Consider the following 71,402-nt stretch of genomic DNA (forward strand, 5'->3'; position numbering starts at 1 on the left):
TCCAAAGCAAGCCTGGAAGCCTAAGAAAGAGGCTGGGGAAGCCAAAGTCCTTGGTATCACTGAAGCTCTGGTGTCCTCTGTCACAAAACCAGCAGATGAACATCGTGCCAAAGCTACATCCAAACCAAAGTGTTGCCAATCTGCTGAAGACTGAAAGTCTAATGCTGTACTTGGTAAACGAGAAAGCACTAAGGAAAAGATAATAACAATTGAAAATAACGTTCAATTTATTACTCTACTCACCTCACTGAAAAGACTGTCTCCTAATTTCCCATGTAGGGACATGCTCTGGATGGAGAGGGACTGCCAGAGCAGTGAGCACTGGCTGGGCTGTTGGGGCGCAGAGGGTGATGGGTTCTGCTCTGCAGGAGCCTGGGGACTGCCACAGGGCTTTGACTTTTGAATCTCTATCAACAGAGCCAAAGAAGAGCACCACAGTGTGCAGGGACCATCCCACAGTACCTGAGCAAGAGAAGTAGGGCAGGAAAAGAAGGCTTGGGTTAAGTTCAGCCAAGATTAGAGTGCATCAGGCAAGCAGGTGATTATAAAGCAGATCCAGGACCAAGCCAAGGGTCAAGTCAATCCCTTGTTCAGGAACAGGTCCAAAAAATGCTAGGAAGATAAATGAGAAAGCCAAAATCACCATCAAAGAATTGCAAAGGTGTGCAGAACTCCTGCTAAAGTTCAAAACAAAACTCATCTAAAAAACCTCAGTCTTCCTGAGCTTTGATAGAGATGGGGGACAAATAGGAAAAGGGTGGGGTTGGAACCCCAGCTGAGGCTGCTCAGGGGGATAAAAGCCTATTAGTTAAAGCTGGGACAATTCATCACTGTGTGAAAATACCCATTTCTCACCTTTGAATACAGTGTAAGCCCAGAGGCACCAGCTCAGCTGTTCGACATCCAGGCACTGCATGTGGATAACTCCACTGGGAATGGAAAACTGGGCTCTCAAGTGTCTACAGATGGACATCAGCAGCTCCAGAGATGGAGTCACTTGTGCTTTATGTCCCATTTGGGGACACTCTACAAGATCTGAAATGTCTCTAAACCCATTTTTGATTCCATTGCCAATGTCAAAACAAAACCTTTGAATGATCCATAAGTACATCAAAAGCATCCTATGAGCTGCTCCTCACTGCTGCTGTGTAGCTATGATCAGGGATAACTCATCCACACCGTGTCATTCAAATGCCCAAGCACCACAATGCCTTTCAGAGCTGATTTCACACCCTTTGCTTTCCCTTCTTTTTCTTTTCCTCTGGTAAAGCATGAGCAGCCCTGGAGGCTTCCTCCCAGGAGAGCACACGCAACTGTATTTACAGCCCCAGCACCCCAAGCTGGGCTCTTGGAGTCTGGCAGGAGTTCACCTCTCTTCACATCAGGTGCTTAACAGAGCTGATGCTGGCACGTAGATGTTTTCTGCTGCACTGGGGATAAACCCTTGGCTCCCATCACTCGGTGACAGAGGGAAGGCACGGGAGGTAACATCAACACAAAGCAGAGCCTCGCCTGCACTGAGGCAGTGAGCTTGCTTCTTCGTGTTCTAGTGTCCTCTTTGGGAAAGCTGTGTCAGAAAACAGCCTTACCAATGAGGGTTCTTTTATAAGAAGAGGGAGCAATGCCTGATGCAGGTTGTGTTTATTTTACACAGGCTACTAAAGCAAGATGCACTGATTTATTCAAGAGTTAAATGAGGATGAATCTTATTCTGTTATAAAGAAATGCAATATTGCAGATTGTCAGCAGTATATCGTCGCTAACAAATGAGCCTTGGGAATTGGCCTGTTATAAGATCAACTCCTTTTTAAAGCAAGGAACTTAATGCCCATGGGTTTAGGATGTTTCAGCGTGCTGAAGCTCAGAAAGTCATAAATCATGTATTTATCCATGTGAATGTTACTGTTGCAAATGATCTCAAATGATTTGATAAATGTAATTTGTTGATTAGAATGACAACTATAAGCCAGGGGAAAATGTCTGGAGGTCATGCATGTGTAAGCTGGGATTTCACTGGGAATGTGACTTTCTCTTGCTTCAGGTTTACATTCACTCTTATGAGCTTCCTCTGAGGTGTCCTCTGACACAAATTGCCTCTGAACTTAAAGTGATTGCATATCTGATTCTTTTCTAAAATCTGAAAAACCCACATCCGTGAATAAACCCATAGTCTTGAGTGTCCCGGCACAGAAAACTGAAAAATGGCATTTGTTGCTTCAATGTGCTCTTTGTTCTTTTTGAAATACCTCAACTAAAAACAATAAAGCATATAAAATTTGGGTGAAAAAAAATGTAGTAGAATATACTAAAATGTAATGTTTTAAATGGTCACTGATTAGAATTAGTATGGTCCCAATCTGAATCTCTATTTTTCATTAGTTTCCTTCCTTTTGCCTCAACAGGTAACACTTGGTCATGGGAGGAAATCACACCCAGATTGACTTCATCCTGTTGGGAATTACAGACAGCCCATGTCTGCAGACCCCTCTTTTTGTCTTGTTTCTATTGATTTACATTGTCACTCAGGTGGGGAATGTTGGCATTATCATCTTGGTTCGGGTGTCTCCCAGCCTCCACACCCCCATGTACTTCTTCCTCACCCATTTTGCCTTCACTGACATCTGCTATTCCACAGTCATCTCCCCCAGGATGCTGGCAGACCTGTTATCAGAGGACAAAACCATTTCTTTCACTGGCTGCATGATGCAGCTCCTCACCTTTGCTTTCTTTGCTATTAGTGAGTGTCACCTGCTGGCCATGATGGCCTACGATAGGCACATTGCTATCTGCCATCCTCTGCTTTATGTGACCATCATCTCCAGCCGTGTCTGCTGGCAGCTGGTAGCATCATCTTACCTATTTGCCTTCCTCACTGCCATCACCTGCACTTGGTGCACGTTTGGAGGTTCCTTCTGTGGTCCCAACAGCACTGACCACTTCTGCGAGCTTTTCCCTGTGCTAAAGCTTGTGTGCTCCGACACGCACAGCAGTGAGATGCTCATCTTTGCCTTCATCACCTTCAATGCGGTGGGTGCAATCGTGGTTATTTTTCTCTCCTACATGTCTATCATCCACACTGTGCTGAGGATGTGCTCAGCACAGAGGAGGGCCAGAGCCTTCCACACCTGTGCCTCCCATTTGATGGCTGTTTCCATGTACTTTGGGACAGGATTCTTCATGTACCTACAACCTCCTTCTAGCCACAGGAGTCTGGATAAGGTGGCCTCCATCTTCTATGCTGTGCTCATCCCCATGCTCAACCCCTTCATCTACAGCCTGAGAAACAGGGTGGTGATGGGGTCTCTGGTGAAATGCGGGAGGAGGATTTTCAGCTGCTGGCAACACAGAAGCTTTCTGTCATCCAGGACACGAACAGTTCATCTCAAGTGAGAAAGCCTATGGGGCACTAAAACAATGGAATTTTTCCCAATAATCCCCATGATTTCATTTAGATCCTTCCATGCTTCCTGCACAAAACTCAATTACAGTTTTTAATGAGATATAGATCCCCCAAATCCCAATTTCCTTCCTTGGAAGGAAACTAAAAGGAGAGGAACCTCATACTTCATTTCACTTCGTAGTTAGCAGCCTGTAGGAAGAAATTACCCTGAATTATCCCAGGCCTCTTTTCCTCACAGAAAACACCAATCAGCTTTATTCAGTTATAGCTTTTGTCACTGATAAATATCTATTTTTCTTGCAAGATTCTTGACCTTGTCCCTCAGCTCCAATAAAATTCCTCCCTCTTACCTGTGAGCTCTTTATTAAAGCTGCTGGGGTGGGAGGGAAGAGCAAGTGTAGTTTTACATTTGCTTGTTGAAAAAGAGTCACAGAAAAGGTTTCAAAAGATTCATTGCATTTGTTTGTGCCTTTCAAGGAACAGAAGCTAGTGGGAATAAAGATCTCAAGCTGCGCCTTTGAATGTTAAAGGGAATCCCTCCCCAGGCTGCAGCTTCATAGGAGACTTCATTTAAAGGAAAAAGTTGTAGACAATATAATTCATAATGGAGGATGATGAACTGTGCTGAGACAGCCCAGTGTTAGGGACATTTCGGGCACATCAAGATCTCCTCCCATTCATTTTAAGTGGTGTTTTACATTCATCTGAAATAACCTTTTACCTAAATGGTGAGAGAAATAGAATTCCACTTGGAGATAAGCACCCATAACCCATGTCCACGCCCTACTCATGCTCAAGCACACCACGAAAACCAAAATGTCTATTTCACATTAGAATTAACTTTGTAGGAAGCTTCCATAAATGAAACAACAAAGAACTGATAGTAAGTGAGAGCTGTCTGGGTCTCAATAAATCCAAAACACACTGATGGGGGAAAGTATCTTTCCCTTACCTGCTGTGAGTGAGAATTAACTTATATTGGGAAAGTATATGGATGGTGAACAGAACTTTCATGTGCTCAGAAAAACAACAGTATGAAAGCATACACTGTCATAGGTGTGGGGGCAACGTGGCTTTGACCTGCAGTCAATGAAGGAGCCAGAATCTGTATCATTAAATGCTAAAGGGCTTGGCACCTTGGATATCAGAGGGCTTCCTTCAAAATCTTTACCATATCTTGTTTTCTTCCATTTTGTTGGATATTTTGGCTTAGACTATACATATAGAATCATAGAGCCACAGAAAGCCCAGGCTGGGCCTCAAAAGATCATCTGGTCTGAGCTTCTGTAGAAACAGGAGTCTAGATGTGCAGTCTCATGTGTAGGGCTCATCGCTGCTTGACGAATTAGCCCACTCTGGTGTCCTTATTTCCTCTTGTGTTTAAGAAAGTTTCCATTTCAGAGACAACTGAAATGCTCAAACATTTACCCAGACTGGATGATACTTCACTAATAGAGCTCTAGATTGCCATAGTCTTGTGTGGAGGAAACTGCTCAGTGAGCTGGCAATAGAAACCTCAGTTTAACATGCCGGGGAGGCAGCATGGTGAATTCCAGCAACACAAGAAATAGGCTTGAGGTTTTGGAAATGCATTTCATACTGAGAGGGGTCCTCTGCATAAGTGGTTCTGATACCTCAAATAGCAAGCACCTTTTTGGTAGGAAGAGCTGGACATGGGTCTCTTTGCCCTGTGCTTCAGGTGCTGTTAGATGAGCCTAAATGTTTTGGAGAAGGATATTGGTTTTTGAGGAGATGATTCAAAACCGGGCCTCTATTGACATGAACATTAAAGATGATATTCATATGACAGCCTTGTTAACCTAACAAGGTTAACCACAGGCAGGGTCACCTTTCGCTAGAGCAGCTTGCTCCAAGCCCCTGTGTCCAACCTGGCCTTGAACACTGCCAGGGATGGAGCATTTACCACTCTTTTGGGCAACCAGAAGTCATGAAGTAACGTGTGTCTGTTCCTGAGCTGTCCCAGTTATTTCTTCACGATGATGTCTGCACCACACAGACATAATTCCGTAGTCCTAGACCATTATCCCAGTGAAACATTCACATGAGCATGGGTAGGTGGATCAGATTGGATGAACCATGTCAGGAAGCATAAAGGCATCTGGGACAGAGTTCAGTTGCCTGAACATTGACTATTAACACCCTGGAGATGCCCCTGGGGCTCACTCTGAGCTTTCAGATGTTGCTCCAGAATGACCCAACCCTTCTGAAGGTTGCAGGATGTACATGTCAAGTGCTTGCCAAGGTCCTGTGCACTTCAGGACAGAGGAAATGGCACCACATTTCTATATAAGGGAGACCAAACCTGACCTGTGGCATTTCATTGCATCTGACTCCTTCCCTGCAACTTAAGTGACAGTTTCCACCACCACTTCTAGGAAAACATGCAAAAAAAGTGGTTTCTTAGTCCTTCAATTATCTTATATTTTTTCCCCCTTTATAAACTTTTAGTCCAACTGAAAAGACAACTAAATTAACTCTTCCGAGACTGTTGGGAGGAGGGATTAGGAGTTCTGAAGTAGTTTCACATTCTTCAAATTTAGATGAATAAAAGTTGAGTCACTAAATCACAGTTTTGTGTCTCCATCCGTGCTCAGTGAAGGTGTGTTTCTGTATCTCTAGTATTTGTTCAGATAAAAAGAGCAGTTTCAAGAGTTCAAGTTTTAACACACACACAGACCTCTCTCCCCTCACTGTGTTTCCATCCCCATCAGAGGCTGGGGTCAGGCTGCATGAACTGGGCTCCTTTTAGACTCATTGAATCAACCAGGTTGGAAAAGCCCTTCAAGATCATCCAGTCCAACCATTCCCAGCCCTGCCAAGGCCACCACTAAGCCATGGCACTGAGGGACACATCTACACAGTGTGTAAACACTTGCAGGGATGACGACTGCAGCCCTGCCCTGGGCAGCCTGTTCCAATGCCTGAGCACCCTTTGGGGCAGGAATTGTTCCTCAGCTCCAACTAAACCTGCCCTCGTGCATCTTGAGGCCATTTCCTCTTGTCCTGTCTTTTGGATTAAAACAAACTGAAAATAGGTTTGAGGGGGCAGCTGATGCAGTTTGACCTCCAGGAGGCCTTCAGATCCTGACTGGAATTAGTTTAATCCAGAGAAAGCTATTCTGACATGCATACACAAGTCCTTCTGATGTTCAGACCTGCTCTGGACCACATGCATTCTCACCAGCTGTCCTAGGATGTGATAAAACATCCTTCTATTCCAAACCACCCTAGAAGGGACCTGACTATCTCATAACTAGACAATGAATTTTAGATGTTGAGTCAGATGACCCATGCTTATTCTCCAATCCCAAATTCATAATGGTAGGAAAATCACATTTATGAAAGCCAGGAAGACATGGAGGATGGATGTAGTGCACTTCAAATTGCCTCAGTTTAACAGTTTAAGAACATTTTTAACAGGTAAAGAACTAAAGAGAGACACAAATAAATCCATCCCAAGACAACTAATAACAAGAAATTCAATGTATGAGATGTCCTTGAGGAAGCTGAAAAGTGAAGAGAAATGCAATGAGCCTCTCCAGCTCCCTTTATTAGGGGTCAAAAGCAGGAAGGGACAAAGCACCCCATTAGCAAGAACCACATGATCTGCACATGTCATGAAGACAGGGATGTGTCTTTAAAGAGAGAGTAGGACCAAGCTTGCATGGGCACAGAAAGCCCTCCAGCAGGCCCAAAATCCAGGCTTTCACAATACAAGCACTCACAGCTATTTCCATCACAAGTGATGCTGCTCACTTTGCCAAAGCAAGAATTGGTCCTTGGGGACCAAGCACCCTTCCAGGAGTCATCAGCTTTAACAAGACCTTCTGGGGTTTACCAAGGAAGTTTTCTCATCACCACAAAAGCTTCTCAGAAAACTTGGATGTGACTTCCCTCATTCTTCATAACAAGCCATCAGAGATTAATTAGCTGGGGATAACAAGAAAGAAACTTTCTTCTTTGTTAACAACAAAGTTCACTTCTACAGCTGCCTTGCTTGACAGAGATGGCTCATGTCCAAAGCCAGTGAGTTGGAGGGTCAGTGTGTTGGCATGTTTGTGTATTAAGGACAATTTCATGGGCCTGGATCATAGAATCCCAGCCTGGTTTGTGTTGGAAGGGACCTTAAAGCTCATCCAGCTCCAAACCCAACCCCTTCCACTGGAGCAGCTTGCTCCAAGCCCCTGTGTCCAACCTGGCCTTGAACACTGCCAGGGATGGGGCAGCCACAGCTTCTCTGGGCACCCTGTGCCAGCGCCTCAGCACCCTCACAGGGAAGAGCTTCTGCCTAAGAGCTCATCTCAGTCTCCCCTCAGGCAGGTTAAAGCCATTCCCCTTGGCCTGTTCCTGCAGGCACCTGTCCTAAGCCCCTCTCCATGTTTCCTGAAACCACTTTAGGCACAGGTTTAAGGGGAAAAGTTCCTTTCTGATGGCTCTAAAAAGAGCAAACCAACACTAGTATCTTCTAGGCAATAATTTCCTATCCATCCATGCAGAATAGAAACCCCTCATCAGGAAGTTAATATCTGCTATTAGCAACCTTTATAAAAGCAAACACACAGCCAGGACACTGCCAACATCCATTTTGCTTTCCTATTCTGTCCAGGAAGTGATTTATGCATGCTGAGCTTTGAGGCTCTACTGCATTAGACATTATTGACCAAGAGAAATGATTGAGGACAGGTTGGATGGTGATTGCAGCAACCTGCTCTACTGGAAGGTGTTTCTGCCTGTGGCAGAACTGGGCGAGCTTTAAGCTCCCTTCCAACCCAAACCATTTCATGGTTGTATGAAAAGCTGCTTGCACCTCCTCACTTTTGAGTGGGGTTTCTGAAGGACCCCAACACATCAGCACAGTGAGCTGATGTTTCCCATTACTTAAACTGACTCTTCAGGCTATGGCCTGTGTTTGCTCTGAACACAACCCACATTGTAGCTGTGTCTGCCCAGCACCCTTCACTGCAAGTGGAGAGAACCATCCACTTTTTCCAGAAGAAATCCCTGATATGGATGTTTAAAATAGAGCCAAGCTGAATCAAAGCCTCCAGATGCATCCTTGTCTCCATAAGGGGAACCTTCTGTGATCTAAAGGAGGCTTCTAGAGGAATGGGTGATGCTATCGGTATAGAGAACTAAGCACCATGGGAGAGCAGTGGGAAAAGGCAATGGTCTGGATTGAGAACTTCTTGGCAAGAGCCAAAAGGAAAGGTAGTGTCCTTGGGTGCAAGGTACTCCATGCTCTGCGGACAGGGCACCTCATCTCGGACAGCTTCCTGCCCGTAGCACCCTCTCTGCTGCGCACACCCCGCTCTCTGCCCACACTCACAAATGTCTCACAGAAGCTTTGCACTTCCCCTGCAGCAGCGACTCCTCACTGCAGGAGGTTCCTGCATTCCCCAGTCTCAGGGATGGATCCTGCATTCCAGGCAAGTTTGGGTAGTGCAGAAGAGGGAGACAGGAAGGTGGGCTCATGGGGCATGATGAGCAGCGTTCAGGCACCCCCAGCAGTGGGCATTCCCCATGTGCCACACTGAGGCATGTTCCCATGAGCGAAAGTTCTCAGATAGCCTCTGGTCTGTCCAGGGCCTGCAGCCACACTCCAGGAACACCTACTCCTCCTCCACCTACCGACACCAACTGCTCCCCATTGCTGGGCTCTGTGCTGCTTGTAAGGATTTGTAAAAGCCCTGAACCATCGCCTTGCTTCTTGCTGACTTCCCTCCACCCTCTCTCACCTCCCTACACACTGCTCGTTGCCACCAGTAACTAACTGAAGAGTTAAGAAGCTCTCAAGGCTTTCCTCAGGGGGTGACCATGTTTCTCCATTCACCATTGATGGATCCATTGAGTGCCAGGTGTGAGGTTCCTGCAGAGGCAGAGATGGCCCTGGGCAGAGCCCTGCTGCCAGGAGGGGTGTGCAGGGCAGAGCTGAGCACACAGCCCATGGCATGGGCTCTGGGAGCACTGAGAGGGAGCAGAGGTGGGCACAGAGCAGCAGCTCCTGGCAGGGACAGCTCCAGGCAGCAGAGATATGGATGGGCAGGGAGTGGGGGGAAAGTGCAGCCCAGCCCTGGGGAGGGTGCGTTCAGGCAGCTCTCTTGGGGTCTGCCACTGGAGGTGGCTGCTGGCTGTGCTCTGCTGCCCACAGCCCTTTGCTTCTCCCCATGAGAGCCCCGTGATCTGCCCTTTGAAACCGTGCTCCCCTGCTTTCAGCACAGGACAGGTGTTTGTGGGGGTTCTTAAGATCAATTTGTGTATGAAGGCATCATACACAAGTGTTGTAAGCACAGGGCAAATGGGAAAGGACTGATGGACACTGCAGCCCTCCTTGCTCTGCACTAAGCTATAAGGAGCTGAGAACTTCTCCCTGTTTCAATATTGTTCTGATTTTATGTCATACAAAGAATGTTTTATAGTCCCGCCCCCCCCCCCAAAAGTGTTATGCCAGTAAATAAATAACACAGTCCAAATGACTCTAAAGCCATGCTGAGCCTCTCTTGTGCAGCCCAGACTCACTTGAGTCATGAGTACAAGTAGTGAACTTTACAATGAAGTTGGATTTCATCTGTCATCCCTTGTGAACATCAGAGGTGGACAAAGCACTGCTTCAGAGCAAAGCTGACTTCCATCCAACCTGGCCTTGAACACTGCCAGGGATGGGGCAGCCACAGCTTCTCTGGGCACCCTGTGCCAGTGTCCCACCGCTCTCAAAGGGAACAACTTCATCTGAATGTCCAAGCTGAATCTCCCTTTTTTCAGCTTAAAGCCATTCCCCCTTGTTCTGTCACTGCAGGCCCTTGCAAAAACCCCTCTCCACATTTCTTGTAGGCCCTGCTCAGATATGGAGAGATTGCTAAGATATCTCCCTGGAACCTTCTCTTCTCCAGGCTGAGCACCCACATCTCTCAGCCTATTTCCATTGGAGACGTGTTCCAGCCCTTAGAGCATCTTTGTGACCCTTCATAAGCCCATCATTGTAGGATCAGAAGTGAACAGAGGTTGGAAGGGACCCCAGGATGTCTCAAGTCAAACCCACCAGGAGCAGGGTCAGAGCAAGTGGTTCAAGGCTTGATTCAGGCTGAGCTGGAAATTCCCAAGGCCAGAGACTGCACAGCCTCTCTGGGTGACCTGATGCAGCCCTTGCCTGAGCCGATGAGAACAAGGTTTCCTTCTGTCCTGCCTGAACCTCTCCTCTGTCACTATCCCCCACTGCCTTTTGTCCTCCCACCAGGCACCACGGTGAAGAGCCTGGCTCTGTATTCTCCATGTCCTCCTTGCCGGTACAGGCAGCCAGTCCCCATCAGCCTTCCCTTGCCAAGATCTCAGGTCCCCATCAGCCTTCCCTTCTCCAGGATGGACAAGCCCAGCTCCCCCAGACTCTCCCCAGAGGCACCGTGTTCCTATCTCTGCCTGTCCTGAGCGCCCACTGATAAACCCACTCCTGAACTGGGGATCTGAAACCTGGATGGAGGATTCCAGATCATCCCTTCCCTTGTTCTCCTGCCGTGCTCCTGCTCATACAGCCCTCGATGCTGCTGTCCTCCCTTGCTGCCTCCCTTCCAGCTCCTGCCCACCCAGACCTTTCCCATGGGCTGTTCTCAGCCAGGCAGCCCCAGCCTGTGCCATCGCAGGGGAGTTCCCTGCAGGGACCCCTGTGTCTCCTGCTCCCCTGCCCAGGACACCCTGAGAGCTCTGCTGCCCCCCCCCCCATGCCATCCCATCTTCCCACACCAGCACAACAGCTCCGGCACTTGGGCTCCCCCAGAGCAGCCATCCCACAGCTGGAGCAGCCAGAAAGCTGCTTTCATTCCCCTTCATTCCTGACATGTGAGGACGTATCACAGAGAAGAAGTTGCTGCAGGATCATTTATTTCCCTTAAATACAATCAGAGACCAGAGTGACACAAAGTCTGTGGGTCACACAACACGAGTGGCAACTTAATTAGGACATGAAAACTGACATTTCTATGAACACAACATCATCACAAATTGAAATAGGAAAACAAATGTAAAGCAGCAAAGACAGGCACGGCCTGTCATGACCTACACTGGAAACCCTTTCCAGGGTAAAGCAAGCAGCGTATATCTGCTGAAACACATCCGGTCACCAGCTTCCTCACAGCATCTTCCAGCTCCTGGTTCCTCAGGCTGTAGATGAGGGGGTTCACTGCTGGAGGCACCACCGAGTACAGCACTGACACCACCAGATCCAGGGATGGGGAGGAGACGGAGGGGGGCTTCAAGTAGGCAAAGACAGAAGTGTTGACAAAGAGGGAGAGAACAGCCAGGTGAGGGAGGCACGTGGAAAAGGCTTTGTGGCGTCCCTGCTCAGAGGGCATCCTCAGCACGGCCCTGAAGATCTGCACATAGGACCCCACAATGAAAACAAAACAGCCAACAGCAATCAGGGCACCAACCACAAGAAGCCCAACTTCCCTGAGGTAAGAGCGTGAGCAGGAGAGCTTGAGGATCTGGGGGATTTCACAGAAGAACTGCTCCACAGCATTGCCTCGGCACAGGGGCAGTGAAAATGTATTGGCCGTGTGCAGCAGAGCACTGAGAAACCCAGTGCCCCAGGCAGCTGCTGCCATGTGGACACAAGCTCTGCTGCCCAGGAGGGTCCCATAGTGCAGGGGCTTGCAGATGGCCACGTAGCGGTCGTAGGACATGACAGTGAGGAGAAAATACTCTGCTGAGATGAAAAAGGCAAAGAAAAAGAGCTGTGCAGCACAGCCTGTGTAGGAGATGGCCCTGGTGTCCCAGAGGGAATTGGCCATGGATTTGGGGACAGTGGTGGAGATGCAGCCCAGGTCCAGCAGGGAGAGGTTGAGGAGGAAGAAGTACATGGGGGTGTGGAGGCGCTGGTCGCAGGCTGTGCTGGTGATGATGAGGCCGTTGCCCAGGAGCGCAGCCAGGGAGATGCCCAGGAAGAGCCAGAAGTGGCAGAGCTGCAGCTCCCGCGTGTGTGCGAATGGCAGGAGGAGGAAGTGGGTGATGGAGCTGCCGTTGGACATCTGCTGCCTCCGGGCATGGGGCAGTGTTAGAGGAGAAAAAGGCAGTGACAGGTTAGGACAGGAGGGATGTCAGATACAGAAGTTCAGTTTACACATTCACAACTGAGCATATTTTAGCAGGAGAGGAGACGTTCAGTGTCATTGCTAGTGATGTCATTACACTGCTGAGGCTTCTTCCTAGGTACAATCAGAAGAGCATTGCATCAGGCAAAAAGTCTCAGTTCTTTGCAGAACCAAGAGAGCTGCAGTGTCCATCAGTCCTCTCCCACTTGCCCTGTGCTCAAACTTGCACTGCCTGTAAGGTGCCTTCACACACAAATTGATCTTAAGAACACCCACAAACATCTGTCCTGTGCTGAGACCGGGGGAGAATGGTTTCAAAGGACAGTCCACAGAGCTCTCACGCTGAGAAGCAAAGGGCTGTGGGTAGCAGAGCACGGCCAGCAGCCACCTCCAGTGGCAGACCCCAAGAGAGCTGCCTGAACGCACCCTCCCCAGGGCTGGGCTGCACTTTCACCCCACTCCCTGCCCATCCATATCTCTGCTGCCTGGAGCTTTCCCTGCCAGGAGCTGCTGCTCTGTGCCCAGCTCTGCTCCCTCTCAGTGCTCCCAGAGCCCATGCCATGGGCTGTGTGCTCAGCTCTGCCCTGCACACCCCTGCCTGTGCAGGGGCTCAGGAGCAGCTCACACAAGCCCTCACAAGACTCTCGGTGCCTCCCCCAAAGCAGAGAAGTAAATTCCCAGCTCCCACTGCCCAACCTGCCCACCAAGAGGGAAAAACATCAAAGCTCAGCATCCTTCCCTATCAGGTAAATGATGCCTCAGTGTCTTTCAGAAGGAGCCTCTGAAGAAGTGCTCAGAGTGACGGCAGATTGGAGCAGCGTCACCCACCCAGCACTTCCCTTCCCTGCCAGGGGCTGTTCCCTTCCCCTCAGCTCCCCTCTCCCCCTCCGAGCTCCATGGGGAGCTCCCGGGCAGGCCAAGTGCTGACCCTGGCAGGCAGCAGAGTCCCTGCCCCTGCACACAGCCTTTGGGCTGCAGGGACCCTGCTGCAAGGGCAGCGCTGGGCACCCCTGGCTGCACACCCACATTCACACCCTGCAGCCAGCCCCGGGACAAGGGACCTGCCTTGTCCTGTCCCTGCATGGTGCAGGGGAAGCCCTGCTCTGCAGCACATCCTCCTCCTTATCTACAGAGAGAAACTGCAGCTGCATTGCCCTGCACCCAGTGCCTTACCACAAACAGGGCTGGGAAGGTTTCTCCTTCAGAAGGTTCCTCCTCCTCAGCATCCTCCACTGCCAAGTGCCTTTAAGCTCCCTGTGTCTCGCAGGTCTCCCCTCGGTCCCAGCTCAGCAGCAGAGGCCCAGCCCAAGGTGGCTCTGAATCTGCCCCACTGGGCTCCTTGCAGGGCTCCCTGGGGCTCCAGGGAAACACCATGGGAAACAGCCTGATGATACAAAGATTTAAGGCTAAAAATCTTCGTTTCTTACAATCAATCAATTAATTTGAAAATGGCCATTTGAGAACATCGAGTCCAACCAAACCTATCCCTGGGAAGTCCACGCACTGAGCATGAGAACATGTCTGGTAGGATACCCTGGTTGGATGGTCAGCAACAGCAACTGGGGCTTTAAAGTTGAATTTTACATCCTACCTTTATTTCACTAATTTATATCCTATTCTGTTTGTTGTTAAACATTCTGCTATACATTAGAGCATAGAAATCAGCTGGACAAGTTATGTTGATGCAGAAACCTGTCCATGTATATAATTGTACTTAAACCCATTTAGGAAATTCTTAACAACTGAGTAAAGCAACCAAACATCGCCCTCAATTTATAACTGGAATTCAGTACAACTCTGTTTGTTGGCACAGCAGCAAGAGGTGAGCACAGCACTCTGAGAAAGATGGACTGACTTTATTTACGGGGTGGAATGCATCTCGATCTGTGCACAGCCATCTAGCTCCGTCTCAGTGTGTTGTGTTAGGTTGGATATTTAATTGCAGGTGCGTGTATATTAGCTTCAGTGATCAAGTGCCGTTAGAAATCCTGTGATTGAGTTTACAAATGCAAACTGCTGCTAGCTGGCATTTGTGATCCTTTAGATGAATACCAGGCCTGAGACTAAGATGGAATCCAGCTGCATGCAGACTGCTCTCGGAGAGGGAACTTAGAAAGCAAAGAGATCCAATCTGAACCTCGTGACTCAACAAGAGGGTCTCCCTTATTCCTTTCTGTTTGCAGTTTCTATACACATGATTTCAGTTCAATGCTGTATAAATCACTTGAATCCAGTCCTGGATAAATCCTTGCCAAGTCTGACACAATCTCTTTTTGTAGATGGTGGAGTGGGGCCTCGCCACCAAATCCTGAGGAATCCTGCTTTTAGAAATTCACATTAAAATCACTTTTGCTGGTATGTGTGGAAGTGATTCTTTCAGCAATCCTAAACAGTTTCACAAGAGGCATGGGGGATTTCTCTGGGAAACACGTTCCAGTGTCTCACCACCCTCACCGGAAAGAATTTCTTCAGAGAACATGGTTTCTGTTTCACTGCAGACAAAGGAGGCAGGAGAGAAGGGGTGGGGAGCACGCACCCCAGCCCCGACTCCACACAGGGCAGCGAGGGGTGCTGCTCTTCACTACAGCACAGCTGGGCTGAACTGAGTCAGTGCTTACACAGAAACCTGTCCTTGTCCCTGATGAAGCTCTACAGGCCACAGGCTTCTCCACAGGTACCAGCCCATCTGTTTTTCTTGTCACGTCTTGCCCAGTGTCACAAGCTGTGGCACAAGGGGAGGCCCTTGTTGCTGTTTCTCCTGGAACACAGGGAAGTAGAATATGAAATACTTTTTTTAATAATGAAACCCATTCCAGTGACCACGGAAAATATGGAACAAGATGCTAGAGCCCTACAGGATTTACCAGGAAGAGCAACAATTAACTAAAACTTCCCTCCTGTGCTGTTTCCTTTCCCAGCCCATGGATACTTTCCTCAGTAACTGGCAAGTGCACATGACACAGCAAGAGATCTGTGTCAAGCAAGGCCAGGCAAGGCAAGGCAATGCAAGACAAAGGAAGGCAAAGCAAGGGAAGGCAATGCAAGGCTAGGGAAGGCCAGGCAAGGCAAGAAATGGCAAGGCAAGATATGGCAAGGCAACTCAAGGCAAGGCAAGGCAACTCAAGGTAACGTAAGGCAAGGGAAGGCAAGGCAAGGCCAGGCAAGGCCATGACAGGCCAGGCCAGGCAAGGAAAGGAAATGCAAGGAAAGGCAAGGCAATGCAAGGCCAGGCAAGGCAAGGCATGTCCAGGCCAGGCTAGGCCAGGAAAGGCCAGGCAAGTCAAGGCAAGGCAAGAGAAGGATAGGCCAGGCCATGCCAGGCAAGGCAAGGCAAGGCCAGGCAAGGCAAGGTAAGGCAAGGCTAGGCAAGGCAAGGAAAGGCATGGCAAGGGAAGGGAAGACATGGCAAGACAAGTCAAGGCAAGGAAAGGCAAGGCATGGCAAAGGAAGGAATAGCATGGCGAGGCAATGCGAGGGAGTGGAAGGCAAGGCATGGCAAGGCAAGGGAAAGAAATTCATGGTGAGTTGAGGTGAGGCGAGGCAAAGGTAGGGTAACAGAAATAAAGACATAGTGAGGGAAGGCAAAGGAAGGCAAGGGAAGGCAAGGTGAGGCAAGGCGAGGCAAGGCGAGGCAAGGCGAGGGAAGGCGAGGGAAGGCGAGGGGAGGGGAGGAGAGGCGAGGCAAGGCAAGGCGAGGCAAGGAAAGGCAAGGAAAGGCAAGGAAAGGGCAAGGAAAGGCAAGGAAAGGGAAAAAAAGGGAAGGCAAGGCAATGAAAGGGAAGGGAAGGGAAGGGAAGACATGATGAGGCAAGGGGAGGCAAGGCAATGCAAGGCAAGGCAAGGCAAGGCCATTAAAGGTCAGGAAAGGCGAGAAGAGGTAAGGTGAGGCGAGGCAAGGCAAGGGAAGGAAAGAAAAGGTAAGGCTAGGCATGGCAATGGAAGGCAAGGCAAGGGAAGGGAAGGCAAGGCAAGGCAAGGCAAGGTAAGGCAGTGCAAGGCAAGGCAATGCCAGGCAAGGCCAGGCATGGTAAGGCAAGGTAAGGCAAGGTAAGGCAAGGCAAGGCAAGGCAAAGCAAGGCAAGTCAAGGCCAGGCCAGCCCAGGAAGGGCAAGGCAAGGCAAGAAAAGCCCTGCAAGGCCAGGACAGACCACATCAAGCAGGGCAAGGTCAGGCTAGGCCAGGAGAGTCAAGGCAATGGAAGGTACGGAAAGGCAATTCAATGCAAGGCAAAGAAAGGCCAGGCCAAGCCATGCCAGGAAAGGCTAGGCAGGTTAGGTCAATGCAAGGCAAGACCAGGCAAGGCCAGGCTAGGCCAGTCCAGGCCAGGCAACACATGTTGGCACACACACAGAGTGTGTTTTACCCACCACCGTTTTGTCTGATCTCAAAAGTTAAGCAGAGTCAGGTTTGGGTCTTGCTTTGCCTTTTCTTTCCTTCCCTTCCCTTCCCTTGCCTCTCCTTGCCTCACCTCTCCTTGCCTTTCCTGGCCTTTAATGGCCTTGCCTTGCCTTACCTTGCCTTGCCTTGCATTGCCTTGCCTCACCTCGCCTTGCCTTGCCTTGCCTCCCCTCGCCTCACCATGCCTTCCCTTGCCTCGCCTCGCCTTTCCTTTCCTTGCCTTTCCTTGCCTTGCCTTGCCTTGCCTTGCCTCGCCTTGCCTTGCCTCACTCTGTCTTTATTTCTGTTGCCCTGCCTTGTCTTGCCTCACCTCGCCTCACCATGAATTTCCTTCCCTTGCCTTGCCATGCATTGCCTTGCATTGCCTCGCTTCACCTCACTCTGTCTTTATTTCTTTTGCCCTGCCTTGCCTCGCCTCACCTCGACTCACCATGAATTTCTTTCCCTTGCCTTGCCATGCCTTGCCTTGCATTGCCTCGCCTTGTGTAGCCTCGCCTCTCCTCACCTCGCCATGACTTTCCTTCCCTTGCCATGTTTTGCCTTGCCTTGCCTTCCATTGCCTCGCATCACCTTGCCATGCCATTCCTTCCTTTGCCACACCTTGCCTTTCCTTGCCTTGATTTGTCTTGCCGTGTCTTCCCTTCCCTTGCCATGCCTTGCCTTGCCTAGCCTAGCCTTGCCTTGCCTTGTCTGGCATGGCCTGGCCTGTCCTTCCCTTGACTTGCCTTGACTTGCCTGGCCTTTCCTGGCCTAGCCTGGCCTGGACATGCCTTGCCTGGCCTTGCATTTCCTTGCCTTTCCTTGCATTTCCTTGCCTTTCCTTGCCTGGCCTGGCCTGTCATGGCCTTGCCTTGCCTTGCCTTGCCTTACCTTGAGTCGCCTTGCCTTGCCATGAGTTGCCTTGCCTTGTCTTGCCTTGCCATTTCTTGCCTTGCCTTGCCTTGCCTTCCCTAGCCTTGCATTGCTTTCCCTTGCTGATGGAGCAGGAAGAGCTCTTGGGGAGCCCAAGGGCCGGGGCTGTTGTGCTGGTGTGGGGAGATGGGAAGGCATGGAGGGGGGGGGGGGGAGTTCAGAGCTCTCAGGGTGTCCTGGGCGGGGTAGCAGGGGACACAGGGGTCCCTGCAGGGAGCTCCCCTGCAATGGCACAGGGTGGGGCTGCCAGGCTGAGAACAGCCCATGGGAAAGGTCTGGGTGGGCAGGAGCTGGACAGGAGGCAGCAAGGGAGGACAGCAGCATCGTGGGCTGTATGAGCAGGAGCACGGCAGGAGAACAAGGGAAGGGATGCTCTGGAATCCTCCATCCAGGTTTCACATTCCCAACTCAGGAACGCTATTGGCAAGCAGGAGTGGGTTTAGTAATGAGCCCTCAGGTCAGGAGATACTGGAGCACGGTGCCTGTGGGGAGAGTTTGGGGGAGCTGGGCTTGTCCATCCTGGAGAAGGGAAAGCTGATGGGGACCTGAGATCTTGCGAAGGGAAGGCTGTTGGGGACTGGCTGCCTGTACCGGCAAGGAGGACATGGAGAATACAGAGCCAGGCTCCTCACCATGGTGCCTGGTGGGAGGACAAAAGGCAGTGAGGGATAGTGACAGAGGAGAGGTTCAGGCAGGACAGAAGGAAACCTTGTTCCCATCGGCTCAGGCAAGGGCTGCATCAGGTCACCCAGAGAGGCTGTGCAGTCTCTGGCCTTGGGAATTTCCAGCTCAGCCTGAATCAAGCCTTGAACCACTTGCTCTGACCCTGTTCCTGGTGGGTTTGACTTGAGACATCCTGGGGTCCCTTCCAACCCCTGTTCACTTCTGATCCGACAATGATGGGCTTATGAAGGGTCACAAAGATGCTCTAAGGGCTGGAACACGTCTCCAATGGAAATAGGCTGAGAGATGTGGGTGCTCAGCCTGGAGAAGAGAAGGTTCCAGGGAGACATCTTAGCAATCTCTCCATATCTAAGCAGGGCCTACAAGAAATGTGGAGAGGGGTTTTTGCAAGGGCCTGCAGTGACAGAACAAGGGGGAATGGCTTTAAGCTGAAAAAAGGGAGATTTAGCTTAGACATTCAGATGAAGTTGTTCCTTTTGAGAATGGTGGGACACTGGCACAGGGTGCCCAGAGAAGCTGTGTCTGCCCCATCCCTGGCAGTGTTCAAGGCCAGGTTGGATGGGAGTCAGCTTTGTTCTGAAGCAGTGCTTTGTCCAACTCTGATGTTCACAAGGGATGACAGATGAAATCCAACTTCATTGTAAGGTTCACTACTTGTACTCATGACTCAAGTGAGTCTGGGCTGCACAAGAGAGGCTCAGCATGGCCTTAGAGTCATTTGGACTGTGTTATTTATTTACTGGCATAACACTGCTGAGGTGTTTTTTGATTTTTTTTTTGGGGGGGGTGTGCTATAAAACATTCTTTGTATGACAAAAAATCAGAACAATATTGACACAAGGAGAAGTTCTCAGCTCCTTGTAGCTTAGTGCAGAGCAAGGAGGGCTGCAGTGTCCATCAGTCCTTTCCCATTTGCCCTGTGCTTACACCACTTGTGTATGCTGCCTTCACACACAAACTGATCTTAAGAACACCCACAAACACCTGTCCTGTGCTGAAAGCAGGGCAGCATGGTTTCAAAGGGCAGATCACGGAGCTCTCATGGGGAGAAGCAAAGGACTGTGCCCAGCAGAGCATGGCCAGCAGCCACCTCCAGTGGCAGACCCCAAGAGAGCTGCCTGAACGCACCCTCCCCAGGGCTGGGCTGCACTTTCCCCCCACTCCCTGCCCATCCATATCTCTGCTGCCTGGAGCTGTCCCTGCCAGGAGCTGCTGCTCTGTGCCCACCTCTGCTCCCTCTCAGTGCTCCCAGAGCACATGCCATGGGCTGTGTGCTCAGCTCTGCCCTGCACACCCTTCCTGGCAGCAGGGCTCTGCCCAGGGGCATCTCTGCCTCTGCAGGAACCTCACACCTGGCACTCAGTGGATCCATCAATGGTGAATGGAGAAACATGGTCACCCCCTGAAGAAAGCCTTGAGAGCTTCTTAACTCTTCAGTTAGTTACTGGTGGCAATGAGCAGTGTGTAGGGAGGTGAGAGAGGGTGGAGGGAAGTCAGCAAGAAGCAAGGTGATGGTTCAGGGCTTTAACAAATCCTTACAAGCATGACGGAGCCCAGCAATGGAAAGCAGTTGGTGTCGGTAGGTGGAGGAGGAGTAGGTGTTCCTGGAGTGTGGCTGCAGGCCCTGGACAGACCAGAGGCTATCTGAGAACTTTTGCTCATGGGAACATGCCTCAGCGTGGCACATGGGGAATGCCCACTGTTGGGGGTGCCTGAACGCTGCTCATCATGCCCCATGAGCCCACCTTCCTGTCTCCCTCTCCTGCACTACCCAAACTTGCCTGGAATGCAGCATCCATCCCTGAGCCTGGGGAATGCAGGAACCTCCTGCAGTGAGGAGTCGCTGCTGCAGGGGAGGTGCAAAGCTTCTGTGAGACACTTGTGAGTGCGGGCGGAGAGCGGGGTTTGTGCAGCAGAGAGGGTGCTACAGGCAGGAAGCTGTCCCAGGTGAGGTGCCCTGTCCCCAGAGCATGGGGTACCTTGCACCCAAGGACACCACATTCTTGCCAAGAAGTTCTCAACCCAGGCCATTGGCTTTTCCCACTGCTCTCCCATGGTGCTTAGTTCCCTAGACTGATGGCATCACCCGTTCTTCTGTAAGTCCCCTTTAGATCAGCTTGCTGAGGGATAATCACTCCACCTCCTGAATTGCCACTATAGTAGCAGCCTACAACTACTTGAAATGTGGCTGCAGAGATGATGGAGGTTTCCTTGCTAGCAGGAAGAGAAGGAAACCTCTACAAAGTGCAGCTTGGAAGGTTCAGACTCAAAGTTAGGAAAGAGAAATGTCTCTCAAAAGGTGGACTTGTGGTGCAAGAGGTCACCCAGAGGGAGTCTGGCTCAGCCCATGGCTTTGTGTTTCAAGGAACAGACAGCCATGGGTGCAGAGATGGGACTGAAGGTACAGAAATGCCAGGTGAGAGCTAGATGGGAAAGCAAGATGGGGGTCAACAGCCTGAAGGGAAAGAGGTGCAGGCATGGGCCAGTGTAGGACAGCCTGCAGCAGAGATGGCTGAGGGTTGTGGCATGGCTGAAAGGCCCAAAAGAACAAAAGGCCTCTGTGCCCTGGGCTATGGCAGTTGCCTCTTTCCTCAAGGCATATAAGGAGAACTTTCATCCTCAGGATTTCAGGCTCTGCTTCTCCAAGGGCTGTGGTCAGGGCTTGGCCTTTCTGCATCATCAAACAAACCAAGGGTTTTCTCACCATCAGACACCTGCACTTTGCCTTTGTCTCCCTGTAATCACAGCCTGCAGTTACTTGCTTTAACGAGTCCCTGGGGAGACTTTGTCAGCAGCAGCCCTCAGTGGGGCCCATTAATGCTGAAGGCACTTGGGGCTTTATTTCTGAGTTGGACTTCTTGAGAGGTTTCCTCAGTCTCCTCTCAGCCCCTGAGGTTCACGGACTCAGCCCAAATACACCATGGGGCTCATTAAACCCTGATGAGCCATGTCTCACCGTGTAGTTTTTGTCAAGTCTTCCAGATTGTCTTCCAGGGAACTGGGGAGGTTTCCGAGTGCAGGAAGATTACAAAGGGCATCTGATAGAAGTTATTTGAAAGGGTTATTTGAAAGGAAAATCTACGAAAGATGAGAGGAATGAAGGACGCGGTGTAACAGGCAGGACAGTGGCAGTGCAGTTACAGGGGAAGATCGGCTTTCCTTTGGGATCCCCCTTGTGAAAGGTTATTGGATTGGCAGAGGTCTCTTGGGAGAGAGGACAAGGACATGTTGCAGTTACCTTTGATAAAGGTGCCAAGGGCAACCCAGGGGAGCCCAGGCTGTACAAGCTGCCTTTGGTGAGGCGTGTGCCAGCATCAGAGTCCTCTTGGGTGACATCTCTGGGCACCTAAAAGCCGTCCGAAGGGTAACTGCTGCCTGGCCAAGCTGAGAGCGTGCAGTTGTGCGTGAGGAGGCAAAGAGTGGATGTGGTTTCCCTCAGCTTCAGCACAGCTCTTGGCACGGTCTCCCTCAAGGCTGCTGTAACCAAGGGGTACACCACAGACATAACAATCCTCCTGTCCTTCTACTTATCAATTAGTTTAACTGCAGCCCATCCTGGACACCTGCCATTCCCAGATCCCCCTTATCTCTGTGTTCTTCTAGCCTGTTTTTCTTAACTCATTTTGTACTAAGGTCATAAGGGCCTAAAACTATGGCAGCTATAATGGTTTATCTTACATGAGAAAGAATTCTCAGCCTGTTCTCTAGCCGTGCTCTTTTTTTTTTCTGTGTATCATGCACCTCAGTAATTTTCCATTGCTACTGTTACAAAGCCATCAAACAACATTACTTAAAACTGATTCTAAAGGTATATATATTTTATTTTGTAATGTTTTGCCTCCCCCCTTGTCTCAAATTTCCCCTTTTTATGTCCTTTTGCAAATTCTTTTGCAACATTTTTTATATTACCATTACCATCTAAAGACTTTTTGAAATAATTTCCCGTTTCTACTTGGTGCTTAATTTCGTTCCTTTGCCAATCGTCATAACTGATCATAGACCATTTACAACAGCAGAGGGAACATTGTATCATACCACAAGTAATCAATAGTAAAACAAATAACATCAATATTCCTGCAACCGGTTGCCTCAACCAGGAGAGGTTCAGGTAACCATGAAGTTATTTTTTTCCATATTTCTTCAAAACCCCAGGAGGTGCCATCCATGGCCATTTCATGAAATATCTTAGTTTGTTTCCAAATTTCCTCCAGATCTGTTTTGATTCTGCCACTTCAGTCTGTATAGGAACAACAACTTTCATTGATTATGGAAGAAACCCCTCCTTGTCATGCCAATAACATGTCTAGAGCTATTCAGTTTTGTAATACCACTTTAGACAGGCTGGTTATCTCTTGTTGTTCTGCCTGAATTATATCAATGTTTTTGCTTTCCATTTCCTCTATGGTTGCTGAGATATTTACAATTGCCTTCTCTAATTCACTTACTCCCAAAGATGGAATTAGCCCTCTTACAAAACTATGAAATGCAGTGTGCCATTCAATAATAGGGTTAAACCCTCTCTTAATCCGTTTAGCAAAACTTCTAATCCAGGTCCCAGAAGGATACCTGTTGATAATAGTAAAATTGGGTATTACAGCACCTAAGGTGCATGCCTCCTTCCAGCTGGGGGGCAGAGTCTTATAAGCATTTTCTCCACATAACCAGTACCTTTAGGAACAGGCCATCACTGAACTACAATACCATCTATATTAATAGCACGATCGCAATTTGAATGGTGACCTACATCTGTGGCATTGAAACAAGCATGATCTCCTACCCTGGTTCCTGGTGTAATACATCTTTGTGCACAGGTGTAATGTTTATTACCTGGATTAGGATTAACTATTCCAAAGTTTAACCTTTCCTTCGAATACAGATTGCTAGTGTTCTGTTCACCCACAAATTTGTCCATGAGGCAGTGTTTGGAATTGGAACTCCAATTAATGGGAGATCCAGGCTTTCTCCTGGTTTAGGCAACTGTGCACACACCCAATAGTCAGTACGATTAAAAACATTAGTAATATTCTGCACTAACTTCAGGTGTAAGTTCTGGTCCCAAGCTTGTGCTCCAGTTATCATATGAGTCCAAATTATGACCGACGCAATTTCATACGTAAGGGTCCTGAAGGTTCGATCCGCCATGTCTTCTGTAGCTCTGGTGCTTTCTTAATTCTTGAATGATGTATCCAAGCAGGTTGTTCCTTTATCTTCACTGCTGTAAAGGTGGTCAGTAATATTGTAGGGGAGTCGTAGAAGAGTCATAGTGTTGTAGAGGAGGCATAGAGGAGTCAGATGGCTAACAGACGGCTCATAGAGCAATCTTAGGAGTCATAGTAGAGTTACAATGGGGGTCATAGAGGGGTCATAGAGGCATCATAGTGGCATCATAGAGGTGTCATAGAGGAGTCATAGAGGTGTCTTAGGGGAGTCATAGAGGAGTCATAGAGGAGTCATAGAGGTGTCATAGAGGAGTCCTAGAGAAGTCATCCAGGAGTCCTGGATGAGTCATAGAGAGGTCATAGAGCAGTCGTAGAGGAGTCATGGAGGGGTCATAGAGGACTCATAGATGGGTCATTGAGTGGTCATAGAGGAGTCACAGAGGGGTCATGGAGAAGTCATAGAGGAGTCATAGAGGTGTCATGGAGGATTCATGGAGGAGTCATAGAGGAGTCATGAAGGAGTCATACAGGAGTCTGAGAGGAGTCTTGATGTCAAAAGTCACAGAGGTGTCATCGAGAAGTCATAGAGCAGTCATACAGCAGTAACAATGTAGTCATAGAGGAGTCATGGACAAGTCATAGAGCAGTCATAGTGACATAGAGGAGTCACAGAGGTGTCATAGAGGTGTCCTAGAAAAGTCAGAGAGGAGTCACAGAGGAATCAGAGAGTCATAGGGCAGTCATAGAGAAGTCATAGAGTCATAGAGGAGTCACAGAGGCTTCCTAGAGGTTTCATAGAGGTTTCATAGAGGAGTCATAGACGGGTCATAGAGGCGTCACAGAGGCATCATAGAGGTGTCATAGAAAAGTCATCCTGTCCAAGACTCATAGAGGATTCGGAGAGGAGTCATAGAGTCATAGAGTCATGGAGGTGTCATAGAGGACTCATAGAGGAGTCGTAGAGGAGTCATAGAGGAGTCATAGTGCTATAGAGGAGTCATAGAGGAGTCACAGAAGAGTCGGGGGCTCATTGACGACTCAGAGGAGTCATAATAGTCATAGTGGAGTCAGAGGGGTCATAGATGCGTCATAGAAGCATCATAGATGTGTCATAGAGGAGTCATAAAGGTTTCATAGAGTTATAGAGGAGACATTCAGGAATCATAGGGGAGTCATAAAAGAGTCATAGAAGAGTCATAGAGGAGTCACAGAGGAGTCAGAGGACTCAGAGGAGTCATAGAGGACTCATAGAGGGGTCATAGAGAAGTCATAGATGAGTCATAGAGGAGTCATAGAGGAGTCATAGAGGAGTCATACTGTCCTAGAGTCAAAGAGGGGTCATAGAAGAGTCATAGTGTCATAGAGTCATAGGGGTGTCATAGAGGGGTCATAGAGCAGTCAAATATCAGTCATAGAGGAGTCATAGAGGAGTCATAAAGGAGTCATAGAGCAGTCAAATATCAGTCATAGAGGAGTCATAAAGGCGTCATAGAGGAGTCATAGAGCAGTCAAATATCAGTCATAGAGGAGTCATAAAGGAGTCATAGAGGAGTCATACAGCATTCACAGGGGAGTCATAGAGAGTCATAGAGAAGTCATAGAAGAGTCATGGAGGAATCATGGAGGTGTCATAGAGGAGTTACAGAGGAGCCATTGCGTCATAAGGGCATAGCGGAGTCATAGACAGGTCGTAGAGAAGTCATAGAAGTTTCATTTAGTGGTCATAGAGGAGTCATAGAGGGGTCATGGAGGAGTCATAGAGAAGTCATAAATTCATACATGTGTCATAGAGGAATCAGAGAGGAGTCACAGGAGTCATAGAGTAGTCGGAGAAGTCATAGTGGAGACATAGAGGAGTCATAGAGTAGTCATAGAGGTGTCATAGAGGAGTCATATAAGTCATGGAAGAGTCATAGAGGAGTCATAGAGGAGTTATATTGGAGTCATAATGGAGTCATAGAGAAGTCATGGAATAGTCATGGAGGAGTCATGGAAGAGTCATAGAGAAGTCATAGCGGAGTCATGGGCGTGTCATAGGGGACTCATAGAGGAGTCATAGGGGAGTCATGGAGGAGTTGTAGATGAGTCATAGAGGAGTCATACTGGAGTCATAGAAGAGTCCTAGGGGACTCATAGAGGAGTCCTAGAGGATTGTCCTGGGTTCAGCAGTAGCAGTCATGTTTTTTCCTTTGTGTTAGCTGGTGCAGTGCTGTGTTTTGACTTCTAGTTTTGAGAACAGTGTTGGTGAAGCCGATGTTTTCGGTTGTTGCTAAGTGATGTTTACCCTGACCAAGGACTCTGTGAGGCTCATGCTCTGCCAGGGAGGAGAGGAAGCTGTGAGGAAGCAGAGACGGGGCGCCTGACCCGGGCTAGCCGGGGAGGTATTCCATACCACAGCACGTCATGCCCGGGGTGGGGGGTAACTGGGAGTGACCCGGAAGGACAGGAGCTTCCGGGTGGAACTCGTTTTCTTGGCCGGTGGTATCGTATTCTCTTCCCTTGTTATTTTCCCTTATCATTGTTTTAGCTGATAGTAGCGGTGGTGATTTGTTGCTGGACTGTTCTTGTCTCAACCCGTAGGAGTTGCACTCTCTCGATCCTCCTCCCCGTTCCTCCGGGAGCGGGGAAGGGGAGAGCCCCGGTGCAGGGAGGAGGGGGGAGACGAACACGGACCTTGATTGTTGTCAGCTTGGCACCACTCACTGGGAGTGAGTGAACAAGTTACCTGACTGGGTTTAAACCACGACAGTTCTTTTTGGCGCCCAACGTGGGGCACGAGGGGTTGAGATAAGAACAGATCTGACTGGATTGATAGTCACTCGTCACAGTGCTGATTTATTGTCTCTCAAGGTTTTTCCTCTTGATCTCACAGTTTCAGTATACCATATCTTACGTCCATCCGGTATTGGCTGTATTAGTGTTTTTCAAGTGTGGGGCTTGGGCTAAGGTTTTTATCCCATTGTACTTTATGGTAATGACTTGTAATACAATAGAATCATTGATCATGAAACTGATCTGGCTTATGTTCCCAGTGTGGTCACCACCTTTATACTTTGGGAGGTATATGATGGAGGTGCTTAGCAATTACACATCTTTTTTCTCCTTCTCAGGTGCTCAACCTGTGAAGGAGACATCCTTTTACCCTCCTAGTCGTCCCCCCAGACCATTTACATTTGAGAGTTTCGAATTTTTTAAATGGCCTTTTAATGCTCTTGAGACTTGTTTGCTGATGGTGATGGGAATCACCATGCTAACACGCATACAGAGTGTGTTTTGCCCACTACTGATTTCAAGAGTTAAGCAGATTCAGGTTTGGGTCTTGTCTGGGGTCAAACGACGATGTAGGAGGACCGAGAGATTTTCCCAGAGGCTGGACAGCCATGAGTGGCAGGGTGTGTGGGATAGTATGGGCAAGTATCTAGGTCAGTGGGCCCCTCCAGTACTTTGGAATTTCACTACCGAACAACTGCAAAATCCAGAAGAATTAGTAAAACACTTAAATGAGGTGTGTGGTCATTCTGGCCATACCAGAGATGGACAAATCACGGCAACGTGCTGGGGCTTGGCCTATGCTTACAGGGCCTTGTTCAACACTATCCAGCACCTTCAAAAGGAAAAGAATGTCGGCGGATTTGAGGGCAAAGCGACAGTCGCTACTCAAACTTTGGCTGCAATGAACTGCGCAGCTACCCCAGTGGCAAGTACAGCAGCTGCTCGAACTTCAACTGCAACAGACAGCGCGGTTACCCCAGCTCCAAGCACGGTAGCTACACCACCCCCAGCAACAAGTACAGTCGCTACTCAAACCACAGTGATAATCACTGCAGCCAAACCAGAGGACCAATTCGTACCAATATCAGTTGCCCCTGTACGCAAGAGAACAAGCAAAAAGGAGGCAAAAAGGGTGAAGCGAGATGAAGAACCAATGAATTCACCACCCGGTCCAGAATCTGATCAGGAGTCATCCTCACATGACGAAGAAGAAGAAGAAGAGGTAACTTCTCGACCTCGGACCTCAACCGAGCTGCGGAATATGCGAAAAGATTTTACCCGTCAACCAGGGGAGCACATCATCACCTGGTTACTCCGATGCTGGGACAATGGGGCCGATGGTCACGAACTAGAAGGTACAGAAGCCAAGCAGCTGGGATCACTTGCTAGAGAAGGGGGAATTGACAAAGCAATTGCAAGAGAGAAAAAGTCCCTCAGCCTTTGGAGGAGGCTCTTGGCAGCTGTGAAAGAAAGGTTTCCGTACAAGGACGATGTTACGAGTCGTTCGGCCAAGTGGACTACTATAGACAAAGGCATCCAGTCTCTGAGGGAATCGGCCATCGTAGAGATGATCTATCACATCAAGCCGAATAACGGAGATACACCTATAGATCCAGATGAAGTTGAATGTACACGACCCATGTGGCGAAAACTTACACGGAATGCACCGTCATCATATGCCCATTCATTGGCAACAGTGACCTGGAATGACATAGTACCACTAACAGTGGATGAAATGGTTCATAAACTCCGAGAGTTCGAAGACAATCTCACTCCTTCCATCATCTCAGCTGTGAAAAAACTGTCCCAGGACCTCGACAAATTGAGGGACGATGTATCTGATTTATCCAGCTCCTCACGTGTACCAACACGCGTCTCAGCTATTAACAAAAGACGTCCTATTGTTCAAGAGAGGAGATACAGAAGGTATACGCCACGGGGTACCCTATGGTTTTACCTGCTGGATCACGGAGAAGACATGACAAAGTGGGATGGAAAACCTACTTCAGCTTTGGAGGAACGGGTGAGTGAACTGAAGAGGGGAGCAAGGGCCAAGACTGATCGTCCCATGAGAGCTACGGCTTCAGTTTCTGGTGAGCAGTTTCCCAGATGGAGTGGAAGAGCTGATTTTACTCCAGCTCCTGTGATAACGAAGAATAATCCCTTTCAACACGACTTAAGTGTCCAATGCTGTGACGACCATTAGAGGGGCCCTGCCTCCAGCCAGGTGGAGGTAGGGGACAATCGGATTTACTGGACTGTGTGGATCAGATGGCCTGGCACATCAGTCCCACAGAAGTATAAGGCTCTAGTAGATACCGGTGCACAGTGTACCCTGATGCCATCAAGCTGTCAAGGGGTGGAACCCATCTATATTTCTGGAGTAACAGGAGGATCCCAAGAGTTGACTGTGCTGGAGGCTGAAATCAGCCTGACTGGGAGGGAGTGGCAAAAGCACCCTATTGTGACTGGTCCAGAGGCTCCATGCATCCTCGGCATAGACTACCTCAAGAGAGGGTACTTCAAAGACCCAAAAGGGTACCGGTGGGCTTTTGGTATTGCTGCTTTGGAGACTGAGGAAATTGAGCAGCTGTCCACCTTGCCTGGTCTCTCAGAAGATCCCTCTGCTGTGGGGTTGCTGAAAGTTGAAGAACAACAAGTGCCAATTGCGACCACAACAGTGCACCGGCGGCAATATCGCACCAACCGAGACTCCCTGATTCCCATCCATCAGCTGATCCGTAGACTGGAGAGTCAGGGGGTGATCAGCAGGACCCGCTCACCCTTCAATAGCCCCATATGGCCAGTGCGAAAGTCTAATGGAGAATGGAGACTAACAGTAGACTATCGTGGCCTGAATGAAGTCACACCACCATTGAGTGCTGCCGTACCGGACATGCTAGAACTTCAGTATGAACTAGAGTCAAAAGCAGCCAAGTGGTATGCCACGATTGATATTGCCAATGCATTTTTCTCCATTCCTTTGGCAGCAGAGTGCAGGCCACAGTTTGCTTTTACTTGGAGGGGTGTCCAGTTCACTTGGAACCGACTGCCCCAGGGGTGGAAACACAGCCCTACCATTTGCCATGGACTGATCCAGACTGCACTGGAACAGGGGCAAGCTCCAGAACACCTGCAATACATTGATGACATTATTGTGTGGGGCGATACAGCGGAAGAAGTCTTTGAGAAAGGGAGGAAAATAATCCAAATCCTGCTGAAAGCCGGTTTTGCCATAAAACGGAGTAAGGTCAAGGGACCTGCACAGGAGATTCAATTTTTGGGAATAAAATGGCAAGATGGACGTAGACAGATCCCCACAGATGTGATCAACAAGATAACAGCAATGTCTCCACCAACTAATAAGAAAGAAACGCAAGCTTTCTTGGGTGCAGTGGGGTTCTGGAGAATGCACATCCCAAATTACAGTTCGATTGTAAGCCCTCTCTATCATGTGACCCGGAAGAAGAATGATTTTAAATGGGGCCCTGAGCAGCAACAAGCCTTTGAGCAAATTAAACGCGAGATAGTTCATGCAGTAGCCCTTGGACCAGTCCGAACCGGACCAGATGTAAAAAATGTGCTGTACACTGCAGCTGGGGAGAACGGTCCTACCTGGAGCCTCTGGCAGAAAGCTCCAGGGGAGACTCGAGGTCGACCCCTCGGCTTTTGGAGTCGGGGATACAAAGGATCTGAGGCCAGCTATACCCCAACTGAGAAAGAGATACTGGCAGCCTATGAAGGGGTTCGAGCTGCTTCGGAAGTGATTGGCACTGAAGCACAGCTCCTCCTGGCACCCCGGCTGCCCGTGCTGGGCTGGATGTTCAAAGGCAGGGTCTCCTCTACACATCATGCAACTGATGCTACATGGAGTAAATGGGCTGCACTAATTACACAACGAACTCGAATAGGAAATCCCAGTCGTCCAGGCATTCTAGAAGTCATCATGGACTGGCCAGAGGGCAAAGATTTCGGAATGTCACCAGAGGAGGAGGTGGTGCGTGCTGAAGAGGCCCCACCATATAATAAACTGTCAGAAAGTGAAAAGCAGTATGCCTTGTTTACTGATGGCTCTTGCCGTATTGTGGGAAAGCATCGGAGATGGAAGGCAGCTGTATGGAGTCCTGGACGACAAGTTGCAGAAACTGCTGAAGGAGAGGGTGAATCGAGTCAATTTGCCGAGGTGAAAGCCATCCAGCTGGCCCTGGACATTGCTGAACGAGAAAAGTGGCCAGTACTTTATCTCTATACTGACTCATGGATGGTGGCAAATGCCCTGTGGGGGTGGTTGAAGCAATGGAAGCAGAGCAACTGGCAACGCAGAGGTAAACCCATCTGGGCTGCTGCACTGTGGAAAGATATTGCTGCCCGGGTGCAGAACCTGGTGGTGAAGGTACGTCATGTAGATGCCCATGTACCCAAGAGTCGGGCCACTGAGGAACACCAGAACAACCAACAAGTGGATAAAGCGGCTAAGATTGAAGTGGCTCAGATGGACTTAGATTGGCAACATAAAGGTGAATTATTTTTGGCCCGGTGGGCCCATGACACTTCAGGCCATCAGGGCAGAGATGCAACATACAGATGGGCCCGTGACCGAGGGGTGGACTTAACAATGGACACTATTGCCCAGGTTATTCATGAGTGTGAAACATGTGCTGCAATTAAACAAGCCAAGCGGTTAAAGCCTCTTTGGTATGGAGGACGATGGTTGAAGTATAAATATGGGGAGGCCTGGCAGATTGACTATATCACACTGCCACCAACCCGCCAAGGCAAGCGCCATGTGCTTACCATGGTGGAAGCAACCACCGGGTGGCTGGAAACATACGCTGTGCCCCATGCCACTGCCCGGAACACCATCCTGGGCCTTGAGAAACAGATTTTGTGGCGACACGGCACCCCAGAGAGAATTGAGTCAGACAATGGGACTCATTTCCGGAATAACCTTATAGATATTTGGGCCAAAGAGCATGGCATTGAGTGGGTATATCACATCCCCTACCATGCACCAGCCTCTGGGAAAATCGAACGGTACAATGGGCTGTTAAAAACTACACTGAAAGCGATGGGTGGGGGAACTTTCAAGCATTGGGATACACATTTACCAAAGGCCACCTGGTTGGTCAACACCAGAGGATCTGCCAACAGGGCTGGCCCAGCCCAGTCAGAACTTTTACATATTGTAGAGGGGGACAAAGTTCCCGTGGTGCATATGAAGAATTTGCTGGGGAAGACAGTCTGGGTTATTCCTGCTTCAGGTAAAGGCAAACCCACTCGTGGGATTGCTTTTGCTCAGGGACCTGGATATACTTGGTGGGTAATGCGGGAAGATGGGGAAGTCCGATGTATACCTCAAGGGGATTTGATTTTAGGGGAAAACAGCCAGTGAACTCAATTGTATGCTGTTGCCTGCTGTGTAATGCTTTTATAGCCCATCAACTAGATGTCTCCAGGTCACCAGCGACTGGCCCTGACTTCCCTCCAGCCATCATCCCAACAGAGAATGAACTTGGAACATCATGGACCGAATGGACTCGGCAGCATTATAGGGATTGGTCCATGCACTAAGAAAATGATTTTTTTTCCTCTTGGCCTGTATGTATATGGATGTATATATGTGGGAGAGCGATGGTGTATTGAAAATGTGGGATCTGAGCACGACGTGAATGGTATGGAATAAGGGGTGGATAATGTCCTGGGTTCAGCAGTAGCAGTCATGTTTTTTCCTTTGTGTTAGCTGGTGCAGTGCTGTGTTTTGACTTCTAGTTTTGAGAACAGTGTTGGTGAAGCCGATGTTTTCGGTTGTTGCTAAGTGATGTTTACCCTGACCAAGGACTCTGTGAGGCTCATGCTCTGCCAGGGAGGAGAGGAAGCTGTGAGGAAGCAGAGACGGGGCGCCTGACCCGGGCTAGCCGGGGAGGTATTCCATACCACAGCACGTCATGCCCGGGGTGGGGGGTAACTGGGAGTGACCCGGAAGGACAGGAGCTTCCGGGTGGAACTCGTTTTCTTGGCCGGTGGTATCGTATTCTCTTCCCTTGTTATTTTCCCTTATCATTGTTTTAGCTGATAGTAGCGGTGGTGATTTGTTGCTGGACTGTTCTTGTCTCAACCCGTAGGAGTTGCACTCTCTCGATCCTCCTCCCCGTTCCTCCGGGAGCGGGGAAGGGGAGAGCCCCGGTGCAGGGAGGAGGGGGGAGACGAACACGGACCTTGATTGTTGTCAGCTTGGCACCACTCACTGGGAGTGAGTGAACAAGTTACCTGACTGGGTTTAAACCACGACAAGGAGTCAAAGAAGATTCTTAGAGGCATCTTAGAGGAGTCATATAGGATTATTAGAGGGTTCATTGAATAGTCACAGATGAGTCATAGAGGATTTATAGTGGAGTTATAGTGGAGTCATAGTGGAGTCATAGAGGAGTCATAGAATGGTCAAAGTGGAGTCATAGAGGAATCATAGAGGATTCAGAGAGGAGTCAGAGAGGAGTCAGAGAGTCATAGAGGTGTCACAGAGTCACAGATGTGTCATAGAGGCGTTATGGAGGAGTTAAGGAGGATTCATAGATGAGTCGTGGTGGAGTCATAATGAAATCATAGAGGAGTCATATTGGATTCATACAGGAGTCATAGAATAGTCAAAGAGGAATCATAGAGGAGTCATAGAGGAGTAAGAGAGGAGTCAGAAAAGAGTCAGAGATTCACAGAGGAGTCATAGAGTCATAGATGTGTCATAGAGAAGCCTTGGAGGAATCAGGAAGGAGTCATAGTGGAGTAATAGAGGAGTTGTATAGCTTTCATGGAGGAGTCATAGAGGGGTCATGGAGGAGTCATAGAGGGGTCATGGAGGAGTCATAGAGGAGTCATGGAGGAGTTGGAGGCATCATATTCATAGATGTGTCATAGAGGAGTCATTGTGTCATAAAGTCATAGAGGTTTCATGCAGGAGTCATTGAGGGGTCGTAGCAGAGTCATAGAATGGTCATTCTGTGGTCATAGAGGAGTCATAGATAGGTCGTAGAGAAGTCATAGGGGTGTCTTAGAGGAGTCATAGAGGATTCTTAGAGGAGTCTTAGAGGAGTCATATTGGAGTCAGAGAGGAGTCATAGAGGAGTCGTAGAGGAGTCGCAGATTACTCACAGAGAAGTAGAGGAGTGGAAGAGGAATTGTAGATTAGTCATAGAGGTGTCAGAGGATTCATAGAGAAGTCATAAGGGAGTCATAGATTCATAGATGTGTTGTAGAGCATTCATAGAAGTGTCATAGAGGAGTCATTGCCTAAAGTCATAGAGGATTCATACAGGAGTGATAGAGGAGTGATAGAGGAGTCATAGAGAAGTCATAGAGGAATCATAGAGAAGTCATAGAGGAGTCAGAGAGTCAATAAGGTGTCAGAGCAGTCAATAAGGAGTCCTACAGGAGTCATAGAGGAGTCGTGGAGGAGTCATAGAGGAGTCATAGAGGAGTCATAGAGGAGTTGGAGAGTAGACATAGTATCACAGAGTTAGAGGGGTGTCATAGAGGAGACAGAGGACTCAAAGAGGATTCATAGAGGAGTCATAGTGTCTTAGAGGAGTCATAGTGTCTTAGAGGAGTCAGAGAGGAGTCAGAGAGGCATCAGAGAGGTGTCCTAGAGGAGTGCTAGAGGAATCCTAGAAAAGTCCTAGTGGAGTCTTAGAGGAGTCCTAGAGGAGTCATGGAGGTGTTATTGGGTGTTCATAGAGGAGTCTTAGACGAGTCATGGAGGATTCATAGAGGAGTCTTAGAGGGGTCATGAAGGAGTCATAGGGGCATCTTAGGATGGTCATAGAGCAATCATAGTGGAGTAATAGAGTCAAAGAGGAGTCATAGGGGGGTCATAGAGGAGTCATAGAGGAGTCATAGAGTAGTCATAGAGGATTCATAGAGGAGTCATAGTGTCATAGAGTCATAGAGGAATCGTAGAGAACTCGTAGAAGAGTCATAGAGGAGTCATAGGGGAGTCATGGATTCATAGATGTGTCATAGAGCATTCATAGATGTGTCATAGAGGAGTCATAGGGGAGTCATAGATTCATAGATGTGTCACAGAGCATTCATAGCGAGGTCATAGAGGAGTCATAGAGTAGTCATTGTTCCGTGAAGTCATAGAGGATTCATACAGGAGTCATAGAGGAGTCATAGAGGAGTCGCAGAGGAGTCAATAAGGTGTCAGAGCAGTCAATAAGGAGTCCTACAGGAGTCATAGGGGAGTCATGGAGGAGTCATGGAGGAGTCATAGAGGAGTCATAGAGGAGTAATGGAGGTCATAGGGGGGTCATAGGGGAGTCAGAGAGTCATAGGGGAGTCAGAGAGTAGTCATAGTATCATAGAGTCATAGGGGTATCATAGAGGAGACAGAGGACTCAAAGAGGATTCATAGAGGAGTCATAGTGTCGTATAGGAGTCACAGAGGAGTCATTGAGTAGTCACAGAGGAGTCATAGGGGAGTCATAGCAAAGTCATAGCCGAATCACAGATGAGTCATAGTGGAGTCATAGAGATGTCGTAGAGGAGTCCTAGCGGAGTCATAGAGGAGTCCTAGAGGAGTCATAGAAGAGTCTAAGGGCAGTCATATAGGTGCCACAGAGGAGTCATAGAGTAGTCATAGTGGAGTCAGACTGGAGTCATAGTGGAGTCAGACTGGAGTCATAGTGGAGTCATAGAAGTGTCATAGAGGAGTCATAGCGAAGTCCTAGAGGAGTCATAGAAGAGTCATAGTGGAGTTTTAGTGGAGTCATAGAGGTGTCATAGGGGAGTCCTAGAGGAATCCTAGAATAGTCCTAACGGAATCATAGATGACTCATAGAGGAGTGTTAGAGGAGTTCAAGGGGAGTCATAGAGGAGTCACAGAGGAGTCATAGAGTCAAAGATGAGTCATAGTGGAATCATAGAGGAGTCATTAAGGAGTCAGAGAAGTGTCACAGAGGAGTCACAGAGGAGTCACGGAGGAGTCCTTGAGGAGTCATAGTGTCATAGAGAAGTCATAGAGGAGTGAAAGAGGAGTCAATGAGGGATCAGAGAGGAGTCAGAGAAGAGTCATAGAGGATTCATAGAGTTGTCATACAGGGGTCACAGTGGAGTCACAGTGCAATCACATTATAGTTATAGAGGTGTCATAGAGGCGTCCAAGAGTAGTCACAGAGATGTCATGGAGGAGTCACAGTGTCATGGATATGTCATACAGATGTCCTAGAGGAGTCCAAGAGGAGTCCTAGAGGAGTCATAGTGGAGTCATATTGGAGTCAAAGTGTAGTCATAGTGGAGTCAAACAAGAGTCACAGTTCAGTCATAGAGGAGTCATAGAGGTGTCACAGAGGAATCATAGAGTTACAGAACAGTCTTAGAAGGAGTCATAGAGGAGTCTTAGAGGAGTCAAAGAGGAGTCAAAGAGGAGTCATAGTGGAGTCAAACAGGAGTCACAGAGGAGTCACAGAGGAGTCACAGAGTTATAGAGAAGTCCTACAGGAGTCCTAGAGGAGTCAAAGAAGAGTCATAGTGGAGTCAAAGAGGAAACATAGTGTAATCATAGAGGAATCAAAGAGGAGTCACAGGAGTCATAGAGCTATAGAGGAGTCATAGAGGAGTCATAGGAGAGACATGAATGAATCATAGTGAAGTCATAGAGTCATCAAAGAGGCGTAATATAGGCATCAGAGAGGAGTCAGAGAGGAGTCAGAGAGGAGTAGATGAGTCATTGAGGAGTCATATTGTTATAGAGGAGTCATAGAGGAGTCATGAAGGAATCATAGTGGAGTCATAGGGGAGTCATTGGGGCATCATAGAGGCGTCATAGAGATGCCTTAGAGGAATAATAGATGAGACATAGAGGGGTCAATGAGCGGTCATAGAGGAGTCATAGAGGTGTCATAGAGGAGTCGGAGTCGAGTTAGAGAGGAGTCAGAGAGTCATAGAGTAGTCATAGTGTCATAGAGGAGTCATAGATTCATGGAAAAGTCATAGAGGAGTCACAGAAAAGTCATAAAGAAGTCATAGAGGACTCAGAGAACTCATAGAAGACTCGTAGAGGAGTCATGGAGGAGTCATGGTGGAGTCTTAGATGAGTCATAGTGGAGTCATAAAGGATTCGGAGAGGAGTCATAATGACATAGTGTCATTTAGCTGTCATAGAGGAGTCATGGAGTCAAGGAGGAATCAGAGAGTCATAGAGGGCTCATAAATTAATAGAGTGTTCATAGAGTCATAGAGGAGTCAGAGAAGTCATAGAGGGCTCACAGTGGAGTCCCGGTGGAGTCAAGGTGGAGTCATAGAAGAGTCATAGAGGAGTCATAGAGGTGTCTTAGAGTCATAGAGGAATCATACTGTCATAGAGGAGTCATAGAGGAGTAATCCAGGCGTCATAGAGGCATCATAGAGGCATCCAAGAGGAGTCATAGACGCGTCATAAAGGAGTCATAGAGGAGTCATAGAGCAGTCCTAGAGGAGTCCTAGAGAAGTCATAGTAGACTCAAAGAGGAGTCATAGTGGAATCATAGAGGAGTCACAGAGAAGTCATAGAGGAGTCATAGTGTCATAGAATAGTCAGAGAGGTCAATAAGGGGTCAGAGAGGAGTCCTTGAGGAGTCCTTGAGGAGTCATAGAGGCTTCATAGATGCATCAGAGGCATCCAAAAGGAATCATAGACGAGTCATTCACGAGTCATAGAGGAGTCATAGAATCATGGATGTATTATAGAGAAGTCCTAGAGGAGTCCTAGAGGAGTCCTAGAGGAGTCTTAGAAGAGTCATAATGGAGCCATAGGGGAGTCTTAGATGGGTCATAGAGGAGTCAAAGAGGAGTCAGAGAGGAGTCACAGAGGAGTCACAGAGTTACAGAGGAGTCATAAAGGACTATTGGGGAGTCATACAAGAATCATAGTGGAGTCATAGAGGCGTCATAGTGATGTCATAGAGGCATCTTTGAGGCGACATTGAGGCGTCATAGATTAGTCATAGATGTGTCATAGAGGGGTCATAGAGGAGTCATAGAGGAGTCAGAGAGGAGTCCTAGAGGAGTCTTAGAAGAGTCATAGAGGAGTCATAGAGGAGTCATGGTGGAATCATAGAGGTGTTGTTCAAGTGTCAGAGAGGATTCATGGAGAAATCACAGCAGCGTCACAGAGGAGTCATAGAGGAGTCATAGAAGAGTCATAGAGGAGTCATAGAGGTGTCATGGAGGAGTCGTAGAGAAGTCATAGTGTCATAGAGGAGTCAAAGAGGGGTCAATGAGGAATTGTGAGAGATGAGTCATAGAATAGTCTTAGAAGAGTCATAGAGGAGTCATAGAGGAGTCATGCAGGGGTCACAATGGAGACACAGAGGAGTCACAGTGGAGTCATAGAGGCTTCATAGAGGCATTATAGCAGCGTCATAGAGACGTCCAAGAGGAGTCATAGAAGAGTCGTAGAGGTGTCATAAAGGAGTCATAGTGTCATACAGAGTCATAGAGGAGCCATAGAGGAGTCATACAAGGGTCATAGAGGAGTCATAGTGGAGTCATAGAGAGGTCATAGAGGAGACATAGTGGAGTCATAGAGAGGTCATAGAGGAGACATAGAGGAGTCAGAGAGGAGTCATAGATTTATAGAGGATTCATAGAAGAGTCATAGGGGAGTCATATAAGAGTCACTGAGGAGTCATAGAGGAGTCCCAGTGGAGTCTCAGTGGAGTCACAATGCAGACACAGTGGAGTCATAGAGGCGTCATAAAGGTGTCATAGAGGCATCATAGAGGCGTTCAAGAGGAGTCATAGAGGAGTCATAGAGCAGTCATAGAGGAGTCAAAGAAGAGTCATAGAGTAGTCATAGAGGAGTCATAGAGGATTCATAGATTTGTAATGGAGGAGTCATGTAGGAGTCATAGAGAAGTCATAGAGGAGTCATAGAGGAGTCATGCAATGGTCACAATCTAGTCACAGTGGAGTCACAGAGGAGTCATACAACGGTCACAATCTAGTCACAGTGGAGTCACAGAGGAGTCATAAAAGCTTCATAGAGGCATCATACAGGCGTCATAGAAGCGTCATAGAGTTGTCATAGAGGTGTCCAAGAGGAGTTATAGACGAGTCATAGACAAATCATAGAGGAGTCATAGAGCATTCAAATATCTGTCATAGAGGAATCATAGAGTAGTCATAGTTATAGAGGAGTTATAGACGAGTCATAGACAAGTCATAGAGGAGTCATAGAGCATTCAAATATCTGTCATAGAGGAATCATAGAGTAGTCATAGTTATAGAGGAGTTATAGACGAGTCATAGACAAGTCATAGAGGAGTCATAGAGCATTCAAATATCTGTCATAGAGGAATCATAGAGTAGTCAGAGTTATAGAGGAGTTATAGACGAGTCATAGACAAGTCATAGAGGAGTCATAGAGCATTCAAATATCTGTCATAGAGGAATCATAGAGTAGTCAGAGTTATAGAGGAGTTATAGACAAGTCATAGACAAGTCATAGAGGAGTCATAGAGCATTCAAATATCTGTCATAGAGGAATCATAGTCATAGAGTTATAGAAGAGTTATAGAAGAGTCATAGACAAGTCATAGAGGAGTCATAGAGCACTCAAATATCTTTCATAGAGGAATCAGTCATAGAGTTATAGAGGAGTTATAGACGAGTCCTAGAGGAGTCCTAGAGGAGTCCTAGAACATTCAAATATCTGTCATAGACAAATCATAGTCATAGAGTTATAGAGGAGTTATAGACGAGTCATAGACAAGTCATAGAGGAGTCATAGAGCATTCAAATATCTGTCATAGACGAATCATAGAGTAGTCATAGAGATATAGAGTAGTCATAGAGTTATAGCAAAGTCATAGAGGAGTCATAGTGTTATAGAGGATTCATAGAGGAGTCACAGGGTAGTCATAGTGGAGTCATAGTGGAGTTATAGTGGAGTCATAGTGGAGTCATAGTGGAGTCATAGAGGAGTCAGTGGAGTCACAGTGGAGTCATAGAGGCATCATAGGGGTGTCGTAGGTCGCTTCAAGAGGAGTCATAGAAGAGTCATAGAGGAGTCACAGAGGAGTCAAAGAAGAGTCATAGAGGAATAATAGAGGAGTCATAGAGGAGTTGTAGAGTGTTCATAGATGAGTAATAGCAGAGTCATAGAGGAGTCAGAGGAGCCATGAAGGAGTCATAGAGGAGTCATAGAGGAGGAATACAGGACTCATACAGGAGTCATAGAGATGTCATAGTATCATAGAGTCATAGAGAAGTCTTAGAGGAGTCATAGTGTCATAGAGTCATAGAGGAGTCTTAGAGAAGGCATAGAGAAGTAGTAGAGAAGTCAATAAGATGTCAGAGCAGTCAATAAAAAGGCATAGAGGAGTCATAGAGGTTTTATAGAGGAGTCATAGAGGAGTCATAGAATCATAGAATCATAGAATAGTTCGAGTTGAAAAGGACCTTAAGATCATCAAGTTCCAACCCCCCTGCAATGGGCAGGGACACTTCATGCTAAATCATATCACCCAAGGCCTTGTCCAGCCTGGTCTTGAACACTGCCAGGGATGGAGCATTCACAACCTCCCTGGGCAACCCATTCCAGTGTGCCACCACCCTCACAGGAAAGAATTTCCTCCTTATATCAAATCTGAACTTCTCCTGTTTAAGTTTTAACCCGTTACCCCTTGTCCTATCACTACAGTCCCTAATGAAGAGTCCCTCCCCAGCATCCCTATAGGCCCCCTTCAGATACTGGAAGGCTGCTGTGCGGTCTCCACACAGCCTTCTCTTCTCCAGGCTGAACAGCCCCAACTTCCTCAGCCTGTCTTCATACAGGAGGTGCTCCAGCCCCTGATCATCCTTGTGGCCTCCTCTGGACTTGTTCCAACAGTTCCACGTCCTTTTTATGTTGAGGAAAGCAGAACTGCACACAATGCTCCAGGTGAGGTCTCACAAGAGCAGAGTAGAGGAGTAGGGTCACCTCCTTCGACCTGCTGGTCACGCTCCTTTTGATGCAGCCCAGGGTACGGTTGGCTTTCTGGGCTGCAAGCGCACACAGCTGGCTCATGTTCATTTTCTCATCAAATAATAATAATGGGGTTCTATGAGGCTATGATGGGGCGCTATGAGGCAATAATGGGGTCTATGAGGCAATAATGGGGCTCTATGGGGCTATAATGGGCCCTATGAGACTATAATAAGGCCCTATGAGGCTATAATGGGGCTCTATGAGGCAATAATGGCTTTCTATGGGGTTATAATGAGCTGTATGATGCAAAAATGGTGTTCTATGCGGGTACAATGGGGCTCTATGGGGCTATAATGGGGTCTATGAGGCAATAATGGGGTTCTATAGGGCTATAGGGGTTCTATGAGGCAATAATGGGGTTCTATGAGGCAATAATGGGGTTCTATGGGGCTATAATGGGCTGTATGATGCAATAACGAAGTTCTATGGGGCTATAATGGGGGTGTATGATGCAATAATTGGACTCTATGAGGCAATAATGGGCACTATGGGGTTATAATGGGGCTCTATGAGGCAATAATGGGTCTCTAACCAATAATGGGGCTCTATGAGGCTATAATGGGGCTCTATGAGGCAATGATGGGACTCTATGGGGCAATTATGGGGCTCTATGAGGTTATAATGGGGCTCTATGGGGCAATAATAGGGCTCTATGAGGCTATAATAGGGTCTATGAGGCAATAATGAAGCTCTATAAGGCTATGATGGGGCTATAATGGGGCTCTATGAGGCAATAATGAGGTTCTATGGGGCTAACATGGGCTGTATGATGCAATAATGGGGTTCTATGGGGCTATAATAGGGCTCTATGGAGCTATAATGGGTACTATGAGGCAATAATGGGGATCCATGAGGCTATAATAGGGTCTATGAGGCAATAATGGGGCTCTATGAGAGTATAATGTGGTACTGTAGGGCTATAATGGGCTGTATGATGCAATAATGGGGTTCTATGGGGCTATAATGGGGCTCTATGAGGCTATAATGGGGTTCTATGGAGCTATAATGGAGCACCATGGGGCAATACTGGGTCTATGAGGCTATAATGTGATTTATGAGTTAATAATGGGGTTTATGAGGTAATAATGGGGGTATATGAGGCAATAATGGGGTTCTATAGGGCTATAAGGGGCTGTATGATGCAATAATGGGGTTCTATGGGGCTATAATGAGGCTCTATGGGGCTATAATGGGGCTCTATGGGGCAATAATGGGGCTCTATGAGGCTATAATGGGGTTCTATGGGGCTATAATGGAGCACTATGGGGCAATACTGGGGTCTATGAGGCTATAATGCGGTTTATGAGTTAATAATGGGGTTTATGAGGTAATAATGGGGGTATATGAGGCAATAATGGGGTTCTATAGGGCTATAATGGGCTGTATGATGCAAAAATGGGGTTCTATGGGGATATAATGGGGTTGTATGATGTAATAATGGGGCACTATGTGGCAATAATGGGGCTCTATGAGGCTATAATGGGGTCTATGAGGCAATAATGGGGGTCTATAGGGGTATAATAGGGTTCTCTGGGGCTATAATAGGTCTGCATGAGGCAATAATGAGGCTCTATGAGGCAATAATGGGGCTCTATGAGGCAATAATGAGGCTCTATGTGGCTATAATGGGGCTCTATGAGGCTATAATGGGTCTCTATGGGGCAATAATAGGAGTCTTTGGGGCTATAATGGAGCTCTATGAGGCTATAATGGAGCTCTATGAGGCAATAATGGGGCTCTATTGGGCAATAAAAGGGCTCTATGAGGCTATACTGGGGTCAATGAGGCAATAATGGGGCTCTATGGGCCTATAATGGGGTTTATGAGGCAATAATGAGGTTTTATGGCGTTATAATGGGGCTCTATGAGGTTATAATGGGGCTCTATGGGGCTATAATGGGGCTCTAAGAGGCAATAATGGGGTTCTATGAGGCAATAATGGGGTTCTCGGAGGGTATAATGGGGCTTTATGAGGCAACAATGGGGCTCTATGAGCCTATAAGGAGGCTGTAATGGGGTTTTATGGGGCTATAATGGGGCTGTATGAGGCAATAATAAGGTTCTATGGGGCTATAATGGACTGTATGATGAAATAATGGGGTTCTATGGGGCTACAGTAGGGTTCTATGGGGCTATAGTGGGGTTCTATGGGGCAGTAATGGGGCACTATGAGGCAATAATGGGGCTCTGTGCGGCAATAATGGGGCTCTATGAGGCAGTAATAGGGTTCTATGAGGCAATAATGGGCCTCTATGAGGCAATAATGGGCCTCTCTGAGGCAATAATGGGGCTCTATGAGGCTATACTGGGGCTCTATGGGGCTATAATGGAGTTCCATGAGGCAATAATTGGGCTGTATGGGGCTATAGTGTTGTCTTTGAGGCAATAATGGGGCTCTATGGGGTTATACTGGGGTCTATGGGGCAATAATGGGGTTCTATGGGGCTATAATGGGCTGTATGATGCAATAATGTGGTTCTATGGGGCTATTATGGGGCTCTATGGGGAAATAATGGGGGTCTATGAAAATCTAACGGGGCTCAATGGGGCAATCATAGGGCTCCATGTGGCTATGCTGGGGTCTATGAGGCCATAATGGGGTTCTATGAGGCTATAATAGGGCTATAATGGGGCCCTATGAGGCAATAATGAGGTTCTATGGGGCTATAATGGGGCTCAATGGGGCTATAATGGGTCACTGTGAGGCAATAATGGGGCTCTATGGGGTTATATTGGGGTCTATGAGGCTATAATGGGGCTCTGTGGGGCAATAATGGGCTCTATGAGGCTATATGGGGGCTCTATGAGGCTATAATGGGGTCTATGAGGCAGTAATGGGGTTCTATGGGGTTTTATTGGGGCTCTATGAGGAAATAAGAGGGCTCTATGAGGCAATAATGGGGCTCTATGGGGCAATAATGGGGTTCTATGAGGCAATAATGGGGTATGAGGTAATAATGAGCCCCATGAGGCAATAATGGGGCTCTATGTGGCAATAATGGCGTTCTATGGGGCTATAATGGGGTTCTATGAGGCAATAATGAAGCTCTATTAGGGAATAATGGGGCTGTACGAGGCAATAATGGGGCTCTATGAGGCAATAATGTGCTTCTATGGGGGAATAATAGGGCTGTATGGGTCTATAATGGCCTGTATGATGCAGTAACGGGGTTCTATAGGGCTATAATGGTGCTCTATTGGGGTATAATGGGGCACTCTGGAGCAATAATGGATCTCTATGGGGCAATAATGGGGTTCTGTGGGGCTATAAGGGGGGTCTGTGAGGCAATAATGGTGTCTATGAGGCAATAATGAGACTCTATGAGGCAATAATGGGGCCGTATGGGGCTATAATGGGGCTCCATGAGGCAAAATGGGGCTATATGAGGCTATAATGGGGCACTATGAGGCAATAATTGGGCTGTATGAGGCAATAATGGGGCTCTATGGGACTATAATGGGGTCTATGAGGCTATAATGGGGATCTATGGTGCAAGAATGGGGTCTGTGAGGCTATAATGGGCCTTTAAGAGGCTATAAGGGGGCTCTATGGGGATATTATGTGGTCTATGAGAAAATAATGGGGCTCTATGGGGTTACACTGGATTCTATGCGGCAATAATGGGGCTCTATGCGGAAATTATGAGCCTCTATGAGGCAATAATGGGGCTCTATGGGGCAATAATGGGGTCTATGGGGATATAATGGGGCTCTATGGGGCAATAATGGGGCTCTATGAGGATATAATGGGTCTATGAGGCAATAAGATCATTCAGTTCCAACCCCCCTGCCGTGGGCAGGGACACCTCACACTAAACCATGCCACCCAAGGCCTCGTCCAACCTGGCCTTGAACACTGCCAGGGATGGAGCATTCACAACTTCCCTGGGCAACCCATTCCAGTGCCTCACCACCCTAACAGGAAAGAATTTCCTCCTTAGATCCAATCTAAACTTCCTCTCTTTCAGTTTTAACCCATTACCCCTTGTCCTGTCACTACAGTCCCTAATGAAGAGTCCCTCCCCAGCATCCCTATAGGCCCCCTTCAGATACTGGAAGGCTGCTATGAGGTCTCCACGCAGCCTTCTCTTCTCTGCCCAGCCTGTAGCTGTGCCTGGGATTGCGCCCACCCAGGTGTAGGACCTTGCACTTGGCATGGTTAAACCTCACGGGGTTGGCATCAGCCCACCTCACAAGCGTGTCAACGTCCCTCTGGATAGCATTCCTTCCCTCCAGGGTATCAACCGAACCACACAGCTCGGTGTCATCGGCAAACTCACTGAGGGCGCACTCAATCCCACTGTCCATGTCAGCGACGAAGATGTTGAACAAGACCGGTCCCAACACCGATCCCTGAGGGACACCACTCGTTACTGGTCTCCAGCCGGACATTGAGCCATTGACCACAACTCTTTGCATGTGGCCATCCAGCCAGTTTTTTATCCACCAAGTGGTCCATCCATCAAATTGATGTCTCTCCAATGTAGAGACAAGGATGTCGTGTGGGACGATGTCGAACGCTTTGCACAAGTCCAGGTAGATGCCATCAACTGCTCTACCCCTGTCCATCAGTTCCGTAGCCCCATCATAGAAGGCCACCACATTGGTCAGGCAGGATTTCCCCTCAGTGAAGCCCTGCTGGCTGTCACCAAGCACCTTGTTGATTTTCATGTGCCTTAGCATGCCTTCCAGGAGAATCTGCTCCAAGATGTTGCCAGGCACAGAGGTGAGACTGACTGCTCTGTAATTCCCCGGGTCATCCATTTTCCCCTTCTTGAAAATAAATACAGGGTCAGAGCCTCAAAACAGACCCAAAACAAGACAAAAACAGCAAAATCAGCCACAAAACAGACCCAAAACAACCCCAAAAAACCCTGGTCCTGCTTCTCCTGTGGGATACAGGGTCAGAGCCCCCAAACAGACCCAAAACAGGCCAAAAAACAGGCAAAAACAAGGCCAAACACCCCCAAACGACCCCAAAATCACCTTTTCCTGCTTTTCCTATGGGATACAGGGTCAAAGCCCCAAAAAAGACCAAAAACAGGCCAAAACCAACCCAAAACACCCCAAAACCACCTTGTCCTGCTTCTTCTAGGCGACACAGGGTCAGAGCCCCAAAACAGACCAAAAACAGACCGAAAACAAGGCCAAACCACCCTAAAACCACCCCAAAACCACCTTGTCCTGTTTCTCCAATGGCATACAGGGTCAGAGCCCCAAAACAGGACAAAAACAGGAGAAAAGTGGGCCAAAACACCCCAAACAACCCCCAAAATGGGACAAAACCACCCCAAAATCACCTTGTCCTGCTTCTCCTATGGGACACAGGTCAGAGCCGCAGAACTGGACAAAACCACCCCAAACCCACCTTGTCCTGTTTCTCCTGTGGGCACAAGTTCAGCACCCCAAAACAGGCTCAAAAAAGCACAAAACCAACCAAAAACTATTCAAAACCACCCCCAAAACAACCCCAAACCACCCTAAACCCACCAAAAAAACACCTTGTCCTGCTTCTCCTGTGGGACACAGGCTCAGAGCCCCCAAACAGACCCAAAACAGGCCCGAAAGAGGAAAAAACCACATCAAAACACACAAAACCACCCCTAAAACAGCCCAAGCCAACCCCGAAGCACCGGCTCGTGCTGCAGCTCTGCCTCATTCCAGAGCCTTGGATCATCTGGGAGCACGGGATCCCATTGGCATCACAGCTCCTGGTGCTTGGGAGCAGATCCTATGGGATCTGGATCCAGATCCGGATGCTCCACACATGGACACGGATCTATGTCTGGATCCGGTTGTAGGGGGGAGCGCGGACACGGAATTCCATGGGGCTGGAAGAGCGGAACCGGGCTCCTGGAGGGGGGGCTCTGGGGTGGGGGGGAGAGACACCATTGCCACCATTGTCTCCATTGACCCTATTGGCCCCCTTTGCCCCCCATTATCCCCATTACCCCATTGCCCATTACCCCCAATGCTCCCCATTACCCCCATTGCCCCTGTTACCCCATTACCCCCCATTACCCATTGCCCCCCCTTGCCACCCGTTACCCCCATTCCCAACTCACTTCCCACTGCTCCGCACTGGATCTAAAGATGGGGCTGGGGATGCCCCGGTCCCGCCGCGCATCCGGTTGCGGCTCCCATTGAGGCTCCAGGGACCCCGGGTTCGAGCCCCGAGCTCCCGGGTTCGGGTCCCGGTGCCCCCGGAGCAGCGGCGAGAGCCGGGAGGGGAAGCCCCGGTGCCCCCCCTCACGGAGCAGCGCCCCCAGCACCGAGCGGCGCCGCTCCCGTAGCAGCACCGGGGCCCGGTGCAACAGCGCCCCCAAGCGGGCGGCCAGGACCCGCGCTATGGGGTGTTGGGGGGCGGCCACTGGGACCCCCAAGTTATGGGGCGCCCCCTTTGTGGGCCCCAAAGTATGGGGCAGGCTCTGGAAGTCCCCTATGGAGCCCCCCAAGTTATGGGGTGCCCCCTTTGTCCCCCCCAGGTTATGAAGCGGGGTCTGGGTCCCCACTATGGACCCCCCCTTTGTGCCCCCAAGTTATGGGGTGGGGTCTGAGGGTCCCCCTTTGTGCCCTTCCCCAAGTTATGGGGCTCCCCACCTGTGGAGCCCCCCAAGTTATGGGGCGGGGTCCGGGTCACCCCTATGGAGCCGCCCAAGTTATGGGGCACCCCCTCTGTGCCCCCCTCAAAGTTATGGGGCACCCCTATAGTGCGGGGGGTGCCGAGGCCCCGCCCCACGTGACCCGAGGTGACCTGGAGGGCGAAGAGCCCGAGGGGGTGGGGCAGGAGGCGGTGCTGGGTGATGACCACGTGACGCGAGGGGGAGGGGGGGGGGGGGGGAGAGGGCTACGGGGGGCGCGCAGGGGCCAGGATCGGGCCCGGGCCCCGCCCCCTCCCTCCCCCCCGCGCCCGCCCCAGTTTGGTCCCGTCCAGTTCCCGCCAATTTCGCCCATCATGGCGGAGCTGGAGCTCCTCTCCGATCCCGACCTGCGCAGGTTGGAGCCCGCGGGACCCCCCAGTGGGGGCTTTTGGGGTCCTGGGGGGGTTGGGGTGCTCCTGACCCCCTCTCTTTGTCTCCCCCCCACCTCCAGGCTGTGCACGGGGCCCTGTGCCCCCATCCGGGAGTACATCATGGGCCACGTGCGGCACCCGCGGTGAGGGGGGCACCCCAACATCTGGGGGGGAGGAACTGCAACATCTGGAGGGACCCCAAACCTCGGATCGGTCCCTAAAATACATGGCGCGGGGGGGGGGGGGGGGGGTGTGTTCCTATAGGAATGTGAAGAAGATCAAAGGGAACCTGCTGTGGTATCCGCTGCACCCCAAAGTGGGGGGGGACCCCCAAGCTCATTGGGGAGCCTCCAAAACCCCTCAGGACCCCCCCAAACCCCTTTGCCTGTTAGGACCCCCCAAAATTCCATTGGGATCCCAACAACCCCCCAGCACCCCCCAATTCCACCTTGTGACCCCCCCACCCCCAACCCCTTTTCTTCTCCCAGATCCATGCAGAGGAGCCCAAATTCCTTTAGGACCCCTCCAAATCCCATTGGGATCCCCAGGAGCCCCCAATTCCCTCCCATGATCCTCCCCGACGCCCCCAACCCTTCCTTTAACCCCCCCCCCCCAGGTTTCCTCCTTAACTCGGGGCTCAGGTACCAGCACCTCAAGGAGATTCAGGTTTGGGGGGCAGGGTGGGGAGCGTTTGAGGGTTTTGGGGGGCTGTGTGGGGTTTTGGGGGGTCACACAGGGACCAAAACACCCCCCTGCACCCCAAAACCATCCCCCCTGCATCCGAAAACACCCCCTCTGCACTCCAAAACCATCTCCCCTGCACCCCAAAACAACCCCCTGCATCCCAAAATGCCCCCCGCACCCAAAAACCATGCCCCCTGCACACCAAAACACAACCCCTGCACCCTAAAACCACCCCCATGCATCCCAGAAGCCCCATGGCACCCCAAAACTGCCCCCCTGCACCCCAAAACACACCTCTGCACCCCAAACCAACCCCCTGCACCCCAAAAGCACCCACTGTGCCCCCCAAAACAACCCCTCTGCACCCCAAACCCACCCTATGGATTCCCCCATGCACCCAAAACCCTCTCAAGGACCCCCTGAATGCATCCTGCAGCCCGGTTTCCCCCCCTGCACCCCAAAACTGCCCCTGGGCCCTCCCCCATGATCTTTTCCTCCCCACTCCTGAACCCCAGAACCCTTTAGGGACCCCCTCTATACTTTAAACCCCCCCTGGGTTTCCTTCTGAAGTGAGTGCTGGGCTCATAGGGGTCCTTAAAGTTCCCCCCCACTCTCCCTAAACCCAGTGCTGGGACCTTTTGGGGTGCCCCCAACCCCTCCATGGTCCCTGCAGCCCTTTTGGGGGTCCCCAACCTCCACCCCCCAAAATGGGATCTGGACCCCTTTGGGCTCCCCAAGCTCCCCTCAACGTTTGGCTTTGGGGCCCCCCTTGCCCCCCAGGTTGATGCTGGAGGCCACGGGGCTCTCAGGGGCTCAGGGGGCCCAGATCCAGCAGGGCCCAGAGCTACGGGGCAGCCCCATGGACTCCCCAGAAACTGCCCTGGGGCCACTGAGGAGGCAGCTGCAGGAGGGGAAGCAGCGGCTGGTGGGTGCCAACGGGGGAATATGGGGATTTGGGGGGGTCCTGATGGGCTTGGATGGGGTCTGGGAAGTGGAATTTGATGGTTATGGGGAGGGGTTGGGGTCCCTAAAGGGTCCCAGCGCTGCTTTTTGGGAGGGATGAGGGATATCTGAGGGTCCTGGAGGGGGATTTTGGGTCTATAGGGGATGACATGGGGGAGTTTGGGGCTTTAGGGGGGAATTTTGGGGGTCCTGTGAGGGGGATCTGGGGGTTATGGATGGGTTTGGGGTTAAGGGAGAGGCTTGTGGGGAAATATGGGGCGATATTTAAGGTGTTTGGGGGTCTTGGGGGGTATTTGGGTCCCTCCCATGGCTTTGGGGTCCCTCATTTCCTTGTGTCCCCCCCCTCCACCCCTTCCAGTCCCGTCGCTGGATCCAGCTCCAGGCTCTGGGCGCATCCAATGGGAAGCTCCAGGCGCAGCTGCGCCCCCTGCAGGCCCAGGTGAGCAAAGAGGGGGAGGGAGGGGCGGGGCTTAAGGGAGAGGGGGCGTGAGCTCACCCCTTTGGCCACGCCCCTTTCAGGCCTTAGGGAGAAGGGCAGGGGCTGCTGGAAGCGCTGAGCATGCTGGGAAAGGAAAGGGGCCCCTCCCCCGAGGACCCCTCCCTTCTCCCTTTAGCCCCGCCCAGAGCCCCTTGCAGCCAATCAGACGTGCCCTAGGGATGGCAGAGAGTCCTAGAAGGGGAATACAGTAGGTCCTATAGAAATAAAGCAGTAAATAAAGCAGGTCCTGTGTTAATTACGTGTAAATGAGGTTGCGCCCATGTTAATGAGATGCAAAGCAGGGCTACACATTAATAAACTCCTCCCGCCTGCAGTAACAGCATGTCAACAGAGCAGAGCCTCCAGTAACAATGCACAGATAACGTGTGGCCTACAGTAACACATAAATAAAGCAGGTCCTACAGTAACAAAAGTGTAAACAAAGCAGGTCCTGACATAATAAACCCCCTAATAAAGCAGGACCTACAATAACAGCCTGGGAATAAAGTAGGACCTACAGGAATATGTAAATTAGGATCTATGTTAATGACAGGTACATAAAGTAGGTCCTACATTAAGAACTTGTAAGTAAATTACTCAATAAAGCGGGTCCTGACATAACAACCACCCCCAATACAGTAGGTCCTTCAATAACAACATGTAGATGAAGCAGGACATACCATAACCTGTAATAAAGTAGGTCCTGCGGTAATGAAACTGTAAATACCGGTGGTCCTCCCATAACAACATGTAAATAAAGTAGTCCCTACATTAATAACCCCCTCAGCAAATTGGGTCCTACAATAATACCTCCCCGATAAAGTAGGGCCCACAATAAGGGCCCATAAATGAAGTAGGTCCCTGCCCCGCCTGGCAACGCGCGGGAAGTGGTATGTGGAGACCCCGTTGCTAGGCAACGGAGGCAACCAACCCGGAAGTGCGAAGAGCATCGCGGAACGGGGATGAGGAAAGGCCGAAACACGGGGGGGAGAGGGAGCCTCGATTTCCTGTGAAATCTTTATTTATTGGTTAAGTTTCCTTTTCATACATTCTTAAGGTGACCCCTCCCCTCTCTCCTCCTCCCCCCCATTTACATCGGTGTCAATAAGGCTTTGGATAGACACCATCCCCCCCCCCCCATCCCCCCCTTTATCCTCCCCTGTCCCATACCTGGTATAAAGAGGGAGGGACCCCCGGGTGGGGGATGGGAGGTTGTGTCCATTGGGGACCCTCCCCCACATCCACCCCCCCGTTTTGGGGTGCTGGGGGGGAGGTGAGGCCCATCCCTCCCCTTCCCCACAGACAGTTCATCAACAGGCACTTAATGACCCCCCCCCCGCACCTTCCCCGCCCACCCCACCCCCGTTTTTGGTTACATGAAGCCGTTTCTACAGGGAACCCCCCAAAACCCACGCACGCACCCACAATGTGTTTGAGGCCAACACTCAAACAGGATTGCAAAGTCAAAGAACACGGACCTGGATGCGCAGGGCAGCCCCGGGAGATGCAGCCTCCCGAGGGAGGGGAGGGCTCTCCTCTGCACTGGTTACTGCAGGGCTCTCCCTCCTTAAAGAGCCCACGCTCACCCAGCTCCAACCCCCAAAGCCACAGGCAGGGACACCTTCCACTAGAGCAGCTTGCTCCACGGCCCTGTGTCTCTGTGCACTCCCAGGGCATCCTGGGGATACCCCTAGAGAATCCCAGAGAATGCCTGCAGCACCTCCAGAGCACCCCATGGACCCAGTCAGAGCTCATGCATCACAACGACCTTGGGGACATGGAGACCACAGGGGTGGCTGATTCTGGAACTCCCCGTGTTCAGGTGTGTGAGGTCACAGAACCCCACAGAACCCTCCGGCAGAGGCACCGGGAGACGACAGCTGCCCCACGGAACACAAGCTACCGGTGGAGGAGGCAAGAGCAGCTCCTCTGGTGGTTCCCATCTTGGTGTCTCGGAGCCGGTGCCGCCTGTGGACAGAGGAGCGTGGAAGGAGGTGGGTGGCGATGGCGATCTTGGGGTGCTGTAGGAGTTGCCAGAACACCTCAAGAGACTTCCCCAGAGTGGCTGCTTTGGACTCGGTGTGTGAGTTGGGCTGGCTGAGCCGGCAGCGGGAGCGCTGCGGCTGCCGAGGGATGATCCTGGGATCTGCCCTCATTTCCTGTGGGGAGAGCAAGGGCCTGTGGGGATGGGCCAAGGGGGAACGATTTTAACGTGACAGAGAGGGGAGATTGAGATGAGATCTTAGAAGTTGCTCCCTGTGAGGGTGGTGGGACAGTGGCACAGGGTGCCCAGAGAAGCTGTGGCTGCCCCATGGCTGGCAGTGTTCAAGACAGAGCTGAAAATACCCTGACTCTTTCCTTGGTACATGATTGAGTTGCAGGTTTTATTCCATTTTTGGCTAAATCTGAACTATTCATGGAAGTTTCTAGCCTATTTTAAGCTTTTCCTAGCTATTTCTTAACTGGTGTAGGCTGTTTCAAACCCTTTTTTCCCCAATTCTAACACTTTTTGAACCATTTTGACCTTTTCCAAACGTTTTTTGTCCATTTCTTACTAATTTCTTGCCATTTCTAACCCATTTTGCTATTTCCTGACTCGGTTTGAGCCATTCCTAACCCAGTGTTGCCAATTTCTAACCCATTTTAAGTCTGGCTATTTCTAAAAAAATTACTGCCATTTCTATCCTAATTTTGGCCATTTCTTACCAGTTTTAAGGCTTTTTCTTTGGCTATTCCTAGTCCATTCTTGCCTGCTTGTCCCCTGTTTGAAGCATTTTTTACCACTTCAAAACAATTGATGACCATTTCTATCTTATTTTTGCCCATGTCTTACCAGTTTTAAGCCTTTTTTGGCAATTCCTAAAGAATTCATGGCCATTTCTAGCCTGGTTTCAGCTTTTCTTAGCTATTTCTTAACTGGCTTGAGCTATTTCTAACCTTTTTTTTTTCCCAATTCTAACTCTTTTTAAGCCATTATGGCCATTTCCAAACCGTTCTTGTCCTGTACTTACCAATTTCTTTCTAACCCTTTTTTTGGCCTTCCCTAACTTGGTTTAACCCATTTTTGGCCCTTTCTGACCCACTTTAAGTTTTTTTTGGCTATTTCTAAACAATGGCTGGTCATTTTCACCTTATTTTTGCCCATTTCTTACCTGGTTTATGCCATTTCTGGCTAATGCTTCACTTTTTTATGGGAGTTTCTAGCCTGGTTTAAGCTTTTCTTACCTATGTCTAAACTGGCTTGAGCTATTTCTAACCCTTTTTTTGCGCAATACTGACTCTTTTTAAGTCATTTTGGCCATTCCTAAACCATTTCTGTCCTGTTCTTTCTGTCCAATTTTTTTTCTGTTCCTTACACAGCTTTTGCCCTTTCCTGACTTGGTTTAAACCATTTTTGGCTTTTTCTAACACATTTTAGGTCTTTTTTGGCTATATCTAAACAATTGCTGGTCATTCTTATCTTATTTTTGCCCATTTCTTGCCAGTTTTAAGCCATTTTATGGTGATTTCTGAACTATTTATGGAAGTTTCTAGCCTGGTTTAAGCTTTTCTTACCTATTTCTAAACAGGCGTGAGCTATATCTAACCCTTTTTTGTGCAATACTGACTCATTTTAAGTCATTTTGGCCATTCCCAAACCATTTCTCAACATTTCTTACCAATTTATTTCTATTTCTAACCTGGTTTTGCCCTTTCCTGACTTGGTTTAAACCATTTTTGGTTCTTTCTAAACCATTTTAAGTCTTTTTTGGCTATTTCTAAGCAATTGCTGGTCATTCTTATCTTATTTTTGCTCATTTCTTGCAGGTTTTATTCCATTTTTGGCTAAATGTGAACTATTTATGGAAGTTTCTAGCCTGGTTTAAGCTTTTCTTACCTATTTTTAAACTGGCTTGAGCTATTTCTAACCCTTTTTTTGTGCAATACTGACTCTTTTTAAGCCATTTTGGCCATTCTCAAACCCTTTCTGTCCAGTTCTTACGATTTTCTTTCTATTTCTAACCTGGTTTTGCCCTTTCCTGACTTGGTTTAAACCGTTTTTAGCCCTTTCTAACTCATTTTAATTCTTTTTTGGCTATTTCTAAACAATTGCTGGACATTCTTATCTATTTTTGCCAATTTCTTAGTAATTTTATGCATTGTTGACTAAGTCTGAACTGTTTCTTGCCATTTCCAGCCTGGTTTAACCTTCTCCTAGCTATTTCTAAACTGGCTTGTGCTATTTCTAACCCTTTTCTGCCCAATTCTAGCTCTTCTTAAGTCATTTTGGCCATTTCCAAACCATTTTTGTCCTGTTCTTACCAATTTCTTTCTGTTTCTAAACCATTTTTGCCCTTTTCTAACCTGGTTTAAACCATTTTTGGCGCTTTCTGACCCTCTTAAGGTTTTTTTGGCTATTTCGAAACAATTGCTGGTCATTCTTACCTTATTTTTGCCCATTTTTTCTTGCAGGTTTTATTCCATTTTTGGCTAAATGTGAACTATTTATGGAAGTTTCTAGTCTGGTTTAAGCTTTTCTTAGCTATTTCTAAACTGGCTTGAGCTATTTCTAACCCTTTTTTGCGCAATACCGACTCTTTTTAAGCCATTTTTGCCATTCCCAAACCATTTTTCTCTATTTCTTACAAATTTCTTTCTATTTCTAACCCGTTTTGGCCCTTTCCTGACTTGGTTTAACCCATTTTTGCTTCTGTATAACCCATTTTAAATCTTTTTTTTTGGCTATTTCTAGAGCAATTGCTGGTCATTCTTATTTTTGCTCATTTCTTGCAGGTTTTATTCCATTTTTGGCAATTTCTGAACTATTTATGGAAGTTTCTAGCCTGGTTTAAGCTTTTCTTACCTATTTCTAAACTGGCTTGAGCTATATCTAACCCTTTTTTGCGCAATACTGACTCTTTTTACGTCCTTTTGGCCATTCCCAAACCATTTCTGTCCAGTTCTTACCAATTTCTTTCTATTTCTAACCTGTTTTTGCCCTTTCCTGACTTGGTATAAACCATTTTTGCCCCCTTCTAACCCATTCTAAATTTTTTTTGGCTATTTCTAAAAAATTGCTGGATATTCTTATCTTATTTTTGCCAACTTCTTAGTAATTTTATGCATTGTTGACTAAGTCTGAACTGTTTCTTGCCATTTCCAGCCTGGTTTAACCTTTTCCTATCTATTTCTAAATTGGCTTGAGCTATTTCTAACCCTTTTTTGTGCAATACTGACTTTTTAAGCCATTTTGGCCATTTCCCAACCATTTTTCAACTGTTCTTACCAATGGATTTCTGTTTCTAAACCATTTTTGCCCTTTCCTAACTTGGTTTAAACCATTTTTGGTTCTTTCTAATCCATTTTAAGTCTTTTTTTGGCTATTTCTAAGCAATTGCTGGTCATTCTTATCTTATTTTTGCTAATTTCTTGCAGGTTTTATTCCATTTTTGGCTAAATGTGAACTATTTATGGAAGTTTCTAGCCTGGTTTAAGCTTTTCTTACCTATTTCTAAACTGGCTTGAGCTATATCTAACCGGTTTTTTGTGCAATACTGACTCTTTTTAAGCCGTTTTGGCCATTCCCAAACCCTTTCTGTCTGGTTCTTACCAATTTCTTTCTATTTCTAACCTCGTTTTGCCCTTTCCTGACTTGGTTTAAGCCGTTTTTAGCCCTTTCTAACTCATTTTAAGTCTTTTTTGGCTATTTCTAAGCAACTGCTGGTCGTTCTTACCTTATTTTTGCCCAATTTTTGGCAGGTTTTATTCTTTTTTTGGCTAAATCGGAACTATTTATGGAAGTTTCTAGCCTGGTTTAAGCTTTTCTTACCATTTTCTAAACTGGCTTGAGCTATATCTAACCCTTTTTTTTTTGCGCAATACTGACTCTTTTTATGTCATTTTGGCCATTCCCAAACCCTTTCTGTCCGGGTCTTGCCAATTTCTTTCTATTTGTAACCTGGTTTTGCCCTTTCCTGACTCGGTTTAAACCATTTTTGGCCCTTTCTAACCCATTTTAAGTCTTTTTTGGCTATTTCTAAGCAATTGCTGGTAATTCTTATCTTTTTTTCCAATTTCTTACCAGTTTTATACCATTTTTGACTAAGTCTGAAGAGTTTCTTGCCATTTCTAGTTTGGTTTAATCTTTTCGTAGCTATTTCTAAACTGGTTTAGACTATTTCTAACCCTTTTTTTCCCACTTCTGTCTCTTTTTAAGTCGTTTTGGCCATTTCCAAACCATTTTTGTCCATTTCTTACTAATTTCCTGTCATTTGTAACCCATTTTTGCCCTTTCCTCACTTGGTTTAAACCATTTTTGGCTTTTTCTAACCCATTTTAAGTCTTTTTCTTTGGCTATTTCTAAGCAATTGCTGGTCATTCTTACCTTATTTTTGCCCATTTTTTCTTGCAGGTTTTATTCCATTTTTGGCTAAATCTGAACTATTTATGGAAGTTTCTAGCCTGATTTAAGTCTCTTTTGTCTATTTCTAAACAATTGCTGGTCATTCTTATTTTTGCCTATTTCTTAGTAATTTTATGCATTGTTGACTAAGTCTGAACGGTTTCTTGCCATTTCGAAGCCTGGTTTAACTTTTTCCTAGCTATTTCTAAACTGGCTTGAGCTATTTCTAACCCTTTTTTGTGCAATACTGACTCTTTTTCAGCCATTTTGGCCATTTTCAAACCATTTTTGTCCTGTTCTTACCAATTTATATCTATTTCTATCCATTTTTGCCCTTTCTTCACTTGGTTTAAACTATTTTTGGCTCTTTCTGACACTTTCAAGGTTTTTTTTCTATTTCTAAACAATTGCTGGTCATTCTTGTCTTATTTTTGCCCATTTCTTGCCCATTTGATGCCATTTTTGGCAATTTTTGAACTATTTATGGAAGATTCTAGTCTGGTTTAAGCTTTTCTTGCCTATTTCTAAACTGGATTGAGCTATTTCTAACCCTTTTTTTTGCGCAATACTGACTCTATTTACGTCCTTTTGGCCATTCCCAAACCATTTTTCTCCATTTCTTACCAATTGATTTCTATTTCTAACCCGTTTTGGCCCTTTTCTGACTTGGTTTAACCCATTTTTGCTTCTTTATAACCCATTTTAAATCTTTGTTTGGCTATTTCTAAACAATTGCTGGTCATTCTTATCTTATTTTTGCTCATTTCTTGCAGGTTTTATTCCATTTTTGACTAAATATGAACTATTTATGGAAGTTTCTCGCCTGGTTTAAGGTTTTCTTACCTATTTCTAAACTGGCTTGAGCTATTTCTAACCCTTTTTTTTGCGCAATACTGACTCCTTTTAAGCCATTTTGGCTTAAAACCCTTCCGTCCAGTTCTTACGATTTTCTTTCTATTTCTAACCTCGTTTTGCCCTTTCCTGACTGGGTTTAAACCATTTTTAGCCCTTTCTAACTCATTTTAAGTCTTTTTTGGCTATTTCTAAGCAATTGCTGGTCATTCTTATCTTTTGTCAATTTCTCACCAGTTTTATGCCACTTTTGACTAAGTCTGAACAGTGTCTTGCCATTTCTAGTTTGGTTTACGCTTTTCTTAGCTATTTCTAAACTGGTTTAGACTATTTGTAACCCTCTTTTGCCCAGTTCTATCTCTATTTTAGTCATTTTGGCCATTTCCAAACCATTTTTGTCCGGTTCTTACCAATTGATTTCTGTTTCTAAACTATTTTTGCCCTTTCCTAACTTGGTTTAAACCATTCTTGGCTCTTTCTGAACCTTTTAAGAGTTTTTTTTGGCTATTTCAAGCAATTGCTGGTCATTCTTAACTTATTTTTGCCCATTTTTTCTTGCAGGTTTTATTCCATTTTTGGCTAAATCTGAATTATTTATGGAAGTTTCTAGCCTGGTTTAAGCTTTTCTTACCTATTTCTAAACAGGCGTGAGCTATATCGAACCCTTTTTTGCGCAATACTGACTCTTTTTAAGTCATTTTGGCCATTCCCAAACCATTTCTGTCCAGTTCTTACCAATTTTTTTTTCTGTTCCTAACACAGCTTTTCCCCTTTCCTGACTCGGTTTAAACCATTTTTGGCCTTTTTCTAACACATTTTAGGTCTTTTTTGGCTATTTCTAAACAATTGTTGGTCATTCTTATCTTATTTTTGCCCATTTCTTGCCAGTTTTAAGCCATTTTGTGGCCATTTCTGAACTATTTATATAAGTTTCTAGCCTGGTTTAAGGTTTTCTTAGCTATTTCTAAACAGGTGTGAGCTATATCTAACCCTTTTTTGCGCAATACTGACTCTTTTTAAGCCATTTTGGCCATTTCCAAACCATTTGTCAACATTTTCTTAGCTATTTCTAAACTGGCTTGAGCTATATCTAACCTTTTTTTTTCCCAATTCTAACTCTTCTTAAGTCATTTTGACCATTTCCAAACCATTTTTGTCCTGTTCTTACCAATTTCTTTCTGTTTCTAAACCATTTTTGCCCTTTTCTAACCTGGTTTAAAACGTTTTTGCCGCTTTCTGACCCCTTTAAGTTTTTTTTGGCTATTTCGAAACAATTGCTGGTCATTCTTACCTTATCTTATTTTTGCCCATTTCTTGCCATTTTTGAGCCATTTTATGGCAATTTCTGAACTATTTATGGAAGTTTCTCGCCTGGTTTAAGGATTTCTTAGCTATTTCTAAACTGGCTTGAGCTATTTCTAACCCTTTTTTGCGCAATACTGACTCTTTTTAAGCCATTTTGGCCATTTCCAAACCATTTCTCAACATTTCTTACCAATTTCTTTCTATTTCTAACCTGTTTCTGCCCTTTCCTGACTTGGTTTAAACCATTTTTTGCTTTTTTATAACCCTTTTTAAATGTTTTTTTGCCTATTTCTAAGCAATTGCTGGTCATTCTTATCTTATTTTTGCTCATTTCTTGCGGGCTTTATTCCATTTTTGACTAAATATGAACTATTTATGGAAGTTTCTAGCCTGGTTTAAGCTTTTCTTACCTATTTCTAAACTGGCTTGAGCTATTTCTAACCATTTTTTTTGCGCAATACTGACTCCTTTTAAGCCATTTTAGCCATTCCCAAACCCTTTCATCCAGTTCTTATGTATTTCTTTCTATTTCTAACCTGGTTTTGCCCTTTCCTGACTTGGTTTAAACCATTTTTGGCTTTTTCTAACTCATTTTAAACCTTTTTTGGCTATTTCTAAACAATTGCTAATCGTTCTTACCTTATTTTTGCCCATTTCTTGCAGGTTTTATTCCATTTTTGGCTCAATGTGGACTATTTATGGAAGTTTCTAGCCTGGTTTAACCTTTTCTTAGCTATTTCTAAACTGGCTTGAGCTATATCTAACCCTTTTTTTGCGCAATGCTGACTCTTTTTAAGTCATTTTGGCCATTCCCAAACCCTTTCTGTCCAGTTCTTACCAATTTCTTTCAATTTCTAACCTGTTTTTGCCCTTTCCTGACTTGGTTTAAACCATTTTTGGCTCTTTCTAACCCATTCTAAATCTTTTTTGGCTTGTCGTGGTTTAAACCCAGTCAGGTAACTTGTTCACTCACTCCCAGTGAGTGGTGCCGAGCTGACAACAATCAAGGTCCGTGTTCGTCTCCCCCCCCTCCCTGCACTGGGGCTCTCCCCTTCCCCGCTCCCGGAGGAACGGGGAGGAGGATCGAGAGAGTGCAACTCCCACGGGTTGAGACAAGAACAGTCCAGCAACAAATCACCACCGCTACTATCAGCTAAAACAATGATAAGGGAAAATAACAAGGGAAGAGAATACGATACCACCGGCCAAGAAAACGAGTTCCACCCGGAAGCTCCTGTCCTTCCGGGTAACTCCCAGTTACCCCCCACCCCGGGCATGACGTGCTGTGGTATGGAATACCTCCCCGGCTAGCCCGGGTCAGGCGCCCCGTCTCTGCTTCCTCACAGCTTCCCCTCTTCCCTGGCAGAGCATGAGCCTCACAGAGTCCTTGGTCAGGGTAAACATCACTTAGCAACAACCGAAAACATCGGCTTCACCAACGCTGTTCTCAAAACTAGAAGTCAAAACACAGCACTGCACCAGTTAACACAAAGGAAAAAACATGACTGCTACTGCTGAACCCAGGACATTATCCACCCCTTATTCCATACCATTCACGTCGTGCTCAGATCCCACATTTTCAATACACCATCGCTCTCCCACATATATACATCCATATACATACAGACCAAGAGGAAAAAAATCATTTTCTTAGTGCATGGACCAATCCCTATAATGCTGCCGAGTCCATCCGGTCCATGATGTTCCAAGTTCATTCTCTGTTGGGATGATGGCTGGAGGGAAGTCAGGGCCAGTCGCTGGTGACCTGGAGACATCTAGTTGATGGGCTATAAAAGCATTACACAGCAGGCAACAGCATACAATTGAGTTCACTGGCTGTTTTCCCCTAAAATCAAATCCCCTTGAGGTATACATCGGACTTCCCCATCTTCCCGCATTACCCACCAAGTATATCCAGGTCCCTGAGCAAAAGCAATCCCACGAGTGGGTTTGCCTTTACCTGAAGCAGGAATAACCCAGACTGTCTTCCCCAGCAAATTCTTCATATGCACCACGGGAACTTTGTCCCCCTCTACAATATGTAAAAGTTCTGACTGGGCTGGGCCAGCCCTGTTGGCAGATCCTCTGGTGTTGACCAACCAGGTGGCCCTTGGTAAATGTGTATCCCAATGCTTGAAAGTTCCCCCACCCATCGCTCTCAGTGTAGTTTTTAACAGCCCATTGTACCGTTCGATTTTCCCAGAGGCTGGTGCACGGTAGGGGATGTGATATACCCACTCAATGCCATGCTCTTTGGCCCAAATATCTATAAGGTTATTCCGGAAATGAGTCCCATTGTCTGACTCAATTCTCTCTGGGGTGCCATGTCGCCACAAAATCTGTTTCTCAAGGCCCAGGATGGTGTTCCGGGCAGTGGCATGGGGCACAGCGTATGTTTCCAGCCACCCGGTGGTTGCTTCCACCATGGTAAGCACATGGCGCTTGCCTTGGCGGGTTGGTGGCAGTGTGATATAGTCAATCTGCCAGGCCTCCCCATATTTATACTTCAACCATCGTCCTCCATACCAAAGAGGCTTTAACCGCTTGGCTTGTTTAATTGCAGCACACGTTTCACACTCATGAATAACCTGGGCAATAGTGTCCATTGTTAAGTCCACCCCTCGATCACGGGCCCATCTATATGTTGCATCTCTGCCCTGATGGCCTGAAGTGTCATGGGCCCACCGGGCCAAAAATAATTCACCTTTATGTTGCCAATCTAAGTCCATCTGAGCCACTTCAATCTTAGCCGCTTTATCCACTTGTTGGTTGTTCTGGTGTTCCTCAGTGGCCCGACTCTTGGGTACATGGGCATCTACATGACGTACCTTCACCACCAGGTTCTGCACCCGGGCAGCAATATCTTTCCACAGTGCAGCAGCCCAGATGGGTTTACCTCTGCGTTGCCAGTTGCTCTGCTTCCATTGCTTCAACCACCCCTACAGGGCATTTGCCACCATCCATGAGTCAGTATAGAGATAAAGTACTGGCCACTTTTCTCGTTCAGCAATGTCCAGGGCCAGCTGGATGGCTTTCACCTCTGCAAATTGACTCGATTCACCCTCTCCGTCAGCAGTTTCTGCAACTTGTCGTCCAGGACTCCATACAGCTGCATTCCATCTCCGATGCTTTCCCACAATACGGCAAGAGCCATCAGTAAACAAGGCATACTGCTTTTCACTTTCTGACAGTTTATTATATGGTGGGGCCTCTTCAGCGCGCATCACCTCCTCCTCTGGTGACATTCCGAAATCTTTGCCCTCTGGCCAGTCCAGGATGACTTCTAGAATGCCTGGACGACTGAGATTTCCTATTCGAGTTCGTTGTGTAATTAATGCAGCCCATTTACTCCATGTAGCATCAGCTGCATGATGTGTAGAGGAGACCCTGCCTTTGAACATCCAGCCCAGCACGGGCAGCCGGGGTGCCAGAAGGAGCTGTGCTTCAGTGCCAATCACTTCCAAAGCAGCTCGAACCCCTTCATAGGCTGCCAGTATCTCTTTCTCAGTTGGGGTATAGCTGGCCTCAGATCCTTTGTATCCCCGACTCCAAAAGCCGAGGGGTCGACCTCGAGTCTCCCCTGGAGCTTTCTGCCAGAGGCTCCAGGTAGGACCGTTCTCCCCAGCTGCAGTGTACAGTACATTTTTACATCTGGCCCGGTCCGGACTGGTCCAAGGGCTACTGCATGAACTGTCTCGCGTTTAATTTGCTCAAAGGCTTGTTGCTGCTCAGGGCCCCATTTAAAATCATTCTTCTTCCGGGTCACATGATAGAGAGGGCTTACAATCGAACTGTAATTTGGGATGTGCATTCTCCAGAACCCCACAGCACCCAAGAAAGCTTGCATTTCTTTCTTATTAGTTGGTGGAGACATTGCTGTTATCTTGTTGATCATATCTGTGGGGATCTGTCTACGTCCATCTTGCCATTTTATTCCCAAAAATTGAATCTCCTGTGCAGGTCCCTTGACCTTACTCCGTTTGATGGAAAAACCAGCTTTCAGCAGGATTTGGATTATTTTCCTCCCTTTCTCAAAGACTTCTTCCGCTGTATCGCCCCACACAATAATGTCATCAATGTATTGCAGGTGTTCTGGAGCTTGCCCCTGTTCCAGTGCAGTCTGGATCAGTCCGTGGCAAATGGTAGGGCTGTGTTTCCACCCCTGGGGCAGTCGGTTCCAAGTGAACTGGACACCCCTCCAAGTAAAAGCAAACTGTGGCCTGCACTCTGCTGCCAAAGGAATGGAGAAAAATGCATTGGCAATATCAACTGTGGCATACCACTTGGCTGCCTTTGACTCTAGTTCATACTGAAGTTCTAGCATGTCCGGTACGGCCGCACTCAATGGTGGTGTGACTTCATTCAGGCCACGATAGTCTACTGTTAGTCTCCATTCTCCATTAGACTTTCGCACTGGCCATATGGGGCTATTGAAGGGTGAGCGGGTCCTGCTGATCACCCCCTGACTCTCCAGTCTACGGATCAGCTGATGGATGGGAATCAGGGAGTCTCGGTTGGTGCGATATTGCCGCCGGTGCACTGTTGTGGTCGCAATTGGCACTTGTTTTCTTTGACTTTCAGCAACCCCACAGCAGAGGGATCTTCTGAGAGACCAGGCAAGGTGGACAGCTGCTCAATTTCCTCAGTCTCCAAAGCAGCAATACCAAAAACCCATTGCTACCCTTTTGGGTCTTTGAAGTACCCTCTCTTGAGGTAGTCTATGTCGAGGATGCATGGAGCCTCTGAACCAGTCACAATAGGGTGCTTTTGCCATTCCCTCCCAGTCAGGCTGATTTCAGCCTCCAGAGCAGTCAACTCTTGGGATCCTCCTGTTACTCCAGAAATATAGATGGGTTCCACCCCTTGCCAACTTGATGGCATCAGGGTACACTGTGCGCTGGTATCTACTAGAGTCTTATACTTGTGTGGGACTGATGTGCCAGGCCATCTGATCCACACAGTCCAGTAAATCCAATTGTCCGCTACCTCCACCTGGCTGGAGGCAGGGCCCCTCTAATGGTCATCACAGCATTGGACACTTAAATCGGGGTAAAAGGGATTATTCTTCGTTATCATTGAATTGCTGAGGTGAGTAGCTCGAGAGAGGACGCCTTGAACACCGGAGCGGGGGGAGATCAGGGTCCAGGAGCCTCAACTCAGAGCGACAAGAGCCACTGAGGGAGCCTCAAGACCTCGAGAGGACCTGCCCAGGACCCGGCAGCTCAGCTTACGCGAGCAGCTGATTCACACGGGGCGGAGCCTGAAGCAGTGGCACCAACCCTGACTGGTTAATGACCTGCCCCAGGAAGCGCGAGTGACCAGGAGCCCGGCGAACAGAGCGGGTCGAGGCAGTTTGCGTGGCAGTTCGCACCTCCCGCGTGAAGACAGGCTGAGGAAGTTGGGGCTGTAAACCTGGAGAAGAGAAGGCTGCGGGGAGACCTCAGAGCAGCTTCCAGTATCTGAAGGGGGTCTATAGGGATGCTGGAGAGGGACTCTTCATTAGGGACTGTAGTGACAGGACAAGGGGTAATGGGTTAAAACTTAAACAGGGAAAGTTTAGATTGGATATAAGAAGGAAATTCTTTCCTGTTAGGGTGGTGAGGCACTGGAATGGGTTGCCCAGGGAAGTTGTGAATGCTCCATTCCTGGCAGCATTCAAGGCCAGGTTGGACGAGGCCTTGGGTGATATGATTTCGTGTGAGGTGTCCCTGTCCATGGCAGGGGGTTTGGAACTTGATGATCTTAAGGTTCTTTCCAACCATAACTATTCTATGATTCTATGAGGATTTGTTCCAGAGGCTGTGGAGCCTCCACCCATGGACATGTTCAGAAGCTGCCTGAATGAGGCCAGGAGCAACCTGATGTGGCCATGACTAGCATGATCATGACTAGTCACTGATGTGACTATGACCAGCAGGACGTAGTTATTGGTCAGAAAGGACATCTAGGAGGTCTCTATTCCTATGATGGGCAAGTTATACACATAAACACATATATATGTCTGTATATATATCAAAACACAATATTAAACGCATTCTAAACTATATATATATAGCACAGTATATTCTTGTGTTAAATGTCAACACCAACACACACAATACTAGTTTTCCTTGCCTCAGTTTAGTTGTGGTCTCAGTGATTCGTAGGGTGGGGCGGGCCCAGCTGCTATGGGCTTTTCCCAGGAAGGATGGAAACCCACGATCTAAATGGATGAACTGATGTTTTAATGCAGTTATGGAGCAATGGGATATCGTGCGTGAGCCAAGTGAGTGAAATGCAAATTCTTCAACAGGTCTGTGTTTGGAACCAGGCTGCTGAGTTAAATCACAGTCAAATTGGGCTTTGCCACCTCTCTTCCGGCAGCTGTAGAACTTCACCCTTTCAGTTTTCCTCCTCAAGTTCTGCCTTTCTCAAAGCCTTTAAGAGAATCTCTAAGGAGTTTTCTAATTTATACCCAGAGTGGTTTGTTAAAAACAAAGGCAAGAATGTTATCAGTAGAATTTGACGCAGGGGAGTTGCACTTTGGTTTGAGGCAATGGGGATTAGAGAAACAACGGGAAAATTGAAGGTAATGGAAAAACCCAACCAAAAGTCTTTATTTCCTATGCAAGAAGTCATTCCTGGCACAAATTGCAGCTCCCCCATATCTTGGTTGCTATAAAATCACAATGCCACCAGGGAAAACAGTCACCACAGGGTTTCCCCACACACCCAAAACTTCCCTATTTCTTTAGCAGCTCATCACTCAAAGGTGAGAGATGTCCCTGATCCAACTGTGTTAACAAGGTCCACTGGGAATGGATTTGGAGCTGATGGGCTGATAGGAAGGAGAAGGCTTGGCTGAGTCCTGGATGGAGATTTTCCACCTGTGGTCACTTGAGCTGTGGCATCTCCAGTGGGAAAAACACTCTTTAATCCAGGGGAAAATAACCTAAACAGGGATGTGACCCTGGCCAGCACTAAGAAATAAATATTCTTTTTTTATACTTTATTCTTTATTTGTACTTTATTCTCTATCACTTACGTTGTATTTTTTATTATATATATTTTTTATTTTATATATATATTATATATATTCTTATTCTTTACTCTTATTCTTTGTTCTTACTCTTTACTAAAGTTACCAGCCTGAAGCTGACTCTTACTGTTGCCAGCAGGACATGACAGTATCCACGTATGCCTGCTCTTTAGATGTCCATTTCCCCTTCAAAGCTGTATTCATCTACTTCTGAACCAAATCCGTTCCTTTTCCTATGTGATTTTTGTTCCTTCTTGGTACCATTGCTCTCTGCGGTCACCTCCAAGAGGTGCAAAATGGTCACAGGAATCCCTGTAGGAATCAAAAGGCAGAAGTTTTGAAATCAGCGGCTAGAAAACCATGGATCGGGATTTCTTATACAACACCACCATCTAGTGGAAGCTGCTGGGAATAGCCACTCCTTTAAGATAAAAACTTTCTCTTATGTGCTGGGAAGCTTTGGGTAGCCAAGTGGCTTGTTCTTACCCAAGAAACTGAGAAATAATAGATAAATAAACTAAGGCCATCATGTTGCCTCTACAGTTGGCTGATCCTATGTAGACAGTTTATTTCCTGACCCTGTTAAAGCAATGTCAGATAGTTTAAAAGCTTCAAAGAAAGTCCCCTCGCATTTAGAAATGATGCTTTAAACCCCACTTTTCCTAATGCAGTTCTTGGCTGAGGCTTCAGGTTGTATGAAATGTAGATTATTGTAGAATCATAGAGTGGTTTGGGTTGGAAAGGACCTTGGTTCCAACCCCCTGCCATGGTCAGGGACACCGCATACTAGACCATGTCATCCAAGACCCTGTGTCCAACCTGACCTAGAACATTGCCAGGCATGGGGCAGCCACAGCTTCTCTGGGCACTCTGTGCCAGTGCCTCAGCACCCTCACAGGGAACAGCTTCTGCTTTACATCCAACCTGAACTCCCCCTGTTTCAGTTTGAACCCATCACTCCTTGTCTTGTCACTCCAGTCCCTAATGAAGAGTCCCTCTCCAGCATCCTTGTAGCCCCCTTCAGACACTGGAAGCTGCTCTGAGGTCTCCACACAGCTTCTTTTCTCCAGGCTGAACAGCCCCAGTGTTCTCAGCCTGGCTCCATACAGGAGCTGCTTCAGCCCCTGATCATCCTCATGGCCTCCTCTGCACTTTATCCATGTCCTTCTGTTGTTGAGGATATCAAATTCATTCTGCCTTTTAAATGTTTTTTCTCTTAAATATTCTGTGCTATGCTGGGAGTATTAAAACCCATTTCAAGTGGATCTGAGAGCAAAGAGGAAGAAATCCCTGTTATGAAAACCCTGCTTTGTCCTGTGGCATCCACAGGCCTTGTAGCAAACCTTACCTCCTCTGCTTTATTTCAGGGCACAAGAAACCATCCCCTTGAGGAATCAGAGGGATGCTGGTGCTGTGAGCATGGGGCTTTTTTGCTTCATATTTTAAATGATCCTTTTCTTCACTCATTAGACAGTTTGTGCTGTAGGGCTCTTGAAAGAGCAGCTAGCCAAACACTGTGTTATAGCTCTGTAGACCTGGCGCCTTCCCCTTGTTCCTGTACTGAGATCTTGAGGATAACATCCACCATGATGTCTTTGGACTGCCAGGGGGAGATTGAGATGAACTCTTAGGCAGAAGCCCTTCATGGGAGGGTGCTGAGGTGCTGGCACAGGGTGCACAGAGAAGCTGTGGCTGCCCCATCCCTGGCAGTGTTCAAGGCCAGGTTGGACACAGGGGCTTGGAGCAAGCTGCTCTAGTGAAAGGGGTCCCTGCCCGTGGCAGGGATTGGAACTGGAGGAGGTTAAAAGTCTCTTCCAACAGAAACCACTCTGGGATTCTAGGGTTCTACGAGAACAAGCTAACTGCTACCTAGCCAGGAGGTTGTGATGCAAGGTTTTGCTTGGCTGTAGGGTCTCAACAGCAGCTGGACTTTCTCCTATCAATAATGTCAAGAGTTACATCTTGGATAACACTAGAAACAGTCTGCTTGGTGAGTCCTAGGGCAGCTTGTTGAAAGCTTGGCCAAAAAGCAGGATCTTACCAAATCGGAGTAGGAAAGCCACAAATGGAGGTCCTTTCCCCAGGAATACAGGGATAAATGTTCAGTTAACTCTTCAGCAGAGTGTGGACCCACAACCTGCATGGATAATATCTAAACGAAGGCGGCAAGGTATGGGTTTTTAGTTTAATTTTTCTCCATTCCAGTGAGCATGCTCAAGCTGCAGGGAGATGTGATTGCTGGGAGGAAGTTGTCATGTATAGCACAAGCTGCAGCCTTAGACACATCCCAGGTTTCATATCTGCACCTTGGATCACTTCAGACCAAGCACTTGGTTTGTCAAGCAAGAAAAAGTGAGGGTGAGCCTTTGTTAATTGTGAGCTTCAGGTCAATTGTCCCCTGGCAGGAGATGTGTGTGTCTGGGCAGGTGGATGCTGCCTCAGGGGGAGGATTGAGCCCCAGACCCAAACAGTTTGATTTTCATTACTTGGGTCACATTTTCCAGCTCCGTGGTGATGGCTCAGGAGCTGCCTTGCCTCCAGCATGTCTATGTGGGCAGTGAAAAGCAGCTCTAAATCCCCATTAATAACACCAGGAGACCACACGCGTTGCTCACAGGACATCTGAACTGAGGAGTCTGGCTCTGGAGGTGGACCTCACCCCTTCAGCAAAGGGCCATCGAATAATGATGACTCTTAAGCATGGCTCTCCTTGTCAGATACCAGCCACGCACACTCCTGCTTTGCTCTCTGGTGTAACTCTGCCAAGTGATGATTAATGTTAGGCAGGAAAAATCAATGAAGATTTATTCCGCCTGTTGTTAGCTGTGATTTTAGGAGCTGCTGATTTCTCCCAGGGAGAATTTATCTTTGATCAAGCCTGAATGTATCTTTTGTCTCCAAGTTAGGCATCGTGTCTAAAGCAAAGTGAGACGAGAAATCCTGGTTCTGCACCATCCTACCCTAAGGAAAGCCACATTTGCTCTCAAAGAGCTCCTCCTGGGTCACAGAGAACAGCTATTTATTCCTCATGCATCACACTAGATTGGCAGCACCCAAACGATGAGAAATAATTCCTTTTTCCCAGCAGTTACTCAGGAATTCAAGGACTTCCATGTGTCAATGGCTTGAGAGGAGCTATGAGGAACCCTGCAGTTTATTCATTCTGGTGTTGCCCTGCCTCCTTGCCTTAAAATACCTACTTGCTTCCAAGTGTGTTGGTGGTGGTTGTGGTGTTCAGCCAAGACTGGCCTTGGGAACTTGATGTTTTCCTCTCTCAAAAAGAATTTACCTCATATTAACATATATATATGTATGTGTGTGTATATATGTATATATACACCCTTTACATTGACTTAAAGTGGTGTAGCTGATTGATAGACAAAACGTGACATTCTTAATATTATTGAGGGATTTGGGCCTATTCAGAATTTTCAGTTGCCTCTCCTGGATATCTGCTACTCCTCTACCATCATCTCTCAAGCCTTGCTCAATATTCTAGTGGAGCAGAAAGTGATTTCCTTCATTGGATGTGCCACTCAGCTCTTCTGCTTTGCAACCTGTGCCACCACCGAGTGCTACATGCTGGCTGCTATGGCTTATGATCGCTACATGGCCATTTGTAATCCCCTTCTCCTACTCCACGGTCATGTCCCAAAGGCTTTGCATTGGGATGTTGGCTGGTGCCTACTTAGCTGGCGTGATCAGCTCTACCATACACACGGTTTCCATATCTCGTCTCCCGTTCTGTCGGTCCAAGACGATCAATCACTTCTTCTGTGATGGACCACCACTGCTAGCCCTCTCCTGCTCTGACACCCCTGCCATTGAGGTGATGGTTGTTGCCGTGGTGGGGTTCAAGGTACTGAGCACCACGGTCTTCATCCTCATCTCCTGCTTGTTGCTCCTTTTCACTGTCATGCAGATGCGGTCTGTGGTTGGTCAATGAAAAGCTTTCTCCACCTGTGCCTCTCACTTCATCTCCACTGCTTTGCACTATGGCAGCTCCCTCTTCATGTACCTCCAGCCCAGCTCCAGCCAGTCCTCGAAGCATGACGAGGTGGTCTCCATGACTGTCATGGGCTCTTAGGCGGAAGCTCTTCCCTGTGAGGGTGCTGAGGTACTGGCACAGGGTGCCCAGAAAAGCTGTGGCTGCCCCATCCCTGGCAGTGTTCAAGGCCAGGTTGGACACAGGGTCTTGGAGCAAGCTGATCTAGTGGAAGGGGTCCCTGCCTGTGGCAGGGGTTGGAGCTGGATGAGCTTTAAGGTCCCTTCCAACACAAACCAGGCTGCAATTCTAAGAAATAAAGCTGCAACAGTCTATTGGTCAACAAAGCCCTTGTGTTAAATGGGGACAAGTCATATCACAGTATCACAGTATCACAGTATGCTAGAGATTGGAAGGGACCTCAAAAGATCATCTAGTCCAATCCCCCTGCCGGAGCAGGAACACCTAGATAATGTTACACAGGAATGTGTCCAGGCGGGTTTTGAATGTCTCCAGGGAAGAAGACTCCACAACCTCCCTGGGCAGCCTGTTCCAGTGTTCCGTCACCCTCACTGAGAAGAAGTTTCTTCTCAAGTTTAAGTGGAACCTCTTGTGTTCCAGTTTGTACCCATTACCCCTTGTCCTATCATTGTTTGCCACTGAGTAGAGCCTGGCTCCGTCCTCGTGACACTCCCCCTTTATATATTTATAGACACTTATAAGGTCACCCCTCAGTCTCCTCTTCTCCAAACTATAGAGACCCAGCTCCCTCAGTCTTTCCTCATAAGGGAGATGCTCCACTCCCCTAATCATCTTCGTTGCCCTGCGCTGGACTCTCTCCAGCAGCTCCCTGTCCTTCTTGAACTGAGGGGCCCAGAACTGGACACAATACTCCAGATGCGGTCTCACCAGGGCAGAGTAGAGGGGAAGGAGGACCTCTCTCGACCTACTAACCACCCCCCTTCTAATACACCCCAGGATGCCATTGGCCTTCTTAGCCACAAGGGCACAGTGTTGGCTCATGGTCATCCTGTTGTCCACTAGGACCCCCAGGTCCCTCTCCCCTACACTGCTCTCTAACAGGTCGTTCCCCAACCTATACTGGAACCTGGGGTTGTTCCTGCCCAGATGCAGGACTCTACACTTTCCCTTGTTATATTTCATCAAGTTACTCCCTGCCCAACTCTCCAGCCTGTCCAGGTCTCGCTGGATGGCAGCACAGCCTTCTGGCGTGTCAGCCACTCCTCCCAGCTTAGTGTCATCAGCAAACTTGCTGATAGTACACTCAATTCCCTCTTCTAAATCATTGATGAATATATTAAATAATACCGGTCCCAGTACTGACCCTTGAGGCACTCCACTAGTTACAGGCCTCCAACTAGACTCAGCCCCATAGACTACAACTCTCTGGCTTCTCTCCTTCAGCCAGTTCGCAGTCCACCTCACGACCTGATCATCCAGTCCACACTTCCTCGTTTTAGCCGTGAGGATGCTGTGGGAGACTGTGTCAAATGCTTTGCTGAGGTCAAGGTAGACCACATCCACCGCTCTGCCATCATCCATCCACCGTGTTATTTCCTCATAAAAGGCGAAGAGATTGGTCAAACATGATATCTGAGCCTCTGCTCTGCTGTGAATTTAAGTAGGGGTGTAAAGAGCAAGAATGCTGGTAAAGAGGAAGGATTTGGGGTCTTCCTCTCCCCTGAACACCCAAGGTGCTGCTGGCATGGGTATCCTCATGAGCCCGATGGAGCAAGTACAATACCCAGCTGTCTGCATCTGGGACTTCAAGCTGCATTATTCACCCTGCACAATCGCATCCAGGTATTCTCAGTGCCTCTTTTTGCCTTCATGTAGTTCTTTTCAATAATCTTTGAATTATATATTTTTCTTCTTTCCAGAATTTGATTGAGGGTTATTTCTCCCTCTGCTATACTGATTTTCCCACTTCACAAGCCTTGGTTTTAGCCCAGTACCCAATGGGGAAGAAAGACATTCAAAACCACTCAGAAATCATTTTCTACCCTTCTCCAGTGCATCTCCTGGACTGTCAGTCTGGTTCCTTCCAGCAGAAAAACAGGTTGACATTGAAAACATCTAAAGCCATCTACATTCTTCTCTTTCTTGCTTCCCCACATTTTCATACCTCGGTTTTCTCTTCTATCTGCTCCATCCTTTGTCTTTTCTAAATGTCTGGGACAAGGTTATCATTTAATATTTCTACTAAGGGTTTTATCATGTCTCTTCATCTAGGAGAAATATTCGGGACACACGGGCACTCCGAATTCTTCAGATGAAGAC

The 71,402-nt window shown here is 47.9% G+C and overlaps 2 protein-coding genes and 1 long non-coding RNA gene across 3 annotated transcripts; 2 read left to right on the forward strand and 1 right to left on the reverse strand.

Moving 5' to 3' along the window:
- The first annotated feature begins 2,415 nt into the window (after positions 1-2,415).
- On the forward strand, positions 2,416-3,390 carry LOC133282273 (olfactory receptor 8U3-like). Its single transcript, XM_061478313.1, has one exon. It carries the CDS (start codon positions 2,416-2,418, stop codon positions 3,388-3,390), a length of 975 nt encoding a protein of 324 aa, XP_061334297.1.
- An 8,067-nt stretch (positions 3,391-11,457) lies between these two features.
- Positions 11,458-12,464, reverse strand: LOC133282144 (olfactory receptor 14C36-like). Its single transcript, XM_061478219.1, has one exon. The coding sequence runs from the start codon at positions 12,433-12,435 to the stop codon at positions 11,458-11,460; it is 978 nt and encodes a 325-aa protein (XP_061334203.1). The 5' UTR covers positions 12,436-12,464.
- Positions 12,465-47,511: 35,047 nt separating this feature from the next.
- Positions 47,512-48,110, forward strand: LOC133282348 (uncharacterized). Its single transcript, XR_009747632.1, has 3 exons — positions 47,512-47,577; positions 47,699-47,731; positions 48,076-48,110. It is a non-coding gene; the product is annotated as an uncharacterized LOC133282348 (long non-coding RNA).
- The last annotated feature ends 23,292 nt before the right edge of the window (positions 48,111-71,402 follow it).

This window comes from Pezoporus flaviventris, unplaced genomic scaffold (genome assembly GCF_033815535.1).
Source record: "Pezoporus flaviventris isolate CSIRO_AGI_PZ_B2104156 unplaced genomic scaffold, CSIRO_AGI_Pfla_v1 ptg000116l, whole genome shotgun sequence".
NCBI lineage: Eukaryota > Metazoa > Chordata > Aves > Psittaciformes > Psittacidae > Pezoporus > Pezoporus flaviventris.

Coding starts and splice junctions, on each gene's coding strand:
- LOC133282273 (XM_061478313.1), top strand. CDS start 2,416: ATGGGAGGAAATCACACCCAGATTGACTTCATCCTGTTGGGAATTACA.
- LOC133282144 (XM_061478219.1), bottom strand. CDS start 12,435: ATGTCCAACGGCAGCTCCATCACCCACTTCCTCCTCCTGCCATTCGCA.